The 71,756-nt window shown below is 33.9% G+C and overlaps 2 protein-coding genes and 2 non-coding genes across 4 annotated transcripts; 2 read left to right on the forward strand and 2 right to left on the reverse strand.

Annotated features, from left to right (window-relative positions):
* Positions 1 to 3,492: 3,492 nt before the first annotated feature.
* Positions 3,493 to 8,346, reverse strand: LOC130965655 (formin-like protein 5). The gene is made up of 7 exons (XM_057890417.1): positions 8,209 to 8,346; positions 7,037 to 7,466; positions 6,100 to 6,664; positions 5,496 to 5,689; positions 4,955 to 5,190; positions 3,924 to 4,619; positions 3,493 to 3,860 (listed from the first exon to the last, which is right to left on the reverse strand). The coding sequence occupies exons 1-7, from the start codon at positions 8,344 to 8,346 to the stop codon at positions 3,663 to 3,665; spliced, it is 2,457 nt and encodes an 818-aa protein (XP_057746400.1). The 3' UTR covers positions 3,493 to 3,662.
* Positions 8,347 to 11,616: 3,270 nt separating this feature from the next.
* Positions 11,617 to 14,956, reverse strand: LOC130969253 (beta-amylase). Its single transcript, XM_057894900.1, has 7 exons — positions 14,813 to 14,956; positions 13,945 to 14,343; positions 13,319 to 13,483; positions 12,838 to 13,101; positions 12,386 to 12,595; positions 12,065 to 12,304; positions 11,617 to 11,978 (listed from the first exon to the last, which is right to left on the reverse strand). Exons 1-7 carry the CDS (start codon positions 14,870 to 14,872, stop codon positions 11,826 to 11,828), a joined length of 1,491 nt encoding a protein of 496 aa, XP_057750883.1. The 5' UTR covers positions 14,873 to 14,956; the 3' UTR covers positions 11,617 to 11,825.
* Positions 14,957 to 36,997: 22,041 nt separating this feature from the next.
* LOC130971310 (small nucleolar RNA R71) lies at positions 36,998 to 37,105 on the forward strand. Its single transcript, XR_009082535.1, has one exon. It is a non-coding gene; the product is annotated as a small nucleolar RNA R71 (small nucleolar RNA).
* A 16,679-nt stretch (positions 37,106 to 53,784) lies between these two features.
* LOC130972595 (small nucleolar RNA R71) lies at positions 53,785 to 53,892 on the forward strand. The gene has a single exon (XR_009083754.1). It is a non-coding gene; the product is annotated as a small nucleolar RNA R71 (small nucleolar RNA).
* The last annotated feature ends 17,864 nt before the right edge of the window (positions 53,893 to 71,756 follow it).

Raw genomic sequence — 71,756 nt, forward strand, 5'->3', positions numbered from 1 at the left:
CAGAGAAATGTTTTAGTATACAATTCTATTGAAATTTCCAAAATTCTCACCCACACTGCTAATTTTTATACTGGCTTTTTAGACGGTTGAAATAAGGGTCTCCAACGCTGCACCAAAAGATAATGATCTGCTAGTTACTAAGATCCTTCAAATAGTGTATGTCGGTAATCTCCTTCATCCGTAAACTGAACAAAAAAAAATTTCCAGTGATACCTCTCCATTCTAAGACCAAACTTTATTCACCCAAGACTCTATTGCCCAAATAACCAAGGGTTTTCCAAGTGATTTAACGATTAGTGAGAAATTCCATGGTCTACACTAATTCTCGTACTCTTCGTATGACACCTCCACTATAGGTTTTGAATTGAACGGAATCTGTACCTCATACAGCATATCCTTAGTCTCACATTAGTTATAATCTTTAGCCACTAGTTGGTAGATATCTTCCTGTGATAGCACCATTCCAATTCCATCTCAAAGCAAACTATCCTTATACAAGCACGCCCCAGTGCGAAAATCTGTTTTGTTCGCAACTGCAATTGGTATATACTCTTCGGTGACCAAATCCATCACAACTTTCGTAGAGTTTTTTTTCTCCACCTATATATTCTCAGCATCCCTAGCCTCTATAGGCTCAGTCTCTACATCTAGAAAGACTTTATCTTCATTTGGTTTGGCCTTCTTGATGCTTCATAGAAAAGGTCTTTCTCTTGGGAAGAGTGCTCCTTTAACGCAATTGTCGGGTTACTTCCCATTCTTTCTTTCTAAAGAGTATCGGAGAAGAAGCACGGGAAGAGAACCAGCGCCTGGACGCGTGACGATAGAGAGAAGGCAGCGGGTGAATAACATCGATGGAGGAGCAGTGGAACCCTTGCCCAGTGACAAGGGTGCAGCAAGTATAGGGAGAGAACCCAAGCCTAGGTCCCGCAATGCCGGAGAGAAAGCAAACTTATGCATAGAGACGATGAGAGAGAAGAGTGCAAGCCCAACAACGACAGTAAGACTGAACCCTAGCAATGGCGACACAGAAAACCCTAGCAGAATATTATAGTTTACTCTTCTAATATTACATTACCTTCTATGTTATAAATTATTTATCATAAACAACTTACAAATTAATATATTTAATTAATTGAGTATTATACTCCTATAGCATCTTTTTCTTTTTACAAAGCATCTAATAATTTCTCAGTTATCACACGTCCTTATTTCTATAACAAAATTTTCATACAAATCAACTCCAAAACATTTTTCCCTTTGTTAATTAGTGTTTAATTTTATATAAAATATTTTACTCAGTCATCTAAGCCATTCACACGTAGAGTTGGAAAAACATATCCTACCTGTGGATATTTAATCCGAACTAACCCGTTCGAAGAAGATAGTCTACCCGACTCGCTGCGGGTAGGGTAGAGAATAGTGCGGGTTTGCCTGTGGGTCCCGCACTCCTATATATAGTGAAAGAAGTGAGTGTTGAACCCACAACCTCCACTTTATAAAAATTTGTAGGGTTAAGTACGATTTTGGTCCCTAACATAGAGGCCAAAAATTTATTTCGTTTCCGGCCTTTTGTCGCTACAAAATGGTCTCAAAGGTTTCAGTTTATTTTAAAATCGTCCTTCGAACGAAAATACCCTTCCTCATTCTTCCTCAAAATCAACCAAATGCAAAAGCTGAACCAGAAGCTGAAGCAGAACAGAAGCAACACCAATGACCAGAAACAAAGAACAATGGAATCAAAAGAACAACAACAACAAAAGCAGCTACAAGCACAAGAACAACAACAACAAAAGAACAACAAGAACCCAGAACTCAGAAAATCATCATCATCATCAAAACTCAAAACCTGAGAACCCAGAACTCAAAAAAATACCCAGAACTCAGAACTCAGAAAAAATAATGGATAATGAAATCAAAAGAACAATAACAAAATAACAGAAACCAAAAGAATTGATAAACAGAAGCAGAAACAGTAGAACCAGAAGAAACTAAAAAACAGCAAGGAGCAGCGACCAAGCGAGGTGGAAGAGCAGAAACGTCGAGCCAGGAAGAGGAGCAGCAGCGAGATCTGGTGGTGAGATCCAGCGGAGACGACGAGGACCGAATGATGAGGAGCAGCGGCGGCGGCGGCGAGGACCTCTCCCCTTCCCTTCCCCCTCTTCTTCTCGAACCCCCCTTTCTCCCTTCGCGTTTTTTCTTTCCCATTTTTTCCTTTACATGTTTTCTTTCTTTTTTAATTTTTTAAATTTTTTTATTAAGTGTAATTTGGTAATAAAAATAAAAAATTTGGTAAAAATGACAATTTTAAAACAAACTAAAACCTTCGGGACCATTTTGTTGCTGAAAAAGGTCGAAAACAAAAGAAATTTTTGGCCTCTACATTAGAGACCAAAATCGTACTTAACCCAAATTTGTAATAACTATTAAGCTAGCTGTTTAATTTACTAACATAATACATTTATTTCTTTTATAAAGTTAGCCTAAAATAAAAATAAAATTCATATTGAGATATCACATATTACACTAAGTGAATTCAGAAATTCTAACGCCATTTCTTAAATTAGGTTTACTCAATTTTTTATTAATATGTATGAAATTTAAAATGATTAAATTTTATATTTGTTTAAAAAAATTTAATTTTCTGCGGGTAGGATAGGATTTAGAACCTTAGAGTGTGGGTATAGTTAGGATTGAGAGATTCTTAACACGTGGGTAGGATAGGATAAAATTTTTAAAAAATTTTTAATTTGCGGGTAAGATTATGGTAGAGTCCAAACCCTACCCTATCTATCCATTGCCAGCCCTATTCACACAAATAATGTAAAAGGTAATTATTTTTTCTCACATATTGTTATGTAATTGGATACACGTATAAAATATTTTACATTTATAATACATCAAAATTACATTTTTGTTAATTATATGTATATTTTCTTCTCCGTTAAATGTTAAAATGAAACCCCACGGTGCTCAAACAATTTTTATAAGGAACACTGCTACAGAAAATAGACTTTACAAAACTAAAATTGATCAGGATATTCACCTTAACAAACAATGACAAAATACATGCCCCTTTCTTAAATTAAAAACTTTATATCACATAGAAATTCCGTTTTATATCAACTCAAGGGCTTCTGTTTCCTTGCCATGAGTTTGAGGCAGTATTGAGTCGTGTTTGGTACTCCACTACAAAATGGGGTTGAAATTTCATCGATTATATCTAATTTATGAAAATTTCCTTCCTATTCTCCTCTTCATATCAAACACACTCTAAACAACTCTTGGTCAAAAATAAAAAAGAAAAAAAACAAAAACATCATCAAGAACTATCTCTCCCAAAGCTTAACTATTAGTAAGAGGTACATAATTGATATTAAAGTCTTTATCATCAAAAGATCTAGAATTTGATCTTTACCATTCTCATTCTTTTAAGTTAAATAAATAAATAAAAGAATATCAGCAGAGATATGAATGGACCTGTGCATTGTTCATGTTTCAAGCAAAGAAGCTCTTGCATGAAGAATTGTATCAGATATAAAAGTACCCACTTCTAGTTAAATTTTTGGGAGAGATAGTTCTTGACAGAAAGTAGCACAATCCACTTTCAAACCAAAACCAGTTGCACCTGCACATATATATATATAACTAGATACACACCAAAGTTATGGAGAAATTTTGTTATTATCGTCGTCATCGTCGTAGTCATCATCAGAGCTAGAATCATCATCCACTCTCCTCTGGACAATAGCAGGAAACAATCTCCTATGAAGTTCAGAAGGCCCTGAATTTTGCTGTTGAGCTTCCGTGGTAGAAGATGGCGTCACTGATGGTGAAGACTCTTTAACATTACTATTATTATTGTTATTATCATTATGATGATGATTATTATTGTTATTATTATTAATCTTTGAAGCAGCATTAATCTTTGCCTCTTTAACGTTTGTTTCCTTCACCTCCTTGCACACCTTATCCAATATGAACAAGAAATCGCGGACAACGGCGAACAATCTAAGCCCTTCTTCTTTCCCTGAATTACCGTGAAAATAATCTGCAGTTCCCTTAACAAGTTCCGTTATCCTCTTCTCCTCCTCAATCAACCAAGCCACTTCCGATGTCGCCTTCTCCAGAAACCTCTCCATGCAAGATCGGAACTCGCCGTCTTCTTGAACGTTCTTCATCTCGGTGTCAAGAAACTCTCGAGTCTTGGAAAGCGAGTGGCTGAGTTTCGCCACCGTAGAACTGATCAAATCGCCGTCTATTAACGCCGCCATTCTCACGTCCAATAGCTCAGTGCTTAGGCCTGAAACTACTTCAATGCCGAGGCTTCGGTAGTTTTCTTCAGAAGAATCCTCTGTTTCCAAGTTTGGCATGCTTCCGCTTTCTTTCGCCGTTCTTAGAGCTCTAACTCCCTCGGATCGAATGATTTCTTGAACAACGAAGTGCAGCAGCGTCGTCTTCCCATCTGTTCCTTTCACGTCTGATAGCTTCAAGAGTGTGTCCAGCTTGAATGCTTGCGCGCCGCCGCGGTACGTTCCGTCGTTCATTCGGTTGCCGGTTTTAAGAACTGCTTCTAGAAGCTTCAAGAATAGCCTACTTTTTACAAGTTTCTTGCAAGCAACCTGCCATTCAGATGCAAGAATCATAAGATAAGCATGTAGAAACTGAAAACAAAAATTCAAACCAATCTATCTTGACCTAAAAACAATCTAAATGTTATTCAGTCTTATCATAAAAGCATGAAGTGCAATGCTTAATTTCTAGCCTTCGAATTGAAAGTAATAATCAAATTCACAAACTTCTCTAACTCAGAAATCTTAATTTATAAACATCACATTTCATTCCACTTGAATTCTGCTTATAGCTATTATACTTTATAATAAAGCTAAGAAGATAAAATTAAAATAAAAATTGAAATTCAAAATGAAAGAAAAGAATCTTAAGTAGTCAAGTTCACCTCTAATGTTGTGAAATACTCCCTCATAGTTGAGGACTCTTCTTGAAGGGTACACATGAAAATCAAACATTCAATGCGTCTGAAAGCAAATGGAATATCAACCAAGACTTTGAGAAACTTCTCTGCAGGGCCAAGATCAGAAAGGGGTCCTGTATATAACCTAAGCTTCAATTCTTCGTCGGATGTCGGCGCCATCTTCACCAGTGTCTGCATGAGCTCAATAGGAAGCTCATTACCTGATTCAACCAACATATTATTATAACTAGTTTTTTGCTATGAGCTATAGATCATTATAGTTTATTGTAATAAACTCTACTTTATTGTGTTGAGTTCCTTTGTTAAGAAAAAGTCATAATGGTTTAATGATAAACATAAATTCTTTTGATGTTTATTTTTATATTTTTAATGCTAAATCAATTCAGAAGGGAATTCCTTATGCATTTAACTTTTAACACTCCATCCGTTTCAAAATTCCGTTTACTTGAAAGCAATGATAAATTCTGAGGTATACTTAGGTCTCATTCGAAAGAAGTTGATTCACCTTCTTTAATGGCATCAACAACTTCCTCTGTTGTCACATTCAAAGCTTTCAAAAGAATTGACAAATTCTGTGCTTTTTTCTTGTCAATAATCTGAACAAGTTGTGCTGTATCAATTTGTGGTGAATCCTTTTTGCGTTCATTTTTGTTATGGTTTGCGCAACCAAATAGAAACTCCATCTGTTCCTCATTGAATCTGGTAAGTTGCCATGAAGATAAGTACGATCATATTAGTACACATGAAAAATGAGTATCACATGATATCAATTATTTATATTGAGATAGAAATGATTAACATTTGGACCCTTAATATTACATCAATGGTCAAAATTAAAGCATAAACTCACATGACTTCTTTAAGTGATTAAAATTTCTCATTCAATAGACTTTTAATCACTTAGCCTGCACATAGATTCTATTTTCAAAACAATAACATAGAAACAATATATTTTTGTTTTTTTAATTCATTTTAATTTTAATATTTACGCAGTCGTCCAATTATATCCATTTTTTTAAATGATCATTTATGCTGTCGATACAAAAGGTAACTATTTTTGTAGAAGTGGATCAAAATTAAATTATTTCAAACTGAGTAATGTTACTTACACGAATGAACCTCCGCTGATTTTGTGCCACACCATTGCTTGATCAGATTTTGCATTAACCTTGTCCCAGAAAAATGGCTTTAGTTTAGGCTTTGCAGGATCAGGGACCTCAGTAAAGCTATCTACTCTAGCAACATTTCTAAATCTTTTAGACAACGGTCTTGAAGGAACAGGTGGAGGATGACTTGTTCCTCGCCCTCCTCTTAAAGGCGGCGGCGGTGGCGCCCGAGGGCCCTGACCGGGTAGCCTTGGAGGCGGTGGTGGTGGCGGACCGTGGCCCCGTGGGGGGACCGGCGGTGGAGGGGCCCGTGGGGCCGGGGGAGGTAGTGGAGCTGATCGAGTTGGTGGCGGTGGTGGTGGTTGTGGTGGGCCTGGTGCAAATTCAACTACATGTTCCACAACTTGTAATGGTGCTGTTGTCTCAACTTCTGAGGTAGTGTTGCTACCTTCATTCTTAGCATCATCATCAGAAGTTTTCTTTTCATTGTTATCTGTAACAGATTCTTCTTCCTTATTATGCTTGTTAAGTTCAGTATTATCTCCCAAACGAACAATCTTTGGTGAACCTAAATAATTAGATTGAATGAAGAACTTAAATATTTGATCTCAATAACAGTAAAATATATACTACATAATAAGAAATTTGTACATATATGTCGGAATAAACTAATCTTGTAACGTTAGTTACAAGAAGAAATTTTAGAAAACAAACTATTACATGCAGAACTGGTGTATAAATCAAGTATCATAGCTCTTTCTTTTTTACTGAGAAACTGCAATGTGATACTCTAATATTATGAAATGGTGCAAATGATATCTTTTACTAAATTGCAATGTGACTCTAATAAAATATGAATCAAAGTTGGAAAGTAATGGAGGATAAATGATGATTTAACCCTTTTCCTAAAAGCTAATTAATTAAGCATAAGGTTTCATACCGCCAGCATAATCCTTTGAGGTTAATATTAGTATATCTTCTTTTTCCTCTTTGTTGGTTTTGACCTGTCTATAGCAAAAGGACACCCCAAGTGCCATTAGAATTCCTGATACAGCAGCAGCACCATGAACCGTCGTTTTTGGTTGTTTGTCATCTTCATTTTTATTAGGAGGAGGAGAAGTTACAGGATCACTACTCTCTGTTAGAGATCTAGAAGCGGCAAGGAGCCGATGAGATCGTCGCGGTGGCGATGACTGTGGTTGTGGTGTTGGTGGATCAATAGTTTGGTTTGACTTTGTTGCTTTGTTTGTGTTGTTTTGTCTGAAAAGTATTGGCCTAATGTCTTTGCTCTCTTCTTTTGCATGTAAGTCCAACTCTTTGCCTTCAATGTTCTTTGTCAATTCTTTTCTATGTTTTGGCACTATCTCGGCCTGCATAAACCATTAAAAATATAAAAAAAAAGTTACATTTTCAAGTATTTCTTAAAAGAAAAATTTAAAATTTTTCACTAATAATAATAATAATAATCTTATTATGTGTTTTAAAATACATATTAGCTAAATTCTATATGTATAAAGGAAAATGCCAATGATAGTTATAGACTCAAATTAATGTGATCAGTTTTTACACTTAATAAAATCTAATGATAGAGAAGATATAAGACATAAGTGTGTAAAGATGATTTCAGATTCAAAATACTATAATGAATTAGTTGTACAAAAGTAAAATACTTATTCTAAAATTAATAATGTTTCAAAACTCCAACTAAGTTGTCATATAATTAATAGCACATAACATGGACAAATACTCTGATGTTAGTAAGTGAGATTTTACAGAACAGAAAGGTCTCACAATTTATTGTATGAATAATCACCATCTATAACAAGACATACTATCATGTTTTTGAAGAACATAATACCCCTAAAAATCATGTTGTGAAGGAAATTGACATCATAGCATGCAGGGAAAATAAAAAACAGAGCTTCCTAATACAAGACCTAGTTGGCATGAAATTAGCCAAATACTAAAACATCAAAACTCAATATTGTTCTTAATTAAACACATGAAATATATAGTCTAATGCAATATTCATGATGATGAATAGCAAGGAATTAAAAATCATGCATGATATGATGATGAATAAAGAAATTAAAGAGAGAAACAATTCAAAACCTGTTGTGTTGTGTGTACAAGTAACGATGATGGAGAAAAATCATCGTCCTCGCCCCTCTTCCCCTCTGAGCCCCCTTGTGCCAATGCGCAAAGTAGAATGACATAAATTACGGCATAGCCAGGTCTTGTCAACTCCATTTTTTCTTCCAAATTCACCAATCCAAAACATGTAAAACTTTTTTCTCATTATTATCTCTCATTGGACGTGAAAAAAAAAAAATTATACAACAAACTTGCGCTTTCTCAAATACGCTTTAGGCTTTACAGTTTCCAAAGAAATATATGTATGTATCAATTAATTATCTCCAACCTTCGTAGATTACTCAAGATTCTCCAAAAACCCACGAAGGTTGGATCATAGAAACATAAGATAGAAAAGGTTATTGGAATGTGACTATACAATAATGTATAATCACATGGACATGAAACGAGTGTTAGAATTTGATGAAGCAGAATAAAGATGAAGAAGATATATATGTATGATTAATAATATAAAGTCTAGCTGGGGGAAAGAAGTTAAACCAATTGAATGAATGTAAACCAATTCATGCAATGGTATGAATGTGATTTTTGTGTTTTGTCGGTTGATAATTGAAAAACCAAATCTTAATTTGCTATTCAAGTGCAAAAATTTGGATGGTTGAAGATTTTGTTCATTCGAGGATTTCTGGTGTTTTGGAAGGAGCCGGGCCAAGGGGCATCAAAGGAGAGAGAGAGAGAGGGGGGGGGGGAGGGGGGAATGAAGAAGAAAAAGACAACTATGTATTCATAGTGTTAAAAGTCAAAAGAGAAATATTCACAAAAAAATAACACATAAAAATGGGATGACAGTCATGACGCCATGACAGCTATGTTTTTATTCATCTTTTGCTTTCCTACCCTCCATAATGTGTGTAATTTTTGTCTAGATTATGATTATTAATATTATGACTGTTAAGGAAATCATTATTATTATTATTATTATTGGATAATGAAGATAGATATTATATGAAAGAAAATATTTGGTAACCAAAGAAAATTAACCAAAAATAACCATAACTTACCTTATTTAGTATTTATTAATTATTATAATAATTAATGAATACTAAATAAGATAAGTTTTGACTGATTTTTTTGTCTCTCTAACATTACCGTTATATGAATATATAAACATACTGTTGTAAGAGTATAAACATATTAAAATAATAAAAGCATTTAATTTTTCTTTTATTTCAATGTAATATTTGAATAAGTATTTGATAAAGGTATCAAATATTCTCTTAATGTAATAACATATAATAAATTAAAAGGAACTATATTTGTATTTTTTGTATTAAAAATATTCTATAAGTATAAAATACTTTCTAAATCAGATATTAAATGTTTGTATATTTTATATATTTTTTAGCAAATTGATTATTGATCAGTAAAATAATTAAATTTTTATAGTAGAATAATCAAATATTTATAAATAAAAAAATTAATCACTACTATAATTTTATAGTTTTATCCATATTTTAATTATGAATATAAATCTAATTTGATTATAATATTTATAAAATTTAATTATAAATTTAAATATGTATATGATCAATCCATATTTAATATAGACATGTCGTAGTTGATTTTTTTTTTCATGTAACATATTTTATTTGGTATACCATCAAGTATGGATGTACATTTATTATTATTATTATTATTATTATTATTATTATTATTATTATTATTATTATTATTATTATAAAAGACACACACAGATAATATATATATATATATATATATATATATATATATATATATATATATATATATTCACATTTATATTTAAAGAAAAATAATAGAGAATTAATTCTTTTTAAGTCATTATCAACTAATTTTTTAAAATATTTTATTTATTTTACTTTATAAAATCTTAAATCATAAATTCTAAATTATATAATTAAATTATAAAATTAATTAATATTGACTAACTAAAAATTAATTTTTTTATATTTTTTATAGTTAAACTTAATAAATAACATAATCCATATTTATAATTAAAATTTTAAAATAATATAATCAAATTATAATATATTTATTATTAAATTATGAATAGGTACATGAATTTCAATATTTTTAAAATTTTAATTATCGTGTTGTAAAAGGTTTAGATATTTTAGTTATTGAATACTAAAAGAATATTTAAAATAATATATATAATAATATAAATATAAATATAGTTAAATACACATAATAATTGAATTTTACAATTAATATATTAAATTAAAAAAAATATTAGAGGGTAATAATTTTTTTATTTTTAACTAAAAGTTAATTAATAATATTTAAAAATATAAATCAAAATTATATTATTAAATTATTAGATTAAAAAAATTAAATAAATAACTAAAAATACTAGCAAAAATAAATAAATTCTGCTACTTAGCATTAAGCCCTTAACTTCCTTCCCTTGCCACCGTGTGTGTTCCGTTATTCGTGCCATTCTATATTGCGGTGCCTTCATCTCCCGCAACAGACCAACAGTGCAACGGCCTCCTTCTCTCGCACCTCACACTTTTCCTCTTCCATCTCTCCAATGCCGAACCGTGTTTCAGTCCCTCACCAACTCCTAGTCCCTCTTACACGCCAAAAATCTCCACTGCCACGTCATCACATGTGGCACCCTCCTCTACAACACCTATCTCAGAACGAACCTCGCTGCTTGCCAATTGCTATGTTTCGCGTGCTCAAATGAGAGAAGCACACCACGTGTTCGACGATATTTGGCTGCAGAACTCTTTTCTGTGGAACTCAATAATAATAAATAAGGGCTAATGCTTGTAACGGTTTTCTGTCGAGGACCCTTTTTATGTGCACGAGATGTTGAGTTTTGGTGTCAAGGCTGATAATTTCACCTACCCTTTCTGTTCTCAAGGCGTGTGGTAATCTTTCTTTGATGAGATGCGTACAAATTAAAGGTTCATGCTTTGGTGATGGTTAATAGGTTGGGGTCTGATATTTATTTAAGATGGAACTTTTCATTCTATATATAAGATCTTGAATAGGGTGGTGAATTAAAATAATGTATTTCAGAGCTTAAAGACTCAGCAACCAGCCAACCACAAATTCAAGCTCTAATCTGGGTGATGTTAGTTTAATTAAACCCGTCTCCTTTCCCTGAAGCTTTTGACCTCATTGTGGTGATTGACACTGCGTGTTTCCAGAACTTCAATTTCCTATTTAGATTCACTTGTGTCAATATGAATCCATTGGCTAAATAAGTAAATATTCAATCACATTTTGGTAATACAGTTACAAGATTATAAAGTGCTTGACTATTCCTAAAAAATGCTCATATGAGATTGGAATATTGTGAGGCTTCACTATTTTTAAGATGGAGATATGAGATATCCGTATTGTGAATTGTGATGGTAGCTGTTAATGTAGGTATAGCAAAATAGTTTATTAGATTCATAGATTCAAAATAACTCATACAATACAAGTACACACGGTATATATGTCTAAAGGCATAGACATTGCTACATTCTTGCATCACCATATCATTAGCATTGCATATGCAGCTCAACAGCTGCTTTATTCATTATCATAACTAATTCTAGTTCCAGCTGATCTTTGTGATCATATCTTAAATCTTTAGTTCAGCCATCAACTTTCATGTCTGTCTCTGAGTCCCAGGGGAATGGCGGTATTGGTTTGGTTGCTTCAAGAATTTTCTCAAGGGGAATTTTCGGTCCTGATGGCTTAAGTGGAATTATGACATGATTATACTGGTTAGGATCTTCAACATAATCCTACAATTTGAAACCATTTTAAGGGGTTAGGAGGCTGCATATTATGAAACTATTTTAAGATCATTTATGAAATGAAAGCATATCACCTGATCTGCATGCATCTTTAGCACGAATTTTTTGAATATAGCAAAATTTGATTTTTGCAGTAGTTCATCCGAAAGGCGGAGATACGTTATCCCATACATGCTTAGTTTTGGGGGGCCATTTTTGTTGACACCGTTTGGTCTAGCATTCAGTATCATTTGGTTGTAAGCTGCAGCATCATACCTTGGCAGTGCATTTTCACCAGCAACTTCAATTTTTTCTCTCCAACCTCCACTCAATACCTGTGCAGAGATATTCATGTCAATTTGAACACAGCTACACATGTTTTTTACATTTGATATCATCGATGATGCATTTGTTACCTGCTGAACAAGTTCCTGCGGTGCGCTCTTTGCATCAGAGCTTTGTTCGGAGTCCCTCATCTCAAGACATGTGAAGTTCAAAATGGCATGATGACGAGTCAGCATCCTTGCAATAGGACGGTACCCATCTCTATCTTGAAGGTTGTAATATCCAGCAGTGAGCTCAGCAGCATGACTTTCAGATTTGTACCACCAATGAATTCCAGAGACCTGTTGTCAAGCCATGTTATCATGGTTAGAGGTTATACTAGGATTTTGTTTCTGTGCAGTATAAATTTTAAATAATTTCGTTGACATTCAATCATGCATTGTTGCTTCGGAAATTGAATGGAAAACTTATAGTTGGTAATACTGTGAAACTTTTACTTAAAACTAAAAAATTAAACTGAGGTGAATAACAGTTGAACTAAAAAAATTAAGGGGAATGTTGATTGAGGTGTTGTGAAATTTACTTTAATTGCTATCGATACATTGCAGCCCTGGAAAGCTTTGGTGGCTTCCTCTAGGATCTGATCACCATGGATCAGCAATTTGTTGGAATACCAAGTTAAGAAGAACTTCCCTTTCTCAGTGAGGTATGTGCCATTTGATTTGAAAAACTCAGTAGATTCTGGTACATCATTGTAAGACCCTGCATCATCTGGCAGTTCCCATTCAGCATGGCCAACTTTAGCTGCAGCAGCTTTAAACTCTGCCTTCAAATATTTGTCATAGCACTGCATAGTTTCATATTTATGATGCTTTAATAAGTACATTAAAATATTTGAAAAAGCATTGCATAATTTCATATTTGTGATGATTTAAGTGCTACAATCCCATATTGGATGATAAACAATTTTGTTCTATGCTTTGAAAGTCGAAAATAACATAAATGCGCCAAAATCATCTAATGGTAAAATCATGCTAAAATTTATACCATTTGATCAGACTCACCTGAAACTCCCCAATACCAGGAAATTCCCATCCTTGACTTTGTGGATAAGAAGGGAATCTTAGCTCTCCTGCTGGTCCAAGCCCAACTTCAATGTCTATAATTAGTCCAGATTCTATAAAATCTGACATGTTTTCCTTGAAACTCTTCATGTAATCACTGTATATCTGTAGTAAGGCAATAAGTTCAAACATGTTGGAAATTTAATTAGCTGAACCATTATTCCTAAGCCTGTACAGTTGAAATTACTCTCCTAAAATATATAAACATAAATTGATCGTTGTACAATCAAGTAATCAACTGTATAGAAAACTAGTCAAATGAGTGACTAATAGTTTCAATTATACAACTTTTTCAAACACACGACCTTCTATTAACCTATTTCTCTTTTTTCCCGTATAAAATTTTGGAAATATAAAACCATAGGAATGAAACAGAAAATAAGAACGATAATATAATAGACCTTAATCCTTTAAATTAAAGGGCTTGCTCTATTTTATTTTTAAAGGACTTGAACCAAAAAATTTATGATAGAACAATGAAAGAGAACAATAAAAGAACTACTATATTTTCAACTTTCAAATATCAAGAAACATATTTGAGCTCATAAAAAATAGACATAGGTTACCTGGATGGCTGTTCTACCATGGAAAAGAGGGAGGTTATCTACACCAATAGTGAGATACTCTATGTTCCTGTTACCTGATCTATTGGTGTAAAAGATATCAGGATCCGAATCTCCAATGTCAAGCACCCATTTTGGAATTGGGATATTGACAATATCTCCTACATTCCCTCCACATTGATGGAATGACATTATTGCCTGCAGTTTCAGGCCACATTCTTGAACCAGCTTGAACAAGCTCCTATATGTGCCCCAATCATATTGTTTTGGACCGTTCAGTTCTATGATCCCCCACCACACATCAACCATCACGCCATCAACGCCTGCTTCCTTTAGCTGCAATAGTTGTTTCTTTAGGCCTTCTGGGTCTTCAAACACATTATTCACATTCACAACTCCTAGCTGATGAAGAAGTTGTTTTTGGAAAGATAAACAACAAAAACAAGTTAATTGTTATAGCATAATGTTATAATGACTCATCCTCATAACGAGTATATCAACTCAGAGAGAGAGGCAGGAGAAGATAGATATAGCTAAGAGAGAAATAAGAGAGACAGGGGGTGAGATTGAGTGGGAGTGTAGGAAAATACAACCATTCTATGTGTACACCAAAAATTAACCACTCATATAATATATGTTCGAATACAAAATACACATTGAAAACAAATTAAACAATACATGTATTAATACACAAATATATGGTGACTGATTTTTTGGGTGTACCAATCACTTTTGAGGAGCATGAGAATGAGTAGAAAAGCGAGCAAGTGCAATTATTACTGCTATATATATATGTTGAATGTAAGTTTCAATAATATTTGTTGATATAATAAGAATATGTGATATGATTAAATAATGGTGAATGACTTACTGGGAGCATGACATAAACTGGAACATAATTTAGCAGCATGTTAGGATTAGAAGTGCCCATTTTGCTGCCTTTTTGTCCCTTTAAGAACTGAGTAGTGTGATGTATATAAAGATGGAGAATGTGTATGACTGTTACGTAGAAGGTACTTGTTGAGAGGGTGACGAACCATTAACCAAGCAGGTGCTTATATAGTGAGGAAAATAATAAAGAAGTAGCATTTGGTGGCTTCATTTCCTACCGTGTTGAGGGCCCATGGGGCCGTTATGACAATCAAATTTCTTTACTTTTGGTGAAGAAAGGAGAAAGTAATTAGTTTGGAATATGAATTTGGACTTTGGACTCAACATTTTCTAGTCGTGCAATGTGATAATATTTTTTTTTTTTTTTTTACTCTCACTCTCAAATCACTATAATCACTATCATAATTATTATAATTAGAATTTTTGTCTCTGTCTAGAAAAAAAATAATTTAAAAAAATATTTAAAAATAAAATAAAATAGAATAAAATAAAACATCTGAAATAAAAATAAGACGTTTTAAACACTAAAGATGAAATTAAAATTTTTCTGTTTTTTTCTTCTCCCATTCTTTTGATGCTAACTTAGTGTTGTGCTTTTTAATTTTGCCTTTCTTTTCTTCTGTATTTTTTTATTCTTGTTTCTCTTATTCTACATTTTTCCCCTCTTATTTGTGTTATTCTTTTTCCCATTTCTTTTTCTTCCTCCTTTTTTTTCCTCTTAACAAATTTTTTACTTTTGTTATTTATAAAAAAAATTCAGTAATTTTAGACAAATTTTATGTTTTTATGAAAAAATTGTTTTTTTCATGTATTTTTCTAAAAATTTCTATGCTAATTATAAAAAAGTTTTAAGTTGTTTGCATAAAATTTTTGTCCCAGTTTGAAAATATTTTTCTTTTATTTAAAAAAAATGAGATATAGTTACAAAAATATTGATAATCTAACATATCTATTAACCAAAATAAAGGGAGTGTTCAGTTTGTTGTTGATCCATGACCAAAAAAAAAAAGTTTGTTGTTGATCATCTCCGATGTACGTTAAGGTTGTTTCAAATAACACAATTCTGTTTGAATAATATTTGGTTAATTTAATCTGGATTGAGTTTTGCTCAAAATATACTTTTGGTGGAAACAATTTTTTGTTTTTCCATCCCTGAGAATTACATTGAAATAATTATAAGATATCAATTATCTATTTTGACCTTTTTATATTAAAGAATGATATAATAGTCTTAAAGCTTCACTTCCTTTGCAGTAATTTTGTATTTTAATATAATTTTGGATAACATCATTCAAATAATATTTATTCTTTTAGAATCACGTCTGATAAAAAATATCATAATACAAACTACATTCGGATTAATTTAATTTTAAGCAAAATTAATTTTACAAAAGTACATTCGTATTAATCCAAAGTCCAAACATACTTATTCTCCTGTGAACATCAATGATCGAGCACAAATCAAATTGAATTGGTTTAGTAATTAGCTTATTAGCCCACATTAATTAGTAATAAACTTTTAAATAAAGCTCAATACTGCAGCCGATTAATCTTTAATCTGTCACATTGAAAAATACTATAGAAAAAATAAATAAAACAATGATTGAGCACTGGCGATATAAACGCTATCAAGTAACAATGGTTGAAATGACCTTAACGGGACTTAATGTGACTGTCTTTCTTTATTTATGAACCACTCAAAATAAATACTTAATTACTAGAGTCGAAAACAATGATTAAATCTTCCATTACTCAGCACCTACTATTGTTACCGTTCACGGATGAATCATGACCACAATCAGATGATAATCAATTAGTAGTATTTGTTTAATACGAAAAGAAACAACTATTTAGGTGTATACGAAATTGGCCATTAAATTTGTTACTTATATAAAATATATATTAAAATACATTATGTAAAATAAAAATAAATTAAATAATTTATATATTTATATATAAATAAATAATGATTGACTTTTAATGCTTATAAAATATTTTTAAAAATAAATCATAACCACTAAATAATTTTTGATATACATTTATTTGTAAAATATACCAAAATATCAAAATAATTAATATTATGTGTTAGAAGAAATAATGTGCAACAGTATACAAAAGACAAGAAAAAATTATCCATCATTTTAGCTTTTATTTAACAAACATAAGTTAATGATAAAATTTATAGAAATAAATTATTTCAATTTTTCTGTAAATTGTGATTTTTCACTATATACTATTTAAATGAGACAAAAATTATATAAAAATAAATATTGTTTAATAAAAAATTACAGTTAACATTATTTGAGAAAAGTCAAAAGAATCTGTTTCCATATCCACTCAAGAAAATTGTGTTGGCTTATAATAATGAAATATTGAATTGATACACCGTTAATAGCTCGCAATTTCACAAGTCGAAATTGTAGAGCATGGTCCATGTAAATGCTAACAAGGGTTGAAATGACCTTTTATGCTACTTAAATGGTGGTGTTTTTCTTTATTTATGAATCATTCAAAACAAATAATAATAACTAGAGTTGACAATAATGAAAAATCCCTTAAGATAAGAAAATTATTAAAGTAAAAAAAAAGAGTTTAATTATTATTAAATTTATAATTTTTTATTATTTATGAATCTAATAATTTTGAATCAAAAGTTGTTAGATTATTACTTTTTTACTTTATTAATATCCGCACCTTAGAAGAATTTGATATTGAAAATTTCTATAGAATGAGTACTTTTCCCTTCTTCATGGCCTCCTATTTTTTCATTAAGGAAATTTGTCTCTCCTTTTATTCCTATTCTCGTCATGTGTTCCTATTTATCACTCTGCAAGAGAGGGAATATTAGTGATATTGGTAGATTTTTTACAAAATAATAATTGCAAAAATAACACAAAATAATAAATATAATACAGTATAATTCAAAATAATTTAACTTAAAAAATAAATATTCATAATACATTTATTAAAAAACATAACATGAATTTAAAATAATATAAAAATTCATCTATGTCATTTTAAGTTCAAATCATTTCAAAAATATAAAATTGTTTATGTATTATCAATTATACTGATATATATGTTAGTATTGTCTAAATCTTATCTATAACGTTATATAATGGCAATAGATAGATTTGATGTCCAAAATTTCTTTTCAATATTACCCTTTTGTTGGAAAAACTTAACAAAGGTTCAAATAAGAATTTGTCTAACAGCGAAAGAACTAAAAATAATTTTTCCATAACATGTGCGATTAAATAGGCAATATCAAAGATACTCCAAGCAACAAATATAATGCAGATATTAAATAATCGGGCAATTTACATAAATAAATAAAGTGGGAGAGTTATTTACGTAAATGTGCAAATCTGTTTGTTGTTACGATTTTGTGCAAAATGGATTTATATGTAAACCGTGGCAACCCACCACGGTTTCTAAACATGCATAAACCGTGGAAGGTCACCACGGATTAGGAGCAAATTTTTGTAGGAGGAAACCGTGGTAGGTCACCACGGTTTATGAAGGAAATTTGGCAAGCATAAACCGTGGGGAGTCACCACGGTTTATGAAGAAACTTGTTTGCACATAAAACCTTGTGGGTCACCACGGTTTATATGTGGTAAATAATGGCCAGAAAATGTTGTTAATTTTATGTCCAAGAGACACAAAGCTGTTTATTATAAAAATCATTATTTTTATAATAGAAAGAGTACAATAAAAAAAATCAGATAATACTAAGAAAATGATTTTTATAGTGCTTAAAAAATTGATGTCTATTTACTAAAAAATAAAAATTAATATTTAATTTAAGATGATGAAATTTAATAAATTTAAAATATTTAAAATTTGTTATGTAAAATAAATTAGAAAAAAATTAGACTCTAATAATAAACACCATGAAATTTTTGGATTTTTTTCTATTATAAAATAAAAAATATTTTTAAAAATAAATTACACTAACATTAATGTTTGGAATCTGTGTTTTTATTTTTTATTTTGAGTTTTTATGAAGTTTTCAAAATCTTAGGCGAACTTATAAAAACTACTCAAAAGTTCGTTTAAGCTTAAGGTGACCTCTCTCATTATATACATCTTTATATTTTCATTTATAAAATAAAGATTTATTACACTATAACATATTAATGAGTACAATAAAATAATTACTTGTTAATATTGGTATATTAATATTCATTAACATGCTTATTGATTAAATCTTTTATATAGATTTAATAAATTCACATATAAGTGTATATTGATACATTAGTATTTGTTAAATTTAAAATAAAAATATTTATTATATTTAAGAATATTAATGAGTACTCTAAAAAATATTAATAAGTAATTATTTTATTATGTTCATTAATATTTTTTATAGTATAATAAATATTTAAATATAGTGTAAAATGAAAAATAGGGATAAACATAATGAAAAACTAATTGATAATACATGTAAAAATTTTATAGTATATTAGTCAATAATACATAAAGAGAACGAAAAAATTTTATTATAAATATTCAATAGAAATAGATGATTTTTTTTTCTTTATAAAATGTACTATATAGTGTGTATTTATTAGGCTGCCTTTGTTTTCAACAACAAAATAGGATAAGACACTGAAAGTAGGACAGGACAAGACACTGATGGATAGAGACACAAAATTTTGTATTCTTGTAATTCTGCTTGGTGATAAACTAGAACAAATTATGAAAATCTAATTTATTCTCATTTTTTCATTAAAAAAATTTGAGATGAAAAATAATAATAAAAAATATAATTATAAAAAATTTAACAAGAATAATAAAAAATAAAAAATAAGTTGTGTCTCTTGGACATAAAATTAACAAGGTTTTCTGGCCATTATTTACCACACATAAACCGTGGTGACCCACAAGGTTTTATGTGCAAACAAGTTTCTTCATAAACCGTGGTGACTCCCCACGGTTTATGCTTGCCAAATTTCCTTCATAAACCGTGGTGACCTACCACGGTTTCCTCCTACAAAAATTTGCTCCTAATCCGTGGTGACCTCCCACGGTTTATGCATGTTTAGAAACCGTGGTGGGTTGCCACGGTTTACATATAAATCCATTTTGCACAAAATCGTAACAACATACAGATTTGCACATTTACGTAAATAACTCTCCCACTTTATTTATTTACGTAAATTGCCCTAAATAATCAGACATCAGAATTTTAACGTGGAAACTCTCCTCCCCCTCCCCCTCCCCCCCTCCCCAGAGAGGGACAAAAAATTCACGAGACCTAATTCAGTAAAATCTTCCACTATCAAAATAATGGGTACACAACCAGTCTTTCTAGTGACACTAAGGCATCTCAACAATCAACAAAATACATCATCAAAACTGATGGAATCAACATAAATCATCCACAAAGTGGGTATCTCAAATCAGACAAAAGAGAAGGCAATACAACTAGCAAATTATATCCTAATATTCATCTCTACACTAGGAATAAGATACTAAAATTTCATAAAAAATGGAACAAATTTACCAGTTCAATCGAATAAAAAATAGCTTGCCATTTTCCTCAAAATTTTCTTCTTATCCTCGATGCCAAAACCTTCTACGTGATTCGTTTTCTTTCTTTTCAAAATTGAAAGAAAGCTTCTCTCTCATGGCTTTTAGCCACTTCTTTCCTTATATTTAATTTTTTCTTTTGTTTTAAACTTGTGGGTCCCATTTAGTTGGGACCCACCAGCAAATCTCTTTCACCAACTCAAGTGGGGATAGGTTGTTCCACCAAACCCGCCTTCTCTTTGCAGGAATCAAACTTCACAGCAGGTAAACTCTTAGTCATCATATCTGAACCATTATCATCAGTATGGATATTCTAAAGTGCATATGACTTCATCTCAAGCGCTTGACGTATCTAATGATACCTCACCTCTATGGGCTTCGATCTAGAATGAAATGCCGGATTCTTGCTAAGATGGATAGCACTCCAATTGTTACAAAATAACACAAACTTCTCTTGATTTATGCCTAACTCTTGTAGAAATTTCTTCATCCACAATAGTTTCTCAGAAGTTTCAACAACAGTAATGTATTCTGCTTCTGTAGTAGACAAAGCAATACATTTCTGAAGTCGAGATAGCCACGACACAGTTCTCCCTGCAAAAGTCATCATATAACCAGAAGTAGACTTCCTTTAATCAAGATCCCAAACCATATCCGCATCTGTGTAACCATCCAACACAGGTTGGGCACTCCCAAAGCATAAACAAACTTTGGAAGTGCCATTAAGGTATCTGAGAATCCACTTCACTGCTTGTCAGTGTTCCTTGCCAAGATTAGAGAGAAACCGACTAATAACTCCAACGGCATGAGCAATATCCGGCCTGATGCAAACCATAGCATACATCAAACTGCCAACTGTAGATGCATACATTTCTGCTTTCTCTTTCTCACTTGTAGGACATTACCGTGAACTCAGTTTGAAATGACTAGCAAGTGGAGTACTAACAAGTTTGGAATTACTCATACTAAACCTCTCTAAAACCTTCTCAATGTACTTCTGCTACGATAACCACAATTTTCCATTCTTCCTGTCACGAGCGATACTCATGCCAAGGATTTTCTTTTCAGGGCCCAAATCCTTCATAGCAAAGGATCTGTTCAAGTCTTTCTTAAGATTTTCAATCTTTTTAGTGTCATGACCAACAATCAACATGTCATCAAGATAAAACAAGAAAATTATAGAATCATTATCAGAAAAAATTTCTTAACATATACACAATTATCAGAAGAAGTCTTACTCTACCCATGACCTTCCATGAAGGAATCAAACTTCATGTACCACTGCCTTGGCGCTTACTTCAACCCATATAAGTTCTTCTTCAACTTGCATACAAGGTGCTCCTTTTCTTTAATCTCGAAACCCTCTGGTTGTTTCATATAAATTTTTTTATCTATGTCACTGTGAAGGAATGCAGTCTTCACATCAAGCTGCTCAACCTCTAAATTCAAGCTAGCCGCTAATCCAAGCACAACTCGAATAGAAGACATCTTTACAACTGGACAGAAAATCTCCTCAAAATCAATATCTTTCTTTTGCTAAAAGTCTTTCACAACCAATTGAGCTTTATACTTTGGCCGTGAGACATTTTCATCCGCTTTCAATTTGAACACTCATTTATTCCTAAATGCTCTCTTATCCTTCGGTAGCATCACTAATTCAAAAGTATGATTCTCATACAAGGTTAGAATAAATACCTCTCTTTTTTCGTTAATATATTGTTGAATTTCATCTAAATTATAGTAATCGAATAGTTTCAATCCTAAATTTAATTATTTTTCTTCCCTTAATTTTTCTTCTCGAAATCTCATTCTTTTCTAACTCAGAAAACAGTCCCTAAAATACATTATTATTATTATTATTATTATTATCTGATTTCACTCTGTTAATTAAATTATCTACTATAATTTAATAAATATTTTTTTCATTTTCTTTTTGAGAGATTTTTATATTATGTCTACTTTGAGAAACACCCCATAAATGATCATAAATCATGCAATTTCCTACATTAAAATTAATTTTTATACAATAAGATACAATTAACAAAAAATGACAATAATTTAATAATGACTCAATCGGACATTTAGGCATATTTATGACGCCGTTGCAACCATCATATTTGTCGCGAGTCCAATGACTCCCATTCCTATCTCTCCCATGCATGTGATGTGCACCTCTTCAACCATAAAAAAAAATCTAGGTGAAATAGAGTTTTTTTGAGTGAGAGAGAAGTGAAGTGAGATTGAGAGCATGAGGAATTAGAAACCGTTAGCAAAGAAAATAACGGGAGAACTAACGTAATTAATTTTAATTTTTTTAAAAATAGATTTGATTAAAATTTTTTTAAAAAAATTAATTTAAAAATTGTGTAATCTTTAAGGATCAATTTAACCATTTATTTTAAAAAAAAAAAGGAAAGTTCGGCCTGCAAGGATAAAAATAATGAATGGACGATGTAACTAATGAACTAAGCTAAAAATTTGAAACAAACCTGCTATTGAGTATTTTTTTTAGATAAATGCTATGGTACCTAAGTTATGATGTCTAACTTACTAAAAATGATAAAAAAATAATATTTAATAAATTTTAATTATTTTATTTTTATTCTATACATTTTATTTTTTATCTATAAAAATAAGTTAGGCAATTTAAGCACAACAATAAAAGACAAATCCACTTTTTTTTATTAGTAGTTAGTTGTTAATTAACATTAAGTTGTCAATTACGAATAAGGACAAAAAGTTACAATGTACCTTTTTTTTTTTCCGAAAAGGAAAAGAAGTAAAAAGACTGTGCGTTTGTATGAGATTGGAACAAAATTATATCGGTATAATTCTAATTTTTAAGCAATAAAATAGTGCTATAAAATAATACTACAAGTATACAAATTAAATATAAAATGTTTAATAATAATGACTGTTAATCTGTCATAGGTTACCGACGAAAATATTGTAATAATGAAAAGACTAAGATATAAAGCTGATAGCATGAATTAATCACGTTCTTAATTAATCTAAGAAAAAAAGCATAGCCACTTGGCGGAAGCATTTGTCATCGTCGCAGGTGGCACGATTCCCACTGCAAATTCCAAAAGAAACCAAACAACTCGTTGCAAATGTACCACTGACTTTCTTAGATCATTGTTCATTGCCCATGCCACTCGTCCTGTGTGATTTGTGCGTTTATATAACTTTGCCAGCATTTCTAATTATATCAGATTATGGGATGGGATGGGATGGGAATGGGATGGGATGGGAATATTATAGAGGTTAGTGTTAGTTTGCTCCTTTTCTTGTTATTTTTTTTTTCATTTTTTTAATATCAGTTTTATTAGGTATAAAAGATTTAAAACAAATTTGAATGAGAGTAGATTGAGACTGGAGGACTAGAATTGAGTAGTATTATATTCAATAATTAGATATTGAAATTAAAATTTCAGTTTTTAAGACATAAGATTTTAGTTCTTTTAATATTTTTAAAAAATGTTAAAATTTTTAAAGATAAAAATTAAAAATTTTAATAATATTTTTTAAAAATATTTTTATTTATATTTTTTAAATTTCAAATCCTTCTCTTAATTTTTTATATTTATTTTAAATTAAATATAATATTGACTGCTAAAATATAATTCAATCTAATATATTTTATACTAAATACAATTCAAAAATTTAATTTAGTCTCTATCAATTTTTATCTTTATTCTAAATACAACCTAAAAGCGAGTTTATTTATAAAAATTTATGTAAGGTTGTTTTTTTCAAAATATCATTTGATTATTTGTTTTTGCTTACATCATCATCAATAAATTTTACCTTTTTCTTTTGAATTAAAATAGATGACAATAAGTATATTATTTTAGATTTGTTAGCAACAATTTTATTTCTTTCATCAAGTGTGTATTATTATGCTACAAGCACTAATTATTACCAATAATAAAATGTTTTAATACATTTTTATACTAAACTTATTTTAATATAATCAAATTTTAATTCTAAAAAAAAGAAAACAAATTTATATTTTTTAGACAAGTATTTCATATTAGATATAATCACATTCAATATTAAGTAGCACATTAAGTTAATAAGCCAATACAAAATTACTTAATTTAATATTTAAAGTCAAACACAAGTAAATTACAAATCATTTAAATAGAAAAAGAAATACCAAATATTGTGTGTGTACAAAATTTTAACAAAAAATCCCAAATGGACATATTAATTAATAGGGCTTCATGTTTGAGCCTAATAAAAACCCGCAACAAAAGAAGTGAGTACAATGAATTATTGTTCCAAACAAAAGCCAATTCAAAAACGGCCCATATCTTAAATAATAATTCAAGTATTACATAAATTACTGTTTTAATCTCTAATAGTTAAGTTAAGTCTTAATTTTTATTTTTAATATTTAAAATATCTTATCTTTATTCTAAATATTTTATTTTATCCTATTTTAACCCACTAGTTGAAATTAACATTTTTTCTTCCAAAAATATATTTTTTCCGTTATGATTTTTTTAGTTAACAATAAAAATCTTATTTATAGTAGTCATAATAGTAGTTCTAGTGATCTGAGAGAGAAAATAACAAAAAATAAGAAAAATAAAAAGAAAATAATAGAGAAATAATTTTGACTAGAGACTACAAAAAAAAAATATAAGATGTTTGAGAAAAATATTACGCTTCAAATATTAAAAATGAAATTAGGGTTTAACTCAAATGTTAGAGATTAAAATAGTATTTTACCTAAAAAATAACTTAATTATATTTTTTAATCAACTCGGTAACACCACATTGAATGCTTTGTAGCATAGTTATCAAATCCGGTTCGACTCAGTCAATCGAATTAAGCAATATCTACGTAGATTTTGGCAAAAACAATCAAGTACCTACACCAAGAAACCTGTCGAGTAGAATTTAAAAAAAAAAGGCATGTAATTCTTAAAGAAATAGAGACATCCACAACTGCTACACAAAAAAACTCGAAAAATATATAAAGAAACTTTCATTTGGTATGAAAACGAAACATGATGCTGCTTAACAGAAGAAAAATTCACTTAGATATTGGCAAAAACAAATAGGTACCTGCACCAAGAAACATGTCGAAGAATATTTAAGAAAAAAGTCATGCAATTCTTAAATAAATATAGACATCCACAACTGCAACACAAGAAAACTCAAAAAATATATAAAGAAACTTCCATTTAGTATGAAAACAAAATATGCTGCTGCTTAACAGAAGAAAATTTCACTTAGATCTTAGTAAAAACAAACAGGTACCTACACCAAGAAACATGCATATCAAGGAACATTTAACAAAAGAAAATCTATACAATTCTTAAAGAAATAGAGACATCCACAACTGCAACACAAGAAAACTCAGAAAATATATAATGAAAATTTTATTTAGTATGAAAACGAAAAATGCTACTGCTTAATAGAAGAAAAATGTACTTAGATATTGACAAAAACAAACAGGTATCTACACCAAAAATATGCCGAGGTATATTTAAGAAAGGAAAAGCTATGCAATTCTTAAAGAAATAAAGACATCCACAACTGCAACACATAAAAACTTGAAAAATATATAAAGAAACAACTATTTAGTATGAAAAAGGAAAATACTAATGTCTAACAGAAGCAATATCTACATAGATCTTGACAAAAACAATCAGGTACCTGCACAAAAATATGTTGTGTAAGATTTCAAAAAGAAAAGACATCAAAGTCTTAAAGACTTATAAACATCCACAACTTTAACACAAAGAAACTCTCGAAACAGTATCAAAAGTGTCTCAAATGGTGACGACATCACATGTATACATTATCATAAATTTTTTAGGCATCTTTCTTTTTTTGTTGTCTTTCTCCATTGCAAGGCTTTTTCGTAGGTAACCTCATCTGCTGCAGCATGGTCTTTGTGCTTGGTATTGTGAAGGGGGTTCTTACCTCTTTACATTTGTTTCTAGACTGGTTGCGGCGTATAGGATGGTCGTCCAATACCTTCAGAGCTTTTTCAATGAGTAAATTCTTAGGACCCATAACTATTTCGAGCATTATTTCCTTTAAAAACTCCTTTAGGATGTCCTGAATGGCAAAATCGGTTATTAGTGAGAGATTTAAAAGTGACAAAGTAATTAGTTTGAAAGAAGTGTAAGTTAATTATAATAAAATTATTAAATTGACCTAGTCACAATATAGTAGATCACTGGCTTCACTTCAACACTCCATAAATTTTATGACATAGACCCCACAATCAAAGCTATATGTATGGAAAGATTAGGTTTTATCAGGAGACTAAGTATGGATATCAAGTGAATTACAAGTACGTTTATTGATAGGTTTCGATGCAACTCGCTGGTTTGATTGTTTGGGAATGCTAGCATATGCACGAGGCAGGCCATTCTCTGTTGGCTCGTATTGACACTTTAGCGACGTCTTCAATAAGTCTCTCTTGAAAAGCAGGTACAGTTGGATCGCTATTGTATATTACAAGTTTAATAATTAAGGATGTCTTCATAGTATATGGGTCATATATTCTTATCGTCTTAACGTATATGCATCTATTTTCATTCGTTGAGCATCATGCACTACATGATGTAAATTATTTAGTACCAACAGCCTTTTTCGTGCGATCTCAAATGCATAAACCCACTAATGACTATGAAGACAGACGAAAAAAAATCACTATGATAAAGTACACATGTATCAAAACATACAGAATATGACAATTCCCAAAACGAAATAAAGACATCGACTCACATGAATGTGAGAAATCCAAGGAATTAGACACAACTAGTAACATGCAAGGATCAATTCAATTCATATAATCAAACATCTAAAATAAGAGAAAAGAAATATCCAATTTTTAATCATCTAGCAAATTGACTTACCCATTATCTCTTGAAAGCTTCTACCTTATCAAAATATCTAGTATCGGTACCGAAATGCAGACCCAGTCCCACATAACTAGGGGTTGGGCCATCCTTGAAGAAATACATATTCCTCTGGTGTATAACTGTTTCCTATTAACACAACACTGTTGAGTATGCTCACACGAATTTTAAACACTAAAAGTCTACTATATTGTGCATACCAAAATCTCTAGAGAAACACAGTAGAAGTCATGCCTAAATCGTGATGATGCCGAGTCGTTAAATGTGAAACACATTCATTGAATGATCTGCATGGTCAATTTTCATTTTATCATTATGTCACCTTTTTAAAAAATAAAAACATATTAAAAATGCACTCATTTTGGAACATTGTTGGTCTGTTTTACTTACGTTGTTGTTGACCCAGCGACCGACTTGCAGCATACATAGGTCTTTCCTGAGTAGTACTAGATGTGGTCTACCTTCGTACGATGCCACGATATTCTTTTTGCCCAATGACGTATTGACAGCCCATTGTAGGATTTGTTGCTTATTATCCTCGTTAATCTTTCGATCATTTAGCGACGGATGCACTGATATAGGAGTGGATTGAGTAAGGCTCTTTTCCATTCGAGTCATTTCGGGATAGATGCTGGGGCCTGGTGGACTAAGTGTGTGGCAAGACGGACTCTTTGGAATCACAGTCTGGAGGGATTTTGTGTACTGAAGTTGTTCAAGGTATACCCATATTATTCTGTTCTCTGGGTCTTGCATCGACAAGAAATCAAGGTCACTGTGTCAAAATCAACCGATGTTAGACCGACAAACAGTTTGTATTTTTTAATTTAAAAAGTTCTTATTATGAGCAAAATAGCCACAGGAAACATATTTTTGCATTAGGAACTTGCTTGTCAAATTTCCATTTTGTTTGTTGCACTAGTGCTTTTGATGGAGTGATTGGATCGGAAACTTTGGAGTCGGTTGTTTTTTGAGGTGTTTTTTAATTTCTTGATTGAGGTTCCCTTTGATGGACTTCATTTTTTACCTGTGTGTTGAAACAATCGGCATATCCTCTTAACAAGAGACTCATTGTCTTCATCAACCTCTAGGCACAGTAAGGCAACTTTCTTTGCAGATGGTATTGTGTTGGCTTTACGTGCTTAGTGAAGAATTTTATAAAGTCCCGTTGTAGATATAGTTTCTAAACCAACAAAAATCCCTTCGTGCAAACGTTTTGGTTATCACAAGTAACAAACCCCTAAATAAATTGATAACCGAAGTATTTAAACCTCGGGGCGTCTTCTCAAGGAATTGCAGGGAGGTATGTTCTTATTATTGGTTATGGAGATTGTAAATTGGGGTTTGAGAATGAAGAATGAATATGGCAAATAATTTAAATGACAATTAAAATAAATAAATACTGTAAAGCAAACCCTTTTAGCAAGGTATGAGAAATTGGAAGTCCAGACTTAGTTATTCTTATCAATAATAATGAAAGTTAAATCTTAATTCCACTTAGTTAACCTTTGCTAAAGCAAAGGAAAGTCAAGGGACTAATTAGTTTGACCTTCGAATCCTATTTATTTCCTAAGAAAAGGTTGGGATTATTGAAGTTCAGTTCAATTAGCAAAGATAACAGTTATTAATTATGTTGAGCTAAGATAACTCCTGAGTTACTAATTTCTTAACCAAGACCAAAAGGAAAAGGAATTAAATCTAATGGAATAAAAATGTCTTCAGATTGGGAATAATCAATAACATAAATAAAAGAAAGCAATATTAACTGAAATACCTCAAATAACATTAATTCGAAAGAGTAATCTGTAACATAGAAGAATTCATATTAAATTGAAAAGCAAGTAATGAAAAAGGAATATTGAACCTGATAAAAAGATAATCCTCAAAGCAAATAAAATCCTAAATCTAAATCCTAATCCTAAAGAGAGAGGAGAGAACCTCTCTTCAACTAAACCTAAATCATGGAAAGTGACTAAAACTGGAGACTCTCCCTAAATGGATGCATTTTCCCACTTCATAACCTCTGGTCTATACCTTCTGGACTTGGATTTGGGCAAAAAAGGGCTTCAGAATTTGCTATGAGCGTTTTTTGCAATTTCTGGTGCGTGGCCTCTGTCACGCGTCCGCATGGGTCACGCGGTCGCGTCAATTGGAGTTTTCCTTGTCGCGTGGTCGCGTCAGTCATACGGCCGCGTCATAGGTGTTCTTCTTTAGGCGTGCGGTCACGTCAGTCATGCAGCCGCGTCGTTGCTTCTTCGCGCTTGGCATGCGGCCGCGTCGTCCATGCGGTCGCGTCGCTGCCAGTTTCTTCACAAACTCCGTTTTATGCTTTCCTTCCATTTTTGTATGTTTCTTTCCCATCCTTTAAGCCATTCCTACCTTAGAAGATCTGAAACTACTCAACACACAAATCACGGCATCGAATGATAATAAAGGGTAATTAAATTAATTAATTTTAAAGCATAGGAAACATGTTTTTCACATACATCACATAATAAGGAAGGAAAAGTAAAACCATGCAATTAATATGAATAAATGGGTGAAGGATTGAATAAATCACTCAAACTAAGCACAAAATATATCATAAAATATGGGTTTATCAACCTCCCCACACTTAAACAATAGCATGTCCTCATGCTAAATCCAAGGTAAAAAATAAGGTTAAAGTGGTGGAATGTCATGTAATGCAATTCTAATCTAAATGCAACTACCTAAATGAGTCATGCAATTCTAATTTTATTCACTCATATATAAAGCTTACATGTAGTTAAATCAAGTCACATTCTCAAGGAATAATATATACATTGCCAACCTTAGATAATGTTAAAGCACTTTTACACTTGAGATGGGAAGAAAAATATTTTATAAACTTGCAAGACAATTAACAGATTAAGCATAGATATATGTTGATGAGTTATTAAACCCTCACTGGATTTTGTGTTTACTCTCTAATCACTCAGTGTTTATTGGGTTAATTACTCTATTCTTCTTTTTATCCTTGCTTTCTATAACTTTGTTCTTCATCTAACCAATCAACAATCATAAAATATAGACATACAAAGATCATGAGGTCTTTTCAAGGTTGTAATGGGGCTGAGGTAAAGGTAAGGGTATATGTATAAGGCCAAGTGAGCTAATTAAGTGAATCCTTGATTAGTCTAAGATCTCACCTAACATACATATTTTATAAAGCAAAGCTTCTTTACCTATTTTTTCATATTTCCCACTTTTTATGTTACATGCTCATGCATTAGTTTTAATTTTTGCTCCATGTGCACTTGCTTTAATTTGCTTTTTTTTTAATGCACATGATAATTAATTATTTTAATTTCACATGAGCATGCTTACCAAAACATCTTTATTCTTTTCAACTTTTCTACCTTTGTTTCTATCATCCATGTTCCCATAAAGTTTTCTCACACTTAAACAATTACACAATTTCTATCTTAAGCTAACCAAGGATTCAACTTGGGATTTTTAATTTATTTTTCTGCTTAAGGCTAGTAATGTGGTTATAAAATAAGGGGGATTTAAAAGCTCAAGGGGGTTAATGGTGGCGCAAAATTGTGATCACTACAACTTCGCACAACTAACCAGCAAGTGCACTGGGTCGTCCAAGTAATACCTTACGTGAGTAAGGGTCGATCCCACGGAGATTGTTAGCATTGAAGCAAGCTATGGTCATCTTGTAAATCTTAGTCAGGCAAACTCAAATGTATATGATGATGAACGAAAATAACATAAAAGATAAAGATAGTGATACTTATGTATATCATTGGTGTAAGAGCTTCAGACAAGCGTATGAAGATGCCTTCCCTTCCGTCTCTCTGCTTTCCTACTGCCTTCATCCAATCCTTCTTACTCCTTTCCATGGCAAGCTCGTGTAGGGTTTCACCATTGTCAGTGGCTACCTCCCATCCTCTCATTGAAAACAATTGCATATGCTCTGGTCACAGCATAGCGGAATTCATCTGTCGGTTCTCAATCAGACCGGAATAGAATCCAGTGATTCTTTTGGCGTCTGTCACTAACGCCCCGCCCTCAGGAGTTTGAAGCACGTCACAGTCATTCAGTCATTGAATCCTACTCAGAATACCACAGACAAGGTTTAGACCTTCTGGATTCTCTTGAATGCCGCCATCAAGTCCTGCCTATACCACGAAGATTCCGATTAAAGAATCCAAGAGATATTCACTAAGCCTCAGATGCGTGTAGAACAAGAGTGGTTGTCAGTCACTTTGTTCATGGGTGAGAATGGTGATGGGCGTCAATCATCACCTTCATCAAGTTGAAGAACAAGTGATATCTTGGACAAAGAACAAGTGGAATTGAATAGAAGAACAATAGTAATTGCATTAATACTCGAGGTACAGCAGAGCTCCACACCTTAATCTATGGTGTGTAGAAACTCCACCGTTGAAAATACATAAGCATAAGGTCTAGGCATGGCCGAATGGCCAGCCTCCCAATGATCTAAGATAGCATAAAACGAAGATAGCTACCAAAAGTCCTCTAATACAATAGTAAAAGGTCCTACTTATAGATAACTAGTAGCCTAAGGTGTACAAAGATGAGTAAATGACATAAAAATCCACTTCCGGGCCCACTTTGGTGTGTGCTTGGGCTGAGCAATGAAGCATTTTCGTGTAGAGACTCTCCTTGGAGTTAAACGCCAGCTTTAGTGCCAGTTTGGGCGTTTAACTCCCAATTAGGTGCCAGTTCCGGCGTTTAACGCTGGAATTTCTTGAGGTGACTTTGAACGCCGGTTTGGGCCATCAAATCTTGGGCAAAGTATGGACTATTATATATTGCTGGAAAGCCCAGGATGTCTACTTTCCAACGCCGTTGAGAGCGCGCCAATTGGGCTTCTGTAGCTCCAGAAAATCTACTTCGAGTGCAGGGAGGTCAGAATCCAACAGCATCTGCAGTCCTTTTGAGTCTCTGGATTAGATTTTTGCTCAGATCCCTCAATTTCAGCCAGAAAATACCTGAAATCACAGAAAAACACACAGACTCATAGTAAAGTCTAGAAAAGTGAATTTTAATTAAAAACTAATAAAAATATAATAAAAACTAACTAAAAGATACTAAAAACATACTAAAAACAATGCCAAAAAGCATACAAATTATCCGCTCATCACAACACCAAACTTAAATTGTTGCTTGTCCCCAAGCAACTGAAAATCAAATAGGATAAAAAGAAGAGAATATGCAATGAATTTCAAAAACATCTATGAAGATCAGTATTAATTAGATGAGCGGGGCTTTCAGCTTTTTGCCTCTGAACAGTTTTGGCATCTCACTCTATCCTTTGAAATTCAGAATGATTGGCTTCTTTAGGAACTTAGAATCCAGATAGTGTTAATGATTCTCCTAGTAAAGTATGATGATTCTTGAACATAGCTATTTATTGAGTCTTGGCTGTGGCCCAAAGCACTCTGTCTTCCAGTATTACCACCGGATACATACATGCCACAGACACATAATTGGGTGAACCTTTTCAGATTGTGACTCAGCTTTGCTAAAGTCCCCAATTAGAGGTGTCCAGGGTTCTTAAGCACACTCTTATTGCCTTGGATCACACTTTATTTCTTTCTTTTTCTTTCTTTTTCGTTTGCTTCTCTTTTTTTTTTCGATTTTTTTTCGGTTTTTTTTTTGTATTCACTGCTTTTTCTTGCTTCAAGAATCATTTTTATGATTTTTCAGATCCTCAGTAACATGTCTCCTTTTTCATCATTCTTTCAAGAGCCAACATTCATGAACCTCAAATTCAAAAGACATATGCACTGTTCAAGCATACATTCAGAAGACAAAAGTATTGCCACCACATCAAAGTAATTAAACTGTTATAAAATTCAAAAATTCATGCAATTCTTTTTCTTTTCAATTAAGCACATTTTTATTTAAGAGAGGTGATGGATTCATAGGACATTCATAACTTTAAGGCATAGACACTAAGACACTAATGATCACAAGACACAAACATGGATAAACATAAAGCATAAAATTCGAAAAAACAGAAGAATAAAGAACAAGGAAATCAAGGAACGGGTCCACCTTAGTGATGGCGGCTCTTCCTTCCTCTTGAAGATCCTATGGAGTGCTTGAGCTCCTCAATGTCTCTTCCTTGTCTTTGTTGCTCCTCTCTCATGATTCTTTGATCTTCTCTAATTTCATGGAGGAGAATGGAGTGTTCTTGGTGCTCCACCCTTAGTTGTCCCATGTTGGAACTTAGTTCTCCTAGGGAGGTGTTTACTTGCTCCCAATAGTCTTGTGGAGGAAAGTGCATCCCTTGAGGCATCTCAGGGATCTCTTGATGAGAGGGGTCTCTTGTGTACTCCATCCTTTTCTTGGTGATGGGCTTGTCCTCATCAATGGGGTTATCTCCTTCTATGTCAACTCCTACTGAATAACAGAGGTGACAGATGAGATGAGGAAAGGCTAACCTTGCCAAGGTGGAGGTCTTGTCCGCCACCTTATAGAGTTCTTGGGCTATAACCTCATGAACCTCTATTTCTTCTCCAATCATGATGCTATGGATCATGATAGCCCGGTCTATGATAACTTCGGACCGGTTGCTAGTGGGAATGATTGAGCGTTGTATGAACTCTAACCATCCTCTAGCCACGGGCTTGAGGTCATGCCTTCTCAATTGAACCGGCTTTCCTCTTGAATCTTGCTTCCATTGTGCGCCCTCTTCACATATGATTGTGAGGACTTGGTCCAACCTTTGATCAAAGTTGACCCTTCTAGTGTAAGGGTGTTCATCTCCTTGCATCATGGGCAAGTTGAACGCCACTCTCACACTCTCCGGACTAAAATCCAAGTATTTCCCCCGAACCATAGTGAGATAATTCTTTGGATTCGGGTTCACACTTTGGTCATGGTTCTTGGTGATCCATGCATTGGCATAGAACTCTTGAACCATCAAGATTCCGACTTGTTGAATGGGGTTGGTAAGCACTTCCCAACCTCTTCTTCGGATCTCATGGCGGATCTCCGGATATTCACCCTTTTTGAGTGAAAAGGGGACCTCGGGGATCACTTTCTTCAAGGCCACAACCTCATAGAAGTGGTCTTGATGCATCCTTGAGAGGAATCTGTCCATCTCCCATGACTCGGAGGTGGAAGCTTTTGCCTTCCCTTTCCTCTTTTTAGAGGTTTCTCCGGCCTTGGATGCCATAAATGGTTATGGAAAACGAAAAAGCAACGCTTTTACCACACCAAACTTAAAATGTTTGCTCGTCCTCGAGCAAAAAGAAGAAAGAAGAGAGTAGAAGAAGAAGAAATGAGGAGGAGGGAGATGGTGGTGTATTCGGCCAAAGAGGGGGAGAAGTGGTGTTTAGGTTGTGTGAAAATGAAGAAGGGAAGAAGGGTATTTATAGGAGAGAGGGGGGTAATGGTTCGGCCATAATGGGTGGGTTTGGGAGGGAAAGTGGTTTGAATTTGAAGGGTGAGGTTGGTGGGGATTTATGAAGGATGGATGTGAGTGGTGAAGAGAAAGATGGGATTTGATAGGTGAAGGGTTTTTGGGGAAGAGGTGTTTGAGGTGATTGGTGAATGGGGGAAGAAGAGAGAGAGTGATGGTGGGGTCCTGTGGGGTCCACAGATCCTGTGGTGTTAAGGAAAAGTCATCCCTGCACCAAATGGCATCAAAATTCACGTTTTGAGCCATTTCTGGCGTTAAACGCCGGGCTGGTGCCCATTCCTGGCGTTTAACGCCAGGTTCTAGCCCTTTTCTGGCGTTTAACACCAGTCTGGTGCCCCTTTCTGGCGTTAAACGCCCAGAATGGTGCCAGACTGGGCGTTAAACGCCCAACTGCTAGGCTTACTGGCGTTTAAACGCCAGCAGCATCTTCCTCCAGGGTGTGCTGTTTTTCTTCCTGTTTTTCATTCTGTTTTTGCTTTTTTCATTGTTTTTGTGACTTCTTATGATCATCAACCTACAAAAAAGATAAAATAACAAAAGAGAATAGTTAGCTATAAAACATTGGGTTGCCTCCCAACAAGCGCTTCTTTAATGTCATTAGCTTGACAGAGGACTCTCATGGAGCCTCAGAAATACTCAGAACCGTGTTGGAACCTCCCAACACCAAACTTAGAGTTTGAATGTGGGGGTTCAACACCAAACTTAGAGTTTGGTTGTGGCCTCCCAACACCAAACTTAGAGTTTGACTGTGGGGGCTCTGCTTGGCTCTGTTTTGAGAGAAGCTCTTCATGCTTCCTCTCCATGATGATAGAGGGATGTCCTTGGGCCTTAAACACCAAGGATTCTTCATTCACTTGAATGATTAACTCTCCTCTATCAACATCAATCACAGCCTTTGCTGTGGCTAGGAAGGGTCTGCCAAGGATGATGGATTCATCCATGCACTTCCCAGTCTCTAGGACTATGAAATCAGTAGGGATGTAATGGTTTTCAACTTTTACCAAAACATTCTCTACAAGTCCATGAGCTTGTTTTCTTGAGTTGTCTGCCATCTCCAATGAGATTCTTGCAGCTTGCACCTCAAAGATCCCTAATTTCTCCATTACAGAGAGGGCATGAGGTTTACACTTGACCCTAAGTCACACAAGGCCTTCTTGAAGGTCATGGTGCCTATGGTACAAGGTATAGAAAACTTCCCCGGATCCTGCCTCTTTTGAGGCAGTTTCTGCCTAGACAAGTCATCCAGTTCTTTGGTGAGCAAAGGTGGTTCATCCTCCCAAGTCTCATTTCCAAATAACTTGTCATTTAGCTTCATGATTGCTCCAAGGTATTTAGCAACTTGCTCTTCAGTGACATACTCATCCTCTTCAGAGGAAGAATACTCATCAGAGCTCATGAATGGCAGAAGTAAGTCCAATGGAATCTCTATGGTCTCATTTTGAGCCTCAGATTCCCATTGTTCCTCATTGAGGGACTCAGAGGAGATTGGTGCACGCCCACTGGGGTCTTCCTCAGTGGCGTCCTCCTCCTCTCTTTCCTCTCCATATTCGGCCATGGTTACGGCTTTGCACTCTCCTTTTGGATTTTCTTCTGTATTACTTGGGAGAGTACTAGGAGGAAGTTCAGTAATTTTCTTACTCAGCTGACCCACTTGTCCTTCCAAATTCCTAATGGAGGACCTTGTTTCAGTCATGAAACTTTGAGTGGTCTTTATTAGATCAGAGACCATTGTAGCTAAGTCAGAAGTACTCTGCTTAGAACTCTCTGTCTGTTGCTGAGAAGATGATGGAAAAGGCTTGCTATTGCTAAACCTGTTTCTTCCACCATTATTATTGAAACCTTGTTGAGGTCTCTCTTGATTCTTCCATGAGAAATTTGGGTGATTTCTCCATGAAGAATTATAGGTGTTTCCATAGGGTTCTCCTAGGTAATTTACCTCTTCCATGGAAGGGTTCTCAGGATCATAAGCTTCTTCCTCAGATGAAGCTTCCTTAGTACTGCCAGGTGCATTTTGCATTCCAGACAGACTTTGAGAAATTAAATTGACTTGTTGAGTCAATATCTTATTCTGAGCCAGTATGGCATTCAGAGTGTCAATCTCAAGAACTCCTTTCTTCTGATTAGTCCCATTATTCACAGGATTCCTTTCAGAAGTGTACATAAATTGGTTATTTGTAACCATTTCAATGAGCTCTTGAGCTTCTGTAGGCGTCTTCTTCAGATGAAGAGATCCTCCAGCAGAGCTATCCAAGGACATCTTAGATAGTTCAGAGAGACCATCATAGAAAATACCTATGATGCTCCATTCAGAAAGCATGTCTGAGGGACATTTTCTGATTAATTGTTTGTATCTTTCCCAAGCTTCATAGAGGGATTCTCCATCCTTCTGTCTGAAGGTTTGGACTTCCACTCTAAGCTTACTCTATTTTTGAGGTGGAAAGAATTTTGCCAAGAAGGTATTGACTAGCTTTTCCCAAGAGTCTAGGCTATCTTTAGGTTGTGAGTCCAACCATATTCTAGCTCTATCTCTTACAGCTAAAGGGAATAGCATCAGTCTGTAGACCTCAGGGTCAATCCCCATTAGTCGTGACTGTGTCACAGATTTGCAAGAACTCAGCTAAAAACTGATGAGGATCTTCCATTGGAAGTCCATGGAACTTGCAATTCTGTTGCATTAGAGAAACTAATTGAGGCTTAAGCTCAAAGTTGTTTGCTCCAATGGCAGGGATAGAGATGCTTCTCCCATAGAAATCAGGAGTAGGTGCAGTAAAGTCACCCAGCACCTTCCTTGCATTGTTGGCATTGTTGTTGTTTTCGGCTGCCATGTGTTCTTCTTCCTTGAAGAATTCGGTCAGGTCCTCTAAAGAGAGTTGTGCTTTGGCTTCTCTTAGCTTTCTCTTCAAGGTCCTTTCAGGTTCAGGATCAGCTTCAACAAGAATGCCTTTGTCTCTGCTCCTGCTCATATGAAAGAGAAGAGAACAAGGAAGTGTGGAATCCTCTATGTCACAGTATAGAGATTCCTTGAAGTGTCAGAGGAAAAGAAAAGTAGAAGAAAGAAGGTAGAAGAATTCGAACTTGGTGAGGTAGAGTTCGAATTGTGCATTAAGAAGGAGTAGTACTCCATAAATAGAAGGATGTGAGAGAGAGGGAAGATGGTTTTCGAAAATTAAATTGAAAAGATGTTGATAATTTTCGAAAATTGGAAGTGGAAAAGAAATCAAGTGATTTTTGAAAAAGATTTTGAAATTAGGAATCACAAAGATTTGATTGAAAACCATTTTGAAAAAGATGTGATTGAGAAGATATGATTGGTTTTAAAAAAAATGTGATTGAGAAGATATGATTTGAAAACAATTTTAAAAGATATGATTTGAAAACAATTTGAAAAGATATGATTTTAAAAATTAATGACTTGCCTAACAAGAAAAGATATGATTCAAACATAAAACCTTCCTCAACAGAAAAGGCAAAAAATGTTCAATCAAATCATTAATTGTTAGTAAGTATTTTTGAAAAAGGAAAGAAATTAATTTTGAAAACATTTGATTGAAAAGATATGATTTGAAAAAGATTTGGTTTTGAAAAACTTTGAAAACTTGAAAAAAATTGAATTTGAAAACAAAATCTTCCCCTAGCACCATCCTGGCGTTAAACGCCCAGAATGGTATACATTCTGGCGTTTAACGCCCAAAATGCTACCTCTTTGGGCGTTAAACACCCAACCAGGTACCCTGGTTGGCGTTTAAACGCCAGTCTGTCTTCTTCACTGGGCATTTTTGAATGCTCAGCCTTTTCTGTATAATTCCTCTGCAGTATGTTCTGAATCTTCAATTCTTTGTATCATTGACTTGAAAAGACACAAATTAAAAATATTTTTGGATTTTTAATAATCAAAATGCAACAAGAATCAAATAACAATGCATGCAAGACACCAAACTTAGCAGTTTGTGTACTACTGACACTATATGAAACACCAAGATACTCAAGTCAATAGAATTTAAAGATCAGAGTAAGAAATCATCAAGAAGTACTTGAATATCCTTAAGATACATGAATGAATACATGCAATTGACACCAAACTTAAGATGAGACTCTAGACTCTAACAAAAAATATTTTTGGATTTTATGATTTTGTAAATTTTTTTTTTTTTGCTTTTTCGAAAATTAAGTGAAAAGGAAAATAAAGGTATCAAAATTCTTAATGAGAATTCCAGGAATCATGCAATGTTAGTCTAAAGCTTTAGTCTAAAGGAATTAGACACAGCTAGCTAAGCTTCAGCAAGACATTGCATTCAAGAGCTAAATTGATGAGGATCAATCAGCTTTGGTGATGATAAGAACATCACCTTGAAACACTAGAATTCATTCTTAAGAACTCTGAAAAAAAAATACCTAATCTAAGCAACAAGATGAACCGTCAGTTGTCCAAACTGAACAATCTCAGGCATTGTTACCAAAAGCTTGCTCAAAACTTGAACAATCCCCGGCAACGGCGCCAAAAACTTGGTGGCGCGAAATTGTGATCACTACAACTTCGCACAACTAACCAGCAAGTGCACTGGGTCGTCCAAGTAATACCTTACGTGAGTAAGGGTCGATCCCACGGAGATTGTTAGCATTGAAGCAAGCTATGGTCATCTTGTAAATCTTAGTCAGGCAAACTCAAATGTATATGATGATGAACGAAAATAACATAAAAGATAAAGATAGTGATACTTATGTATATCATTGGTGTAAGAGCTTCAGACAAGCGTATGAAGATGCCTTCCCTTCCGTCTCTCTGCTTTCCTACTGCCTTCATCCAATCCTTCTTACTCCTTTCCATGGCAAGCTCGTGTAGGGTTTCACCATTGTCAGTGGCTACCTCCCATCCTCTCATTGAAAACAATTGCATATGCTCTGGTCACAGCATAGCGGAATTCATCTGTCGGTTCTCAATCAGACCGGAATAGAATCCAGTGATTCTTTTGGCGTCTGTCACTAACGCCCCGCCCTCAGGAGTTTGAAGCACGTCACAGTCATTCAGTCATTGAATCCTACTCAGAATACCACAGACAAGGTTTAGACCTTCCGGATTCTCTTGAATGCCGCCATCAAGTCCTGCCTATACCACGAAGATTCCGATTAAAGAATCCAAGAGATATTCACTAAGCCTCAGATGCGTGTAGAACAAGAGTGGTTGTCAGTCACTTTGTTCATGAGTGAGAATGGTGATGGGCGTCAATCATCACCTTCATCAAGTTGAAGAACAAGTGATATCTTGGACAAAGAACAAGTGGAATTGAATAGAAGAACAATAGTAATTGCATTAATACTCGAGGTACAGCAGAGCTCCACACCTTAATCTATGGTGTGTAGAAACTCCACCGTTGAAAATACATAAGCATAAGGTCTAGGCATGGCCGAATGGCCAGCCTCCCAATGATCTAAGATAGCATAAAACGAAGATAGCTACCAAAAGTCCTCTAATACAAAAGTAAAAGGTCCTACTTATAGATAACTAGTAGCCTAAGGTGTACAAAGATGAGTAAATGACATAAAAATCCACTTTCGGGCCCACTTTGGTGTATGCTTGGGCTGAGCAATGAAGCATTTTCGTGTAGAGACTCTCCTTGGAGTTAAACGCCAGCTTTAGTGCCAGTTTGGGCGTTTAACTCCCAATTAGGTGCCAGTTCCGGCGTTTAACGCTGGAATTTCTTGAGGTGACTTTGAACGCCGGTTTGGGCCATCAAATCTTGGGCAAAGTATAGACTATTATATATTGCTGGAAAGCCCAGGATGTCTACTTTCCAAAGCCGTTGAGAGCGCGCCAATTGGGCTTCTGTAGCTCCAGAAAATCCACTTCGAGTGCAGGGAGGTCAGAATCCAACAGCATCTGCAGTCCTTTTGAGTCTCTGGATTAGATTTTTGCTCAGATCCCTCAATTTCAGCCAGAAAATACCTGAAATCACAGAAAAACACACAAACTCATAGTAAAGTCTAGAAAAGTGAATTTTAATTAAAAACTAATAAAAATATAATAAAAACTAACTAAAAGATACTAAAAATATACTAAAAATAATGCCAAAAAGCATACAAATTATCCGCTCATCAGTTAACAAGGATGGCATAAAAGGTAGGCTTTATTTGGGATAAGTGAGTTTTAATAAAAAATGGCCTCAATCCTATCTTGGTATGTATCTATATTCTATACTGGATATATAGATTAAAGCAAAGTAAAGAACATCAGAAAAATAAAAAGAAGGGCAAACACACAGGAATGAAATTTATGGTTTGAATGTAACCATACAATTAAGCTCAAAACTCACAGGCTGTGTGTTCTCTAACTCAAACATCATATATCATTCATATATGTCATGCAGGTTTAGTTAAAAATTCCCATTATTCTCATAAAAAAAAGTGTTTTAGGTGGCCTTTAAGGTTTTAGTGTTTCTCCTTGATGAAATGTTGTTAACTAACTAACATGTAATGCTATATATACAAGGTGTGTGGATTGTTTTTGTTGAGGTCTCTAGCTTACTCCTTTTTTATTTTCAATCAAGTCAACTATCATATACTAAAAAGGGTAAACTATACTAATTAATCCACTTAAAATATAACTAGTAAACTAATGTGCAAATCAAGCTAAAATATCCAAAATAGTATACATATAGCTCAAAGTGCAAAATGCAAAAAGTACAATAAAAAGCAAAAAGAGAAAAATATGCAAAAATACAGAAAATGAACGAAATAAGAGAGAGTTTGTAGTGGTTCACCAAAATAAAGATATGCCAGAGATGGAAACCTCCCCACACTTAAATAATAGCATCGTCCTCGATGCTCGCTCAAGCTGGGTATGAAGGAGTGTCATCTCCAGAAGGATGGGTAGCTGGAGTCTCTGTGGTGGTGGTTTGAGGATCTGGCTGCTGTAGAGGAGGGGTTGTCTGAATAGGGATCTCAAGGTCTGCAGCCTGAATCTGAGGTGGGTCCTCCTACTGGGGTACAGTCTGCTCTGAGCCTGCCTGCGCAGCCTGTGTGGTTACCGGCTCCTCGTGATCGAATGCCTCCGCTTCAGATGTATCAGAAGGGGTGTCAGGCTCGGAGGGGATGTCGCCACCGGACCGGATCATCAACTTGAGGTGCTCATAGTGTCGCTTGCTGCGACGCTCCATACGGTCCAAGTGGGCGAACAGTCGATGCACCAAATGGTAAATAGGCTCATGAGTAGCTGGAGGAGCAGTGGGCGGAGTAGGGGCAGCTGAAGGTGTGGCTGTCTCATCTGAAGGAGTAAGGAAATCAGGTCTGTAGCCCAAGGCCAGAAAGTTCCTATTGTGAGGAATAATATTCCTGCACTCTGTAGCAGGTGGCCTCTCATCAGCATCCTCCAACGGTACGTCAGCTCGACATCCGAGCTGGGTAATCAGATACGAAAAGGGGAGAGTGCCTCAGATGTGGACCCTGGCCATGTAGGACCGGATAAAATGTGGCAGGTACAGGTCCTTACCCTCCATCACACACCAAAGGAGGGTGATCATAGCGGCCGGTATCGCTGTCTCATGGGTACTCGGCATAACATAGTTGCTCAAGATCTGATGCCATAGCCGAGCCTCATCATTTAAGTAAATCCGCTTGATTCCCTTAGGCATGGTGGTGTCCTGACCCATTTCCCATGGAACAGTCGGGTCAAGGGCTATCTTTGCCTTGACAGCATCCCAATCAAACTTCATGAAACGCATGTCCTCCTCAGCCTGTTTGTACCCATCAGGCTGATCGGATTTATGCGGAAACTGCAAAATATCCTCAATGACCTCTTCAGTGACCAGTATCTGTTTTCCTCTGAGATGCACGGCATCCAGGGAAGTCTTGAAGTAATTGCAGTAAAACTCTCTAACCTAGGAAGCATTTACCTCAGTCAAGTTTCGCTCTAAGAAGAACCAGCCTCTCTGTTTGATCTGATCGGAGGTGTACTGCTGTAGTTCTTCTGGGATTTTCAAGGTCCTCTCCAGGTACAGATTTCTGGAGGTAGCAAACTTAGGAAACTTCAGCTCACAGTACCGGTTTGCAAACTTTATGGGATCAGTAGCAGGGAGTAGCTGGTCAGCCTTCTCCTGTGCGGTAAAGTGTTTCTCCCGCCAGGAGGCATCATGCATAAGATCTATGATAGACATAGATTAATCTCCTCTTTTACGTTTGCCAGTGGTAGCCTTTCCTTTTCCCTTTTTCTGGGAATCTGACATCCTGAAAAACAGAAAACCAGGATATCATAAAAAATAGGAAAATAAATAGGCAAATAGTCAAAAGAGACACAAAGTGGCAAAGGAGAATTAGAATGAGGAAAATGAGTTAAGTAAATGTGCATTAAGGATTGTATAGAAGTTAAAAGTTCGAAAGGAAGAATTGACAATCCAAAATGTAATAGAAGGCATGTTAATTAGGAAAAAGTATCAGTATGCCATGGTTAGAAGGTTAAAAGAAAGTGAAAAACCAGAAGAGATGTTTTAAAAGGTCAGTTTGGTTAGAATTGAAAAAGAGTTTAGGAAGGTAAAATTAGTGAGTTAGTGAAAAATGGGTTAAGGGAAGTGGCATAAGGATAAGTTCCAAAGTAACAAGCATTCATAATTAGAAGCTATAAGTAACTCATAACCAAACAAGGAAAATAGGTTGATGATGATTCAGATAGATATAGGAATAGCAAAAATTGGAATCAAACATCAAAAATGCAATTTATGAAGCAGGAGATCAAAGAGAATAAGAATGCATTTCCTGGCATTCATGAATTGGTTTGGGAGAATCTAAGGAAAACACAGTTGAAAATGCCAAAACCAAGTCAAGAATGGAAACATTTTACAGAAATTTGGGCAGCATTCCGGCTAAAATTGGATTATCCCGGAAAATAAACAGCAACAAAACAGTTCATATGAAAAATAAAACATAGCTGCAATCATATATAAGGAGTATGAACATGAAAAAGGCAATGTAAAAAGCAGCATGAAACAAGAAAGTATAGCATATGAACAATAGCAACATTACAGAAACATCAAAATTACGAAAATCAAAAAGCAAGAAACACGAACAGCGCAATTATCAGGTCAAAATCCACTAACCACATCCTAGGCTACCGAACAACCTAGAATCCACTACAACATGCAAATCTAACTAGCCTAATGATCAACATAAACAGAAAAAAATATGAAGTAATTACGAATGGATAGAAGGGTGACGTGTTGCGGAACTTGGAAGGCTAATGAAGGAGATTGAGGCAGAGAGGTGGCTGGGGAATGGTGGTGGTGGCGTCTGGCACGGCGGAGGAGGGTGGCGCGGCGGCGGTGGCTGCTGGTTGAGGGCAGGGGCTTCGGGAAAGGGAGGGGTAACAGAGGTAGGGGAAAGGTTTGGGACGGGGGTGAGGGTGGTGGTGGTGGGCGGATAGGGGTGCGGCGGTGGGTGGCTATATCGGAGGGGGGGTCAGCGGCGGTGGAGGGAGAAGGGGAAAGAAGAAAAAGAAAGAGGGGGAAGGAGGAAGGGGGTGGCGTGGCGGTGGGTTCTGGGTGGTCGACGGGGGCGGCGGTGGCCGGTGGTGGTGGCTGGGTGGTTGGGTGGTTGGGGAGAAGAAAGGGAGGAGAAGGGTTTGGGGGGGTGAATGGGTAGGTTTCGCGTCACAGGGTGTAATCAAATTTGGGTTCACGCGATCGCATGGGGCACGCGGTCACGTGGCTGGGGTGGAATAGGGGTTGATGCGATTGCGTGGGTGGCGCGATCGCATGGAATAGCTAAAAGAGTGAATGACGCGATCGCCTGGGGCATGCGATCGCGTCGCTGGAAATTGTGCTAAATGCACGAATCCAGCGTCGTTTCAGCGCAACTCTCTGCCTCCTTTTGGGATTTTGTGTAATCCATGCGACGCGATCACGTCGCTCACGCTGTCGCGTTGGATTAGTGTTTGTGCATGTGACGCGATCGCGTTATGGACGCGACCGCGTGGTTCATTTTGTGCGAAACGCACAATGGCCACATGATTCCAGCCCAACTTTCTGGGCGTTGGATCTTTACGCCGATTTTCAGGTCACGCGACCGCGTGGATGACGCGGACGCGTGGAAGGTGTTTTGTCGCAACTGACGCGATCGCATGATCGATGCGGTCGCGTCGCACGCCTTCTTTTTTTCTTTTTTTTTTCGATATATAGGTATGTAATTATGCAGTATGCAGTGCTAAATGCAAATGTTATGAATAACATCCAGGTTCAATAGAAATAAACAATATAAAAATAAACAAAACGAAATAAAATGAAAACATGAGCGATCATACCATGGTGGGTTGTCTCCCACCTAGCACTTTTAGTTAAAGTCCTTAAGTTGGACATTAGATGAGCTTCCTGCTATGGTGGCTTATGCTTGAATTCGTCCAGAAATCTTCACCAATGCTTGGAATGCCAATAGCCTCCGGGGTCCCAAACTAGGCATGTGAAGCTTCTGAGCAGCTTCAAACAGATTTTCAGGCTCCCGGGGTGATGAATATTAGAATATATTCCAGGATCCCAAACTTTGGTTTCAAATCCGCTTTCGTTTTGATCTATACTTTTCCATCCAGGCGGTTTGGAGATTAGATTCTCACCAAGATGACCAAACGTTTTCCGAGATCCATTCGATTGAACATGATACCAATCCGTGCACTTCGAGTTAAAGCGTGGAACCTTATTGAACCTTGTATACCAGCTCTGAGTGCGAGCCATTTTCCTTTTACTCTTAAAGCCACAGAGAACTCTAAGCTGGCCATCTGTTTCAAGCAAACCATATTCAAGTGGGAAATTGAAGATGAAAGTCAAGGATTTTACCCACTTGAGGTTTGTGTTGGGTGGTAGTGGCCTTGGGGTCAGTGTTTTCAATAGTTCTGCAAGCTCTACTCCCTCGTGGTCTTCAGTGAATCCCTTCACTTCCTTGTAAACCTTTTCCATTCCAGCCATGTCCTGGTCAAAGTCTTCCATATCTTCCTCATCACTTGAGTCATAATTAGGAGATTGAGAAAAGTCGATCTCTGCATCATCTTCGTATTTACTTGGGGAAGATTCTTCTGTCTCAAAGAATTCACTTGCGGGTGCAAGTTCATCACTAGGAGGACTTGACTGGTGACTATCATCATCAAGGAAACATGCGTCTTGAGTTACTCCGTCCAGTTCTTCATAAGATATCTGCATTAGAGGCTGTGCAACATCCTCTTTAGCGTCAATTGTAACATCCTTGACGGGGTCTTCCATGACTCTGTATTTCCTAGGAGGTTCAGCATCTCCTAAATCTTCAACCAACTCTTCTTCTTCTACAATGACAGCGTCCTCTACTTGTTCCAGTACGAAGTTATGCTCTATGCTGTCCACTGGAGTCTCTAGTGTCTTCTTCGTACTGCGTTCTTTATTCGATTCTCTACATGAAGTCATGGGATTCTGTTGAGTGTCTGAACGTCTGGAGGATAATTGATTTATTGCTTGCTCCAGTTGATGAAGGGTTGAATTGAATTGGTTTACTGATTCATCGAAGCGAACCTGTGATTCTTGGCTCGATGAATGTGAACATGGTGTATGAGGGAGTGGTGGTTCTTGGGAGTAATTAGATTGGTGTTGAGGTGGATAAGGATCATATGGCGGTGAATTGTGAAAAGAAGCTTGTGAGTATGGTGGATTGGGGCTGTGTTGAAGGGATGGTCTCTGAGCATAGGGTGGGGCTTGTTGGTAGCTACAAGGCGGTCCACCAAATCTATCAGTTGGGCATGCATTGTAAAATGGTCTTTGTCCATGATATCTAGGAGGATGTTGTTGCCTAAAAAGGTGATCAGATCCTTGTGGCTCTATCCATCTTTGATTGCTTAGACCTTGATGCATAGTCCTGTTATAGCTTCCATTCCTTGCAACAAAATCAGAACCAAACTCAAAGCGAGAGGGGTGACAATTCATAATAGATATCAGAAATAAGAGGGAAGAGAGAAAACAAATAAACAAGTAAAAGAAATTTTTTTTTTGAAAAATATTTACAATAACCAATAATAAGGCACACGTTTGCAATTCCCCGGCAACGGCGCCATTTTGACGTTAGGATTTTTGCTAGTGAAGAATTTTATAAAGTCGCGTTGTAGATATAGTTTCTAAACCAACAAAAATCCCTTCGTGCAAACGTTTTGGTTGTCTGGTGTGCGAAATTGTGATCACTACTTTTCACAACTCAAATAATCCCTAGTAATGGCCCCAAAAACTTGGTGCTCAATACCATGGCATAAACACAACTTTGCACAACTAACCAGCAAGTGCACTGGGTCGTCCAAGTAATAAACCTTACGCGAGTAAGGGTTGATCCCACGGAGATTGTTGGTATGAAGCAAGCTATGGTCACCTTGTAAATCTTAGTCAGGCAGACTCAAATGGGTATAGTGATATACGAATAAAATATAAAGGTAAAGATAGAGATACTTATGTAATTCATTGGTAGGAACTTCAGATAAGCGTATGAAGATGCCTTCCCTTCCGTCTCTCTGCTTTCCTACTGTCTTCATCCAATCCTTCTTACTCCTTTCCATGGCAAGCTTATGCAAGGGTTTCACCGTTGTCAGTGGCTACCTCCCATCCTCTCAGTGGAAATGTTCAACGCACCCTGTCACGGCACGGCTATCCATCTGTCGGTTCTCGATCAGGCCGAAATAGAATCCAGTGATTCTTTTGCGTCTGTCACTAACGCCCCGCCCTCGGGAGTTTGAAGCACGTCACAGTCATTCAATCATTGAATCCTACTCAGAATACCACAGACAAGGTTAGACCTTCCGGATTCTCTTGAATGCCGCCATCAGTTCTTGCCTATACCACGAAGATTCTGATCTCACGGAATGGCTGGCTCGTTTGTCAGGCGAGCACTCGGTTGTCAGGCGATCAACCATGCATCGTGTATCAGAATCCAAGAGATATTCACCCAATCTAAGGTAGAACGGAGGTGGTTGTCAGTCACACGTTCATAGGTGAGAATGATGATGAGTGTCACGGATCATCACATTCATCAAGTTGAAGAACAAGTGATATCTTGGACAAAGAACAAGCGGAATTGAATAGAAGAACAATAGTAATTGCATTAATACTCGAGGTACAGCAGAGCTCCACACCTTAATCTATGGTGTGTAGAAACTCCACCGTTGAAAATACATAAGAACAAGGTCTAGGCATGGCCGAATGGCCAGCCTCCCAATGATCTAAGATAGCATAAAATGAAGATAGCTACCCAGATATCTCAATACAATAGTAAAAGGTCCTACTTATAGAAAACTAGTAGCCTAGGGTGTACAGAGATGAGTAAATGACATAAAAATCCACTTCCGGGCCCACTTGGTGTGTGCTTGGGCTGAGCAATGAAGCAATTTCGTGTAGAGACTCTTCTTGGAGTTAAACGCCAGCTTTTATGCCAGTTTGGGCGTTTAACTCCCATTTAGGTGCCAGTTCCAGCGTTTAACGCTGGAATTTCTGAGGGTGACTTTGAACGCCGGTTTGGGCCATCAAATCTTGGGCAAAGTATGAACTATCATATATTGCTGGAAAGCCCAGGATGTCTACTTTCCAACGCCGTTGAGAGCGCGCCAATTGGGCTTCTGTAGCTCCAGAAAATCCACTCCGATTGCAGGGAGGTCAGAATCCAACAGCATCTGCAGTCCTTTTCAGTCTCTGAATCAGATTTTTACTCAGGTCCCTCAATTTCTGCCAGAAAATACCAGAAATCACAGAAAAATACACAAACTCAGAGTAAAGTCCAGAAAAGTGAATTTTAACTAAAAACTAATAAAAATATACTGAAAACTAACTAGATCATACTAAAAACATACTAAAAATAATGCCAAAAAGCGTACAAATTATCCGCTCATCACAACACCAAACTTAAATTGTTGCTTGTCCCCAAGCAACTAAAAATCAAATAAGATAAAAAGAAGAGAATATGCAATGAATTTCAAAAACATCTATGAAGATCAGTATTAATTAGATGAGCGGGGCTTTTAGCTTTTTGCCTCTGAACAGTTTTGGCATCTCACTCTATCCTTTGAAACTCAGAATGATTGGCTTCTTTAGGAACTCAGAATCCAGATAGTGTTATTGATTCTCCTAGTTAAGTATGATGATTCTTGAACACAGCTACTTTATGAGTCTTGGCCGTGGCCCAAAGCACTCTGTCTTCCAGTATTACCACCGGATACATACATGCCACAGACACATAATTGGGTGAACCTTTTCAGATTGTGACTCAGCTTTGCTAGAGTCCCCAATTAGAGGTGTCCAGGGTTCTTAAGCACACTCTTTTTGCCTTGGATCACAACTTTATTTCTTTCTTTTTCTCGTTTTTTTTTTGCCTCTTTTTTCTTTTTTTTTTTGTATTCACTGCTTTTTCTTGCTTCAAGAATCATTTTTATGATTTTTCAGATCCTCAGTAACATGTCTCCTTTTTCATCATTCTTTCAAGAGCCAACATTCATGAACCACAAATTCAAAAGACATATGCACTGTTTAAGCATTCATTCAGAAAACAAAAATATTGCCACCACATCAAAATAATCAAACTGTTATAAAACTCAAAATTCATGCAATTCTTTTCTTTTTTCAATTTAAGAACATTTTTCATTTAAGAAAGGTGATGGATTCATAGGATATTCATAACTTTAAGGCATAGACACTAAGACACTAATGATCACAAGACACAAACATGGACAAACATAAGCATTAATTTTCGAAAAACAGGAAAATAAAGAACAAGGAGATTAAAGAACGGGTCCACCTCAGTGATGGCGGCTTGTTCTTCTTCTTGAAGATCCTATGGAGTGCTTGAGCTCCTCAATATCTCTTCCTTGTCTTTGTTGCTCCTCTCTCATGATTCTTTGATCTTCTCTAATTTCATGGAGAATGATGGAGTGTTCTTGATGCTCCACCCTTAGTTGTCCCATGTTGGAACTCAATTCTCCTAGGGAGGTGTTTAGTTGCTCCCAATAGTTTTGTGGAGGAAAGTGCATCCCTTGAGGCATCTCAGGGATCTCATGATGAGTGGGGTCTCTTGTGTGCTCCATCCTCTTCTTAGTAATGGGCTTGTCCTCATCAATGGGGATGTCTCCCTCTATGTCAACTCCAACTTATAGAGTTCTTGGGCTATAACCTCATGAACTTCCACTTCTTCTCCAATCATGATGCTATGAATCATGATGGCCCGGTCTAGAGTAACTTCGGACCGGTTGCTAGTGGGAATAACTGAGCGTTGGATAAACTCCAACCATCCTCTAGCCACGGGTTTGAGGTCATGCCTTCTCAATTGAACCGGCTTCCCTCTTGAGTCTCTCTTCCATTGGGCGCCCTCTTCACATATGAATGTGAGGACTTGGTCCAACCTTTGATCAAAGTTGACCCTTCTAGTGTAAGGATGTTCATCTCCTTGCATCATGGGCAAATTGAATGCCAACCTTACACTTTCCGGACTAAAATCCAAGTATTTCCCCCGAACCATAGTAAGATAATTCTTTGGGTCCGGGTTCACACTTTGATCATGGTTCTTGGTGATCCATGCGTTGGCATAGAACTCTTGAACCATTAAGATTCCGACTTGTTGAATGGGGTTGGTAAGAACTTCCCAACCTCTTCTTCGGATCTCATGTCGGATCTCCGGATATTCACCCTTTTTGAGTGAAAAAGGGACCTCGGGGATCACCTTCTTCAAGGCCACAACTTCATAGAAGTGGTCTTGATGCACCCTTGAGATGAATCTTTCCATCTCCCATGACTCGGAGGTGGAAGCTTTTGCCTTCCCTTTCCTCTTTCTAGAGGTTTCTCCGGCCTTGGATGCCATAAATGGTTATGGAAAAATGAAAAAGCAACGCTTTTACCACACCAAACTTAAAAGGTTTGCTCGTCCTCGAGCAAAAGAAGAAAGAAGAGAGTAGAAGAAGAAGAAATGAGGAAGAAGGGAATGGCTTTGTGTTCGGCCAAAGAGGGGGAGAATAGGGGTGGCAAACGGGCCTAAACCCGCCGGGCCGGCCCGCGTAACCCGCCAAAAAAGGCGGGCTGGGCTGGAAAAGCGGGACCGCCAAATAGCAAAAGCCCGCCTAACCCGCACCGCTTAAACCGCGGGTTTTGGCGGGCTTTGGCGGGGCGGGGCGGGCTTCCCCGCCGGGCTAAGGTTTTTATTAGTGAGGGGGTATTTTTGCAATTTTTTGTCAATACCTAACTTCCCCCAACCTAACTTACAAGAGTATGAAGATAAAAATCGAGTGTTTTGAATTATGTTTATGTTATTTTGGAGACAATATTTATAATTATATTTTGGATTATATTTATTTTGCTTTGGAGAGAATATTTATACTTATATTTTGAATGAAAATTTGGTTTATAATTATATTTATTAGATATTTATAATTACAAAGACTTTAATGTTTGTGAATATAAAAAATATAATTTTTTATGTCATTAGAAATTATAAATTTATTAATATGATTGTGAAATTATATATATTACTTAGTAGTTAATAGTAAAAAAAAAAGGAGCTTTGGCGGGCTTAGCCCGCCAGCCCGCCAGCCCGCAGTTAGGCGGGGCGGGCTAGGATTCTAGGACCGCCTCACTAGGCGGGGCGGGGCGGGCCAGCCCGCCGAAAGGCGGGCTTCTGGCGGGGCGGGGCGGGGCGGGGCGGGCTTCCCCGCTTGCCACCCCTAGGGGAGAAGTGGTGTTTAGGTTGTGTGAAAATGAAGGGGTGAAGAAGGGTATATATAGGGGAGGGGGGTCTCATGGTTCGGTCATGTATGGGTGGGTTTGGGAGGGAAAGTGGTTTGAATTTGAATGGTGAGGTAGGTGGGGTTTTATGAAGGATAGATGTGAGTGGTGAAGAGAAGATGGGATTTGATAGGTGAAGGGTTTTTGGGGAAGAGGTGTTGAGGTGATTGGTGAATAGGTGAAGAAGAAAGAGAGTGGTGGGGTTGGTGGGGATCCTGTGGGGTCCACAGATCCTGTGGTGTCAAGGAAAAGTCATCCCTGCACCAAATGGCATGCAAAATCACGTTTTGAGCCAATTCTGGCGTTAAACGCCGGGCTGGTGCCCATTTCTGGCGTTTAACGCCAGGTTCTTGCCCTTTTCTGGCGTTTAACGCCAGTCTGGTGCCCCTTTCTGGCGTTAAATGCCCAGAATGGTACCAGACTGGGCGTTAAACGCCCAACTGCTACTCTTACTGGCGTTTAAACGCCAGTAAGTTCTTCCTCCAGGGTGTGCTGTTTTTCTTCCTGTTTTTCATTCTGTTTTTGCTTTTTCAATTGATTTTGTGACTTCTCATGATCATCAACCTACAAAATAAAATAGAATAACAAAAGAAAATAGATAAAATATAGCATTGGGTTGCCTCCCAACAAGCGCTTCTTTAATGTCAGTAGCTTGACAGAGGGCTCTCATGGAGCCTCACATTTTCTCAGAGCAATGTTGGAACCTCCCAACACCAAACTTAGAGTTTGAATGTGGGGGTTCAACACCAAACTTAGAGTTTGGTTGTGGCCTCCCAACACCAAACTTAGAGTTTGACTGTGGGGGCTCTGTTTGACTCTGATTTGAGAGAAGCTCTTCATGCTTCCTCTCCATGGTGACAGAGGGATATCCTTGAGCCTTAAACACAAAGGATTCTTCATTCACTTGAATGATCAGTTCGCCTCTATCAACATCAATCACAGCCTTTGCTGTGGCTAGGAAGGGTCTGGCAAGGATGATAGATTCATCCATGCACTTCCCAGTCTCTAGGACTATAAAATCAGCAGGGATGTAATGGTCTTCAATCTTCACCAAAACATCCTCTACAAGTCCATGAGCTTGTTTTCTTGAGTTGTCTGCCATCTCTAATGAGATTCTTGCAGCTTGCACCTCAAAGATCCCTAGCTTCTTCATTACAGAGAGAGGCATGAGGTTTACACTTGACCCTAAGTCACGCAGAGCCTTCTTGAAGGTCATGGTGCCTATGGTACAAGGTATTGAAAACTTCCCAGGATCTTGTCTCTTTTGAGATAATTTCTGCCTAGAAAAGTCATCCAGTTCTTTGGTGAGCAAAGGAGGTTCATTCTCCCAAGTCTCATTTCCAAATAACTTGTCATTTAGCTTCATGATTGCTCCAAGGTATTTAGCAACTTGCTCTTCAGTGACATACTCATCCTCTTCAGAGGAAGAATACTCATCAGAGCTCATGAAAGGCAGAAGTAAGTCCAATGGAATCTCTATGGTCTCATTTTGAGCCTCAGATTCCCATGGTTCCTCATTGGGGAACTCAATGGAGGTCAGTGCACGCCCACTGAGGTCTTCCTCAGTGGCGTTCACTTCCTCTCCTTCCTCTCCAAATTCGGCCATGTTGATGGCCTTACACTCTCCTTTTGGATTTTCTTCTGTGTTGCTTGGGAGAGTACTAGGAGGGAGTTCAGTAACTTTCTTGCTCAGCTGTCCCACTTGTGCTTCCAAATTCCTTATGGAGGACCTTGTTTCAGTCATGAAACTTTGAGTGGTTTTGATTAGATCAGAGACCATAGTTGCTAAGTCAGAGGGGTTCTGCTTAGAATTCTCTGTCTGTTGCTGAGAAGATGATGGAAAAGGCTTGCCATTGCTAAACCTGTTTCTTCCACCATTATTGTTGTTGAAACCTTGTTGAGGTCTCTGTTGATCCTTCCATGAGAAATTTGGGTGATTTCTCCATGAAGAATTATAGGTGTTTCCGTAGGGTTCTCCTAGGTAATTCACCTCTTCCATTGAAGGGTTCTCAGGATCATATGCTTCTTCTTCAGATGAAGCATCCTTAGTACTGCTTGGTGCATTTTGCATTCCAGACAGACTTTGAGAAATCAAATTGACTTGTTGAGTCAATATCTTGTTCTGAGCCAGAATGGCATTCAGAGCATCAATCTCAAGAACTCCTTTCTTCTGATTAGTCCCATTGTTCACAGGATTCCTTTCAGAAGTGTACATGAATTGGTTATTTGCAACCATTTCAATTAGCTCTTGAGCTTCTGTAGGCGTCTTCTTCAAATGAAGAGATCCTCCAGCAGAGCTATCCAAAGACATCTTGGATAGTTCAGAGAGACCATCATAGAAAATACCTATGATGCTCCATTCAGAAAGCATGTCAGAAGGACATTTTCTGATCAATTGTTTGTATCTTTCCCAAGCTTCATAGAGGGATTCTCCATCCTTCTGTCTGAAGGTTTGGACTTCCACTCTAAGCTTACTCAATTTTTGAGGTGGAAAGAACTTTGCCAAGAAGGCATTGACTAGCTTTTCCCATGAGTCCAGGCTTTCTTTAGGTTGTGAGTCCAACCATGTCCTAGCTCTGTCTCTTACAGCAAAAGGGAATAGCATAAGTCTGTAGACCTCAGGGTCAACCCCATTAGTCTTGACAGTGTCACAGATTTGCAAGAACTCAGCCAAAAACTGATGAGGATCTTCCAATGGAAGTCCATGGAACTTGCAATTTTGTTGCATTAGAGAAACTAATTGAGGCTTAAGCTCAAAGTTGTTTGCTCCAATGGCAGGGATAGAGATGCTTCTCCCATAAAAGTTGGGAGTAGGTGCAGTAAAGTCACCCAGCACCTTCCTTGCATTGTTGGCATTGTTGTTGTTTTCGGCTGCCATGTCTTCTTCTTTGAAGATTTCTGTTAGGTCCTCTATAGAGAATTGTGCTTTAGCTTCTCTTAGCTTTCGCTTCAATGTCCTTTCAGGTTCAGGGTCAGCTTCAACAAGAATGCCTTTGTCTCTGCTCCTGCTCATATGAAAGAGAAGAGAACAAGAAAATATGGAATCCTCTATGTCACAGTATAGAGATTCCTTGAGGTGTCAGAAGAACAGAAAATTAGAAGAAAGAGGTAGAAGAATTCGAACTTAATCAGATAGAGTTCGAATTGTGCATTGAGAAGGAGTGGTACTCCATAAATAGATGGATGTGAGAAGAGAGGAGGAGCTTTTTTCGAAAATTAAGTTAAAGAATTTGAAAACATTTTGAAAAACACTAATTAATTTTCGAAAATAAGAGTGGGAAAGAAATCAAGTGATTTTTGAAAAAGATTTTGAAATTAGAAGTAAAAAGGATTTGATTGAAAACTATTTGGAAAAAGATGAAGTTAAGAAGATATGATTGGTTTTAAAAAATATGTGATTGAAAAGATATGATTTGAAAACAATTTTTTAAAAAGATTTGATTTTAAAAATTAATAACTTGGCTATCAAGAAAAGATATGATTCAAACATTAAACCTTTCTCAACAGAAAAGGCAACATACTTGAAATGTTGAATCAAATCATTAATTGATAGCAAGTATCTTTGAAAAAGGAAAGAAATTGATTTTGAAAACATTTGATTGAAAAGATATGATTTGAAAAAGATTTGATTTTGAAAAACTTTGAAAACTTGAAAAAAAAATTGATTTGAAAACAGAATCCTCCCCCTTGTGCCATCCTGGCGTTAAACGCCCAGAATGGTGCACATTCTGGCGTTTAACGCCCAATGCACTACCTTTTTGGGCGTTAAACGCCCAACCAGGTACCCTGGCTGGCGTTAAACGCCAGTCTGTCCTTCTTCACTGGGCGTTTTGAACGCCCAGCTTTTTCTGTGTAATTCCTCTGCTGCATGTTCTGAATCTTCAGTTCCCTGCACTATTGACTTGAAAATAGAACCAAGATCAAATAAACAATGCATGCAAGACACCAAACTTAAAATTAGACACTAGGCTCAAACAAGAAACATAAAATCTTTTTGGTTTTTTATGATTTTGAAGTTTTTTTGTGTTTTTCGAAAATTATGTGAAAATAGAAAATAAAAGTTTCAGAATTCTTAATTTGGATTCCAGGAATCATTGCAATGCTAGTCTAAGACTCCGGTCCAGGAATTAGACATGGCTTCACAGCCAGCCAAGCTTTCAAAGAAAGCTTCGGTCCAAAACACTAGACATGGCCAATGGCCAGCCAAGCCTTAGCAGATCATTGCTCCAATAGCAAGATTGATAGAGATCAACAAGCTCTTGTGATGATCAGTTGAAACCTCGGTCCAATAAGATTAGACATGGCTTCTCAGCCAGCCAGATTTCAACAGATCATCTTGAAACACTAGAATTCATTCTTAAGAACTCTGAAAAAAAATACCTAATCTAAGCAACAAGATGAACCGTCAGTTGTCCATACACAAAACAATCCCCGGCAACGGCGCCAAAAACTTGGTGTGCGAAATTGTGATCACTACTTTTCACAACTCAAATAATCCCTAGTAATGGCCCCAAAAACTTGGTGCTCAATACCATGGCATAAACACAACTTTGCACAACTAACCAGCAAGTGCACTGGGTCGTCCAAGTAATAAACCTTACGCGAGTAAGGGTCGATCCCACGGAGATTGTTGGTATGAAGCAAGCTATGGTCACCTTGTAAATCTTAGTCAGGCAGACTCAAATGGGTATAGTGATATACGAATAAAACATAAAGGTAAAGATAGAGATACTTATGTAATTCATTGGTAGGAACTTCAGATAAGCGTATGAAGATGCCTTCCCTTCCGTCTCTCTGCTTTCCTACTGTCTTCATCCAATCCTTCTTACTCCTTTCCATGGCAAGCTTATGCAAGGGTTTCACCGTTGTCAGTGGCTACCTCCCATCCTCTCAGTGGAAATGTTCAACGCACCCTGTCACGGCACGGCTATCCATCTGTCGGTTCTCGATCAGGCCGAAATAGAATCCAGTGATTCTTTTGCGTCTGTCACTAACGTCCCGCCCTCGGGAGTTTGAAGCACGTCACAGTCATTCAATCATTGAATCCTACTCAGAATACCACAGACAAGGTTAGACCTTCCGGATTCTCTTGAATGCCGCCATCAGTTCTTGCCTATACCACGAAGATTCTGATCTCACGGAATGGCTGGCTCGTTTGTCAGGCGAGCACTCGGTTGTCAGGCGATCAACCATGCATCGTGTATCAGGAATCCAAGAGATATTCACCCAATCTAAGGTAGAACGGAGGTGGTTGTCAGTCACACGTTCATAGGTGAGAATGATGATGAGTGTCACGGATCATCACATTCATCAAGTTGAAGAACAAGTGATATCTTGGACAAAGAACAAGCGGAATTGAATAGAAGAACAATAGTAATTGCATTAATACTCGAGGTACAGCAGAGCTCCACACCTTAATCTATGGTGTGTAGAAACTCCACCGTTGAAAATACATAAGAACAAGGTCTAGGCATGGCCGAATGGCCAGCCTCCCAATGATCTAAGATAGCATAAAATGAAGATAGCTACCCAGATATCTCAATACAATAGTAAAAGGTCCTACTTATAGAAAACTAGTAGCCTAGGGTGTACAGAGATGAGTAAATGACATAAAAATCCACTTCCGGGCCCACTTGGTGTGTGCTTGGGCTGAGCAATGAAGCAATTTCGTGTAGAGACTCTTCTTGGAGTTAAACGCCAGCTTTTATGCCAGTTTGGGCGTTTAACTCCCATTTAGGTGCCAGTTCCAGCGTTTAACGCTGGAATTTCTGAGGGTGACTTTGAACGCTGGTTTGGGCCATCAAATCTTGGGCAAAGTATGGACTATCATATATTGCTGGAAAGCCCAGGATGTCTACTTTCCAACGCCGTTGAGAGCGCGCCAATTGGGCTTCTGTAGCTCCAGAAAATCCACTTCGATTGCAGGGAGGTCAGAATCCAACAGCATCTGCAGTCCTTTTCAGTCTCTGAATCAGATTTTTACTCAGGTCCCTCAATTTCAGCCAGAAAATACCTGAAATCACAGAAAAACACACAAACTCATAGTAAAGTCCAGAAAAGTGAATTTTAACTAAAAACTAATAAAAATATACTGAAAACTAACTAGATCATACTAAAAACATACTAAAAACAATGCCAAAAAGCGTACAAATTATCCGCTCATCATTGTCACAAGTAACAAACCCCTAAATAAATTTATAATCGAAGTATTTAAACCTCGGGTCGTCTTCTCAAGGAATTGCAGGGAGGTATGTTCTTATTATTGGTTATGGAGATTGTAAATTGGGGTTTGAGAATGAGGAATGAATATGGCAAATAATTTAAATGGCAATTAAAATAAATAAATACTGTAAAGCAAACCCTTTTGGCAAGGTATGAGAAATTGGAAGTCCAGACTTAGTTATTCTTATCAATAATAATGAAAGTTGAATCTTAATTCCACTTAGTTAACCTTTGCTAAAGCAAAGGAAAGTCAATGGACTAATTAGTTTGACCTTCGAATCCTATTTATTTCCTAAGAAAAGGTTGGGATTATTGAAGTTCAGTTCAATTAGCAAAGATAACAGTTATCAATTATGTTGAGCTAAGATAACTCCTGAGTTATTGATTTCTTAACCAAGACCAAAGGAAAAGGAATTAAATCTACTGGAATAAAAATGTCTTTAGATTGGGAATAATCAATAACATAAATAAAAGAAAGCAATATTAACTGAAATACCTCAAATAACATTAATTCGAAAGAGTAATCTGTAACATAGAAGAATTCATATTAAATTGAAAAGCAAGTAATGAAAAAGGAATATTGAACCTGATAAAAAGATAATCCTCAAAGCAAATAAAATCCTAAATCTAAATCCTAATCCTAAAGAGAGAGGAGAGAACCTCTCTCTAACTAAACCTAAATCATGGAAAGTGACTAAAATTGGAGACTCTCCCTAAATGGATGCATTCCCCCACTTCATAACCTCTGGTCTATGCCTTCTGGACTTGGATTTGGGCCAAAAAGGGCTTCAGAATTCGCTATGAGCATTTTCTGCAATTTCTGGTGCGTGGCCTCTGTCACGCGTCCACGTGGGTCACGCGGTCGCGTCAATTGGAGTTTTCCTTGTCGCACGGTCGCGTCAGTCATGCGGCCGCGTCATAGGTGTTCTTCTTTAGGCGCGCGGTCGCGTCAGTCATGCGGCCGCGTCGCTGCTTCTTCGCGCTTGGCATGCGGCCGCGTCGCTGCCAGTTTCTTCACAAACTCCGTTTTATGCTTTCCTTCCATTTTTGTATGTTTCCTTCCCATCCTTTAAGCCATTCCTGCCTTAGAAGATCTGAAACTACTCAACACACAAATCACGGTATCGAATGATAATAAAGGGTAATTAAATTAATTAATTTTAAAGCATAGAAAATATGTTTTTCGCATACATCACATAATAAGGAAGAAAAAGTAAAACCATGCAATTAATATGAATAAGTGGGTGAAGGATTGAATAAATCACTCAAACTAAGCACAAAATATATCATAAAATATGGGTTTATCAGTAATTCTACGGCGATATATATAATAACCATACATTGTCGTCATAAAAAATTTACGGGAATCCACCAATTCAGAAAAGAAACAATAGTATTAAAAACAAGTGACATACACTTTTTGAATGGGATAGAGTTAAAATTTTTTTTTAAAGAAAATCATCCAATATCTAATAACAGTAACATCCAATCTCTAGTTACATGTAATCTCTATCCATGCTACAATTTTAAATGAGCATATTCAGAACATACAGTTAAACATCTAATTTAATTTAGAGAACAACATTATGTAGTAATTCAGCAAAATTAAATCACCTATAAAACACACCCTAGATGAACATGTACAGGCGGAGTCAAATAAATTTTAGCTATTTTGCCATAAATTACAACAACCACAAAATTAGTAAAGAACCATCTGCATACACAGTAAAACGAACATCCGTGTGATGTGATCAAAAACATCTAAAAATTGAAGGAAAAAAAGGGCCATATTTTGCCATGTTTAGATAACTGAATCAATTGTGATTGTGTAGTTAGATTTTAAACCGTAGATATAACATACAACCCAGTTGAGCATGTACAAGTAGAGTCAAATAAATTGCAATTATTCATAATATATTTGAAAACCATCCGCATACATGTTAGAATTTACATCCATGTTAGTTGATTAGTAAAATCTAGCAATGTTAAAAATAAATCGACTCTTGCACTATATTTAAGACCAAACTTAAATTCAACCAAAATTAACCTAAATTTAATCTAATTTTAGCATCAAACTCCCTAAACCACCTTTAGAAAACACAAAAATCTGTGCATCGCGTGCATTCAGAATCCACCAATTCAAGAAACAAATAACAGTATAGAAAACAAATAAAATCCACTTTTAAATGGAAAAGAACAAAAATTTCTTTTTAAAAAAACTATAAATCTATAATAATAGTAACATCTAATCTCTAATCACATGCAATGCAGCTACATCCAGCAATTCAGCAAAATTAAATTACATCAACTACAACCACAGTTCTTAAACTCTAGTACAGATTACTAACATTTACTGTCAAATAAAACCCTAACCATCAACTTAATTTTCGGAGACAAATGAGGTGGTTGTAGAGCAGCAACGTGCGACGGTATTGGAGGACATGGATCCATGCGTCCTGGAGGCAATGCTAGCCTTCACGCTGTCGCGTTGAATGATGAAGGAGGCAGAGCTTCGACTTAGCTAACGGAGAAGACGAGTCCGCAGCGGCGATTTTGATTAGGGTCTGAAGCAGAGACGGAAGCAACGACAATCACTGTCGACAGAGACGGCTACCTCATGTGCGATGACGATGTCTTTGAGTTCGGAGCACTGGACGACGCTGATAGGGTTGGTGATGGCGGTGAAAGGCGACGCGGGTGAGAGGCCAGGGATGCGCCGCCGTGGGAGGAATGCTTGCCGATGGGATGGAAGTGGAATGATGATAAGCGATGGTAGTAAAAGATAATAGGTGAAACAGTAAATTTTGAACTGATTAGAGTAAAGAAAGGTAATTGGGTAGATGATTTTTCGTTAAGATGAGCTTTGGGCTATTAGAAATTTGATAGAAGTTGGCTGGACTCCCTATTTGTTACCTAGCAGAATTTATATATATACAAGTGTAATTACCCGTGCCATGCACGTGATAAGATTAAAATTATAATTTTAAATTATTTTTTTAAAATTAATTTGAATTATAATAATTTGATTAATAAAAAAAGTATCATGTTATACATTGTTTGTTTTTTTTTAATCTAGTATTAATTGGATTAACTCTAAAATAGTTATTAATCGGTTTTAATAATCTATTTTTTCAATAAATCAGACATATATACTGAATGTGATCATAAATAATATAATAATAGTTAAATTCACCAACAAATATATTTGCTATTATCACACCATAAAACAAATTAAATATAAAGGCTATTAGCACTTATAAATCTATAAAATCGCACTATCTTTGATTCGTGCAAGGGTTTAATTACTCATCATCCATAAGAACTATTTCTATGTAAGTCGGCTTGTTCTTGTCAAGTTTGGATGAGACTTTTCATGATCTTATATATTAATTTTGTTAAATAATTATATATATATATATATATATATATATATATATATATATATATATGCATAAATAATTCTATACATATCATAAATAAAAAATATATAAATTATATTTTGTTAAACTCCATGTTACCGATTATTAAAAACATTTAAATCACATATATTAATTATTTTTTTGTTATAATTATTTTATTTTATATATATGATTTCTTTTTATTTTACAATCGTACAATAATTTTTTATTTTTTATATCCATATATATTCCTAAATCCCGACCCCATTAATACGTATATTAACATTTTTTTTCTAATAGTGATGTTTTAATTTTTCGTTTTTCTTTTTCAGGTATCTTTCTTTTTTTTAATTAGTGATATTTTAATATTTCTTTTTCTTTTTTTAAATATATTTTTTAATAAGTACATTACTAATCTGAAATATAAAATAAAAAAAAAGGTGATACATATATCCAAGAAAGAAAATAAACTTAAAAATCAGAAGAAAAAAATGAAATTTATATTAAAAAATATAAAAATAATATATTCAAAAAGAATAGTCGTAATATATAAATTGAGTGAACAATTTAAATTTCTTTAAAACTAATTTAATCAAATACTAATATTAGAAATAAATTACTTAAGTAATATTTAATCAATTCTAGTCCTTAGACACATAGATTAGAGTCATTTTCGTAATGACAATCAACTGAAATAACATCGTAAGTTCAAACATTTAGAATTCGTGTAAGTTCAGACTATTCCCTTGTTAATTGAAAACCTTCTATATCCCTGATCTGATAGAGTTGAATCGCAATTCTTTTTACGAAAAAAGAGTTACGGAGGTGACTTTGATGTGTTGGAGACCAAAATCCGGAAGTCACTATTTATATTTGAGTGTGACACACATTTAGGGGTGGCAATGGGGCGGGTAGGGACGGGTTTTTGCTCTACCCGACCCCGTCCCGCCGCACAACAATCCGCATAGAACCCGCCCCACTTCTACCCGCGGGTAGTAAAATGTTGAACCCTAACCCGCCCCTGCGGGTACCCTACCCGCCCCTATAATTATTAAAATTCAATAAATAAAATTAAATTTCAAAATTTATATAACCATCATCACATACATAACATAAATTAAAGTAAAAATTTAAATGTGATACAATATTATTAATCATTTGCTAATTATTTTACATATATTATACATATTATATATTAAAATTATATATATTATATATATAGCGGGGTGGGTAGGGACGGGTATTACCTAAACCCGACCTGCCCCGCCCCTCCCAAGAACCCGCCCCGCTAAAAACCCACCCCGCAGGGGTGGGGTGGGTACCCGCGGGTTCGGATGGTATTGCCATCCCTACACCCATTAAACCCTAAAGGCCAAATAAAATAGTATCTCTGATTTTATTCTCATTTGATTCTAAATCAAAAGTAATACTGACTTATTTAATTCAGCATTTATGATAATAAATGAGAAGACCATTATATAAGTTATTTAATTTAAAATAGCTTAATTTGCGATTATAATAAATATATGTATTACCCATAAATAGATTAAGAAATAATAATTTCGTAACAAAATAATCATTCAATTTGAATTACAATTGATTGATTGATAAAAATTATAATAACGTGTATGATATTTAAATAATTAACCAAATAAATTAGTTGATATAATTAATCTATTATAATAAATTAAATTTAATGAGTTAAAAGAAATAAATCAAAAAACACCTTCAGAAACATGCCATGACAGTTTTATCATTAAGTACAGAAATTTAATTTTTATATAATAGAATAGATATTTACAGATTATTACATTAAACACAGACTAAAAAAACACACTAAACAAAATAAAAGCATCAATGATAAAATATAACCCAAAAAATTACTTAAATTAAAAAATAACATGTGATGAATTATAATAAATCTATATATGTGAAGTAAAAGTAAAATAAATAATTAAAAATAAAGTAAAAAGAATAATTAAAAAATAAAAAAATAGAAAAGATAATGTGTGGAGTAGATAAAAAAATGTATTGCAATAGAAGATTAATATAATTAATCAATACAAAGGATAAAAGAGAAAAATCAAAATAGGATCTTATTAAAAAAATTTTAAAAAACCTATTAATCAACTTTTATAAATGTGAAAGGAAGAGATAAAGGGAAAGTGAAATTATAAAAACGTGTAGCCATTAAAAAGTAATAAAAAAAAGTCCCTTTTAGTTTTTTATTTATTAGTTATTAATTTATTATAATTAATTTCACAACATTTATTATACGTTATTCATATTACAAATTAATACAATCAATTAATTGATAGTTATTATCGATAATTAATTATAATTGATATAACTCATTTCGCTACACTTTTTAAATAAATAATTAAAAATACACATCTCAATTTTTTGTTAAAGTAGAATAAAATAAAATACATAAATTGAGTAGATATAAATATGAAAATTATAAAATTTTATTAACAACTCAAATAAATTAATACCATAAAACTAAATTTAATGTCTATTTTAAAAATAATTACTGACATTTTATTCTTTTAATTATTAATAATTCAAATAAAGTAATACCCTATAACTTATTTTGTTATCTATTTTAAGTAATTACTAACATTCTATTTTTAAAATTATTTGCTTGTCTTATTTAATATTTATGCTTTCAATCAATTATATTAATAAACAAATAAACTAAATTAATTCTGATTATACTTGGACTATTCAACAATTCACATAATCTTTTTAATTTGGGATTAACTACTAACGATATAAAATAAAAAAATTTAGAGTAATTCAATATTATGAACATTAATTAGTATTGTGAAATAACCTAAAATCATAATGCAATTTATTTTTAACGAAATAATTAAGTGTTATTGTTAATTATGAAATAACCTAAAATTATAATGCATTTTATTTTTAAAGAAACAATCATCCATTAATATCTATAAATAAAAATTATCGTCAAAATGCTTTGATTAAAAATATGAGGGATTAATTACTATTCATTATTAATAATATATCGATTATATCAAAAAGTAAAAATATAATTATCCACATTTACACCATTAGAAGCTAAGAATTACCATCATGAGTAAAATTTTGTTAAAAAAAGAATAAAATTGCATATACAGTGGATTTAAAAAATAAATATCGTTAAGTAATTTTTTTTTAATAAATTGTAAAAAATTAAATATCATAAACTATATTCTTTCAAAAGTAACTATTCTAAGTTGTTATGTTTGGCATGATTTATTTGTATATTATTTAAATTGATATTATTTTTTATTATAATAATCATTTATCCTTAATAATTATTGTTAGAATTTAGTAATTTTTCATGCCTTACAATAATTATCTCTAAAATAATTACGATCTGATATTAATTATTAAATTATATAAAATAAGAGAGAGAAAGATATTCATCAAAACACACACACACATATATATATAATATCGTTACGTGTTAGGTAAGTATTGAGAATCATAAGAAATGACCTCTTTTATATTAGAGTGCTGCCGAAACAACAACGTTAATAATATGCCTGAAACCAAAGAAGAAAAGGAAGAAGAAGAGAAGATGGTGATGAGAATCGAAGAGTAAAATAAAAAATTTCGTATGCAGCTATTATTATAGTTTGTGAAATTGTTTAGAACAAAGAAATAAAAAAAGTAAAACGGAAAACCACCTTCGAAAAAATATAAAGAACCATCCTTAGGAGATTTTAGGTATTTATATGTTCGAGAATAAGAAGGCCCATTAAGATAATTTATTATTCACATTATAATCTCTTATCATGATTCTCGTATAATAATTTATTCTATTAAATTAGATTTATTATTCCCATATCTTTTCTTTCTATTATTATTTATGAAAGTCAAGCATAAGTATAAATTTTTAGATAATTATGATATTTCAAAATATTATATTTACAACACTAAATTAATTATTATATATATATATATATATTTATTGATTAACTTATTTTTAATATATATTTATATTTTAATATATATATATATATATATATATATATATATATATATATATATATTATACAAATTAATCTCTTATATGCATATAATATCATTAATATTTTGTCTTGGAATATTTTTTTATTTTTTATTAATATTATTATAATATCTTTTTTTTGCTACTAAATGTCATGGTTATTAATTATGTATATGTAGTAAGATGATCAAAAACTGACATATAGTTGATAATTTAATAATATTTAATAATTTTTAATTATTAATTTTATATAAAAACATCTATAATAAATTATACAGGAGAAAGTAATTTTTTTTAACTAAATTAATATGTATTTATTATTTTATTACATTCAATTAGAATAAATAATAAATTATTTATTTTGTTATGCGTCTTATAAAATAATAAATTAAAGTAATTGATAATAATTGATTGATATAAATTATAATAAATTATGTGATATTTAAATATCTAATCAAATTAATTAGTTGATATAATTAATTTATCGTAATGAATTGAATTTAATGAGTTAAAAGAAATACATTAGGAAACACTCTCAGAAGCATGCCACGTCAACTTCATCAGTAAATATAGAAACCCAATTTTTTTATAATAGAAGATAGATTATTATTATTATTATTATTATTATTATTATTATTATTATTATTATTATTATTATTATTATTAATTGATATCGATATTAATTTTTCACCATTAATGTATGTATCAATTCGTCACTAATTATGCTTGATTAAAAATAATGATTAAAAAATATTAATAATTAATAATTAATATTATACAATTAATATAATAATTTAATAATTAATATTAATATTCTTTATTGATAATTAATTTAATAATGTATTAAATATTAACTTTATATAATTATAATAATAACAATAATTACGATAAGATAATTAATACCTTACAATAATATTATTATTATTATTATTATTATTATTATTATTATTATTATTAAAATGATTAAAATTATTTTTAATTGATAATTGAAAATTATTTTAATAGTGAATTAAATATTGATTTGATATAATTATAATGAAGATATGTTCCTAAATTAGTATAATTATATATTATTCATTAAATATTAATTATAATATAATTATAATAAAGTTATTTTATATAAAATAATTTAGAATAGATGGAAAATTTCATTCATTTTGGAGGGAAAACGGACTCATGAGAGATCGACACATTACCTTTATTAGCTGGGAAAAAATCCAGTTTTAGTATATTAAGTAGATATATATATATATATATATATATATATATATAGAGAGAGAGAGAGAGAGAGAGAGAGAGAGAGAGAGAGAGAGAGAGAGAGAGAGAGAGAGAGAGAGAGAGAGAGAGAGAGAGAGAGAGAGAGAGAGAGAGAGAGAGAGAGAGAGAGAGAGAGAGAGAGAGAGAGAGAGAGAGAGAGAGAGAGAGAGAGAGAGAGATTGTTTCTGCTGTTTAGACTTTTTTTTGTTTTTTAAGGATATTAGAAATATTGTAGTTTTTTAGATTTTTCTTAGAACCGTTGATTTTTTTATTTTTCTGATTTAATGAATTTATATAATTATTTAGTTTTTTTAATACTTTCTTTTATGATTCATAAACTTATAAATTGATCTATGTTTCTGATTCATGAATGCAAGTTCAAAAATTAGCATAAGCTAAACAAATTGTTGCTATAAACTAAAAGTATAGCTTGCGGACGAATTATTTGCTTGTGATAAAAATTTTAGTTCTTTATCATCTGGATTAATCTAATAATAAGAGTCACTGCACTCCATCAATTAAGCTTTGATTATAGTTAAGAATAATTCGATCATAATTTCATCATTAAATTGACCTTTCAACACTTGTACATTCATTCTCATCTTATAATTTCTTTCTTAGGTCTTAGATTTTACTTATCTACCCATTATATTATTTGAACTCTCAAATAGTGACTCTTTTAAGTAAATTAGCACTACTTGTTAGCAATTTTCAAGAAAACGACAAATTTTTTATTCACTTTCTTATTATTTACCATTAACTACACTTACTGAAACTGATGAGTTGTATAAATTTTATAACAATATAAATGTGGTTAAGTCATAATAATAACTAATAAGTAGATAGGGTTTAGTTTGTGCTCCAATAAGTCCACTAATAATAATGTTCTTTCCTTAATACCCTCGAGCAAGCTGGTATAGCCAGAGAGCGAGTATGATATCTTCAACTACCAAAGAGAGACATCAATTCCAAGCAACACAAAAGATACCACATGGTCCTCAGGTTGCTCTCAAACAACTACAACAATAGGCTCCAGCTATGAATTACCCATGATACGGACAGAGACACTTAACTCGTTATAGGATATAAGTATACCAAAAATATATTGATTTTTTTTTAGTTAACAATCAACTAACAATTTTTTTTCTTCTTAAAATTTAATTTCTTCTCTCAATCCTTACTCATTCACTACTAATTAAGTTCTGATGAATGTTAGGAGTCCGTGCATATTGTTAGCAAAAGAAAATTGAGAATTGACTAATATTAGTTCAAATATATAAAAAAAAGCATTAGTTACTTGATATTTTTTTAGTTATTATGTTGACTTATGAAACAGTTTTAGTGCAAGTCATTTGTGTCAATGCACAAGTTTGTTTGAAAATTTATAAAAAGGTAAAATATATTTTTTATTTTTAAAATTTATTAAAAATTTTAAAAATATTTTTAAATATTAATTTTATTCTAAAAATTTTTTATATGCATCAAATATACTTTTAACATTTAAGTTTTTAAGTTTAGAATTAATTCAAGAATAACTTCACGTACAAGGATAATTTTTAATATAAGTAAGTTAGATATAAAAATCTGTTATTAATTTTTAATTGTTAAGTATTATTGCTGAATTGATTTTAAACTTTTAAAAAATTTAGTTGCTAGGAATATATTTGATATAAATCAAAAAAAATTTTAAAAAATATTAAAAAAATAAAATTTAAAAATATTTTTTAAATTTTTAACAAATTTAAACAAAAAAATTTTACAATTTGCTTTTGAAGTGTCTTTGATGGACTAGAAAGAGAGAGAGGAGAAGGGGGGGGGGGGGGGGGTTGTTTTTGATGATATAGATGTACATATAACTTCTTGGATGTGCCTTTGAATATCAGTTAAAGGAATTGGATACCTCGCTTATTTAGTATTTTCATATTTTAATTTATAGAAATAACATTTACATTATTTTATATATATATTTTAGTATAAAAAGTAAATTTTTTATTTTATTTCATTTATTATTAATCATTTTTAATATTAAAAATATATAAAAGAAATATATATAAGTTCTTAAAACAAATAACAAAGAAAAAAAAACTTCTTTTTAGTCATTGTTTTTTATTCTTGTCACTGGGCTCTGCAGATGAATGAGTTCGTTGAAAGATCAAATCTATTGAATCCAAAGACTATTTAATTGTGAAAATTAAAATAACAGAGTCGGACACTCGATATATAAAAGTAAACGTAAATTTTGAGGGCACCTGTCTCCAGCTTGTGTTACAACTTACAACCCCTAACATGTGTGGAGCAGCTAAGTTTACAAGTATTATTCTAATAATGGAATCAACATTCACATCACAACCACCATCTTTGGACCTTCACATGATTCAAGGATCTAAAGAATGGGGATAAAAGAATAATTGATAGAGCTAGGGACACTAATCCCCACTAGCATGCATGGTTGTTGACCCCCAATGTATGAAATCTCAGTGATTAATTAAAATATAGATGTTTTATATTGGTTATTCTATTTAGTATTTACTATATTCTATATAATAATTAATAGAAGAAATTTAGAGTGCGTGTATCTGGATGTGCATGTTGTTTGATACTTTGATTACATCATATTTCTATGGGAAGCCCGAGAAATGCAAAACAAAAGTGCAAAGCCAGTCAACATTTACTACCGACTTTCAAATTTTATATAATTAATTACTCTTGTCATATATATATATATATATATATATATATATATATATATATATATATATATATATATATATATATATATAATGCTATTTATATATTAAAATTAGTTATTTAAATAAATGTATTTATATATAAATACATGTGTAGTTTAATTATTTTTAATATATATTTATATTCTAACATGTATTTTATACTATTTATTTATTTTAGTAGCTAATTTTAATATACACACAACATAATTCTAGGTGATTGGGGTCAAAATGACAAATAATTTGAAAATCACTATGCTACACAACGTTAAAGTATTGGAAAAGTAGAGGTAGACAATGAAAATATTAAATAATGTGAATAATAAATATATCGGATATTCATTTTACTAGATGTACGGATAGTTATTTTAATATTAAAATTTAGATGGTTAATTTGAAAGTGTAATATATTTTTATTTGACTGATAGTTGTTCATATTGTTTAAGATGATCATTGTTTACCTAGCACTCCCCATAAATATTTTTGTAGTTAATTTCAATTAAGTTGACACAAGTTTAATAATAAAAGATAGTATGTATGTGTTATTGTTTTTTTTATAAAAAATTTTATTGAATAATACAAAAATTTATTGATATAATACTTAAATTTTTATACATAATATAAAAAATTTTACACAATAAAAAATGTAGCGATATAATATAAAAAATTTTACATATAATATAAAAAAATTTTATTCATAATACAGAAATTTTTGTAAATAGCACAAATTTTTTATCCGAATGTAATTTATTAATTGGGTAAGTCAATTTTTTAAACACGTGGTCTTTAAAAAATTTTTGTGTTGTACATAAAAAATTTATGTGTTGTGCGTTAAAAATTTTTTTGATGTATAACAATTTCGGTGCTTAATGTAATTGTTGGGTTGGTGCTAATATTTTGGATATGTAATTTTTTAAGAATTTTTGTGCTACGCATCAAAATATATATGTTATACATCAAATTTTATGTGATGTATACTAAAATTTTGTCTTGTACGTATTTTGTTAGTCAGATGTTAATATTTTGAACATATATTTTTTAAAAATTTATGTGCCGTACATTAAAATTTCTGTGAAGTGAATTAAAATTTATGTGCTCTAATTTTTTGAACATATATAAAAGAAGAAAAAAAACAATTAATAATGACAACGATGATGATGATGATGAAAGAGAATGAAAAGAAAAACGAAGAAAGAGAAAAAATCAAATAAGAGAAAAAAACTACGTTAAAAAAGAATAAGAGAAGAAACAGATGACACGATGTTGATAAAAAAGAAGTAAGGAGGATGACGATGATGATGAAGTAAGAAGAGAAAAAAGAGGAAGAAAAAGCAATAACAACAATGCACATATACATACATTTGAAGAAGCGCATTATAACTTAGTTGAGCACTTAGTTTAAAAAAATTTAGACGCCTAATTTTATTGATTTGACAATATTAGATACAAAAAAAAAGTAATTTGAAAATAAAAATACATCTATATCTAAATATACAAACATAACTCTTTTACAGAACGAAAAAATTTTTATACCTTTCTTTTCAAAAGTTTAAGTTAATTTTTTTAAAATGTTTAAGCTAATAAGATGAGGTATAAAAATGATTATATTTTTAATATGTTTTTTTAAATAGGAATTTCTTTTTGAGTTTATTTAAATTTTTTGTATAATTTTTTTTGTCTTACGTTAACTTTTTTCTTTTGGAGTTTAATAATAATCAAATTCTAAATCTTTTGGTCATATAAATTCTGATATTATGTGATGATACTATTTTTTCTAATAACTTAAACTGATAAGAAAAAGTATATAAATGATTATATCTCTCTAATCTTCCTAATCCTTATAATTTTGTTAGATAAAAAATTAAAACTTTACTATTATGTATTCTGTAAATACATCTTAAAATTTATAGTAAATAAATTTAGATTTTTTATTTTAAAAGTGTATAATAATAAATATATTAAAAAATTAAATTTTATATATTTATTATAATTTTTTTAGATTAATAATCTACTTAACATGTATGCTTAGAGACTTGGACTCTAAAAATTAATCTCAAACGGATTCAAATAGATGAGCAAACTCGTGAAAATACATGCAAATTTATTGTTACGGTTCTTGGAAGATGCAAGAATAGAGAGAAAATAGCAAACTGATTCTGTTATAGCAGCGGTTACATTGCTATAAACAGATTTTAGTTACACCCTTACTATCATTCAACTACAGTTGGCTTTTCCTTCTCCATAACATTTATTGTCCAAAACTTTTAGCTCTATCATTTATTATTTCAGCGTAGTAGTATTTATTAATAATTCATTGAAGGATAATGTGTCCTTGTGGGGTCACTGATTCTTAGGATCTCCGTTCGATCAAAGTTCACAAATCAAAACATTGCGACCGACCATACACCTTCATGCACAATTTCATATGAATTTAGCTCACCTTGCTTGCTGTCTCAACGAAACAAAAACATGGCTCCACTTCATTTAAGGGAATTTATTACTTTTTCAATTTTTAAATAAATGTTTGTTTCTAAATATTCCTCCTTCTAATAAAGGTTTTTCTAACTTCTTTCTTAAGGATACATTTTAAGATTAATATTAAAAAATATTTTATTAAAAGTTATTAAAAAAATAAATTTATTTTGTATTTTTAATGTATTAAATGCGTCAAAAATTTAAAAATTTGAACATATGTACAAATAGATTCTTAAAAAAT

The sequence above is a fragment of the Arachis stenosperma genome, chromosome 3 (genome assembly GCF_014773155.1).
Source record: "Arachis stenosperma cultivar V10309 chromosome 3, arast.V10309.gnm1.PFL2, whole genome shotgun sequence".
Taxonomy (NCBI): domain Eukaryota; kingdom Viridiplantae; phylum Streptophyta; class Magnoliopsida; order Fabales; family Fabaceae; genus Arachis; species Arachis stenosperma.

What these genes read in the sequence shown, in the direction of transcription:
- LOC130969253 (XM_057894900.1), bottom strand. Translation starts at nt 14,872, where the DNA reads ATGGGCACTTCTAATCCTAACATGCTGCTAAATTATGTTCCAGTTTAT. An exon ending in ATGTATCGATAGCAATTAAA is followed by an intron (nt 12,596 to 12,837) that starts GTAAATTTCACA and finishes GCTTGACAACAG; the next exon opens with GTCTCTGGAATTCATTGGTG. An exon ending in CGCAGGAACTTGTTCAGCAG is followed by an intron (nt 12,305 to 12,385) that starts GTAACAAATGCA and finishes ATCTCTGCACAG; the next exon opens with GTATTGAGTGGAGGTTGGAG.
- LOC130965655 (XM_057890417.1), bottom strand. Translation starts at nt 8,346, where the DNA reads ATGGAGTTGACAAGACCTGGCTATGCCGTAATTTATGTCATTCTACTT. An exon ending in ATCAGCGGAGGTTCATTCGT is followed by an intron (nt 5,690 to 6,099) that starts GTAAGTAACATT and finishes GCAACTTACCAG; the next exon opens with ATTCAATGAGGAACAGATGG. An exon ending in CAAACGTTAAAGAGGCAAAG is followed by an intron (nt 3,861 to 3,923) that starts ATTAATGCTGCT and finishes AATGATAATAAC; the next exon opens with AATAATAATAGTAATGTTAA.